The 72,089-nt window shown below is 41.2% G+C and overlaps 4 protein-coding genes across 5 annotated transcripts in view; all 4 read right to left on the bottom strand.

Moving 5' to 3' along the window:
* Positions 1 to 552: 552 nt before the first annotated feature.
* Positions 553 to 7,765, bottom strand: LOC137782009 (mortality factor 4-like protein 1). Its single transcript, XM_068571075.1, has 12 exons — positions 7,588 to 7,765; positions 7,079 to 7,125; positions 6,911 to 6,978; positions 6,700 to 6,786; positions 6,385 to 6,465; positions 6,138 to 6,163; positions 5,514 to 5,602; positions 5,064 to 5,165; positions 4,683 to 4,771; positions 2,853 to 3,025; positions 1,825 to 1,909; positions 553 to 705 (listed from the first exon to the last, which is right to left on the bottom strand). The coding sequence occupies exons 1-12, from the start codon at positions 7,625 to 7,627 to the stop codon at positions 621 to 623; spliced, it is 972 nt and encodes a 323-aa protein (XP_068427176.1). The 5' UTR covers positions 7,628 to 7,765; the 3' UTR covers positions 553 to 620.
* Positions 7,766 to 11,852: 4,087 nt separating this feature from the next.
* rxfp3.3a1 (relaxin family peptide receptor 3.3a1) lies at positions 11,853 to 13,075 on the bottom strand. The gene has a single exon (XM_068574517.1). The coding sequence runs from the start codon at positions 13,073 to 13,075 to the stop codon at positions 12,089 to 12,091; it is 987 nt and encodes a 328-aa protein (XP_068430618.1). The 3' UTR covers positions 11,853 to 12,088.
* A 3,876-nt stretch (positions 13,076 to 16,951) lies between these two features.
* LOC137783413 (E3 SUMO-protein ligase PIAS1-like) lies at positions 16,952 to 60,347 on the bottom strand. Its single transcript, XM_068573310.1, has 13 exons — positions 60,334 to 60,347; positions 37,624 to 38,119; positions 25,168 to 25,252; positions 24,920 to 25,058; positions 24,583 to 24,717; positions 23,154 to 23,259; positions 22,456 to 22,529; positions 21,974 to 22,134; positions 20,940 to 21,073; positions 20,319 to 20,550; positions 19,138 to 19,277; positions 18,708 to 18,748; positions 16,952 to 18,097 (listed from the first exon to the last, which is right to left on the bottom strand). Exons 2-13 carry the CDS (start codon positions 38,114 to 38,116, stop codon positions 17,738 to 17,740), a joined length of 2,100 nt encoding a protein of 699 aa, XP_068429411.1. The 5' UTR covers positions 38,117 to 38,119; positions 60,334 to 60,347; the 3' UTR covers positions 16,952 to 17,737.
* Positions 60,348 to 66,067: 5,720 nt separating this feature from the next.
* The window catches only part of skor1a (SKI family transcriptional corepressor 1a), a 9,655-nt gene continuing 3,633 nt past the window's right edge, over positions 66,068 to 72,089 (bottom strand). Inside the window, exons 3-8 of one of the 2 annotated variants that reach the window (XM_068573844.1) lie at positions 71,987 to 72,077; positions 71,801 to 71,872; positions 71,559 to 71,621; positions 70,367 to 70,441; positions 70,110 to 70,184; positions 66,068 to 67,216 (exon numbers count right to left, since the gene is read on the bottom strand). In XM_068573844.1, coding sequence (XP_068429945.1) covers positions 67,119 to 67,216; positions 70,110 to 70,184; positions 70,367 to 70,441; positions 71,559 to 71,621; positions 71,801 to 71,872; positions 71,987 to 72,077 — 474 coding nt within the window. In that variant the 3' untranslated portion in view covers positions 66,068 to 67,118. The remainder of the gene's footprint in view (positions 67,217 to 70,109; positions 70,185 to 70,366; positions 70,442 to 71,558; positions 71,622 to 71,800; positions 71,873 to 71,986; positions 72,078 to 72,089) is intronic. The other variant, XM_068573854.1, reaches the window with a different exon arrangement.

Below are 72,089 nucleotides of genomic sequence, written 5' to 3'. Positions count from 1 at the left end.
AAATATGGATGTTTTTTGCCAATATTTAACCATGTGTACTTACTTCCCTGTCAGTTCTGATTCTTTGCAGAACAGTGATGACAACGAATAAATATTATTTATAATATAAGAAGATATTTTATAAGAACAAAAACACAGTAATCCATAAAAAATTGTGTAAAAACATTTTTTCTTTTCTTTTTTTTTACAAATTGATACAAATGAACAGGATACAGATACAAAAACATCAACTGCTGAGTGATGACCATGTGATCCAGCAATAAATTGCACCTTGTGTGGCAGAACACTAATAAATACAGACATGCAACAGCAACAAATATCTACCGGGTGTAATGCTCAAAAACACCTACGAGCTGCTTGTGGAAACAGTAACTTATCAACAGAAAAAAATAAAAAAACTTGTGACTTTTCAAATGAGTAAGAGAGGAAAAGGACAAAGAGAGAGAAAAGAAGAGAGAGACTCAACAAAACAAAAAAATACTTGTTTTTTTTACTTAACTGTGTCTTTGTGGAGGGAGCGGATCAGTGCAAGGGAAAATAAATCTCATCCGAGTCTGCGCTCTCAGGGGAAGTAACGGTTATTATACATGTGGTGTGAGAGGTCTGTGTGCTGAGAGCGCTCACACGGCCTTGCGGTGGTACTCTGGGGGCGCGACCTCGTAATCAGTGGCACTCAAGAGGGTGGATGAATTCTTTACCAGGTACCTGGAGAAAATGTCAAAATTGATCGTCATTGTGGAGAAAATGGTTATTGCTAAAAAAAATAAAAAAATAAAACGTTGACGCAATATCTGTCTCTCAGTTGTCAAAACAAGCATCTAAAATATACAAAATAAGTTTTAGATGAGATATGATAATGAGGCTGTCTGCATTCAAAGGGGATAAGCTGAACAGGCGTTAATAAAGGAATATCTAATCTCACTTAAAAGAAGGGAAGATTATCACTCAACTCTCTATCCTGTCAAATTAAGAGTTTCAATAGGAGTCGGGGTTGATGGGGTTGAGGGACATGATCATATTTCCAGGCTGAACCCAGAGTGTTTGCCTCAATAAATCGGTTTCATTTGGAAAATTCAAGAGATCGCGGTAGTTTTTTTCCCCACAGTATTTTTAGTCAGCAGTGTGTCCAGAAACATTTCAACAAGAAAGCCTTCCCCAATGTTTTATAAACTATGAATGCAGCCGTGTGACTTCTAGCCTGAAAAGCAGAGGAGCTCGGTGTTGAGCAGAGTCGTCAGAGGATCGGCGGTTCGATCCCCGGCGCCGCGAGCCCATGTCGATCTGTCCTTGAGCAAGACACTTAACCCTAAATTGCTCCCGTCGCTGCATCTACGGTGTATGAATGGTTGATGATACTGATGTGGCACCTTGCATGGTGGCTCCTCCCATCAGTGTGTGAATGGGTGAGTGATGTCATGTAGTGATAAAGCGCTCTGAGTGGTCAGAAAACACGAAAAGCGCTATTAATTATTATTATTTATTATTATTAATTGAATTAACACAGATCTCTACAAATGTCTGATGTGCAGTTTAACAGGATAAATGAAACTGGTTTAAATAAAGTGAAGTCATATCGGCAGCGGAATTATTAAAGTAAGAAACGATTTTGAAATAAAAAGGAACACAAACTTCAGAGCTGTATGTCATGAAATGCTGTTCAGTGTCCACCAGTTGAAGCTATAAATACCTTTTAGTGCAAGAAAAAAAATCAATTTCATGCTTTGAGCATTTTCAACAAGCTGGCTGCACTAATATGAACATGGACATAACCTGACATTTCTAAACATGACATCTCTCGTCTCTGTGGTGGGAGTTCAACCTTACTTGAGGAAATCTTGGAGGTAATTGAGCAGCAAAGCCAGACTCTTCTCGTCTAGTGGAGTGTAGGCCAGCATGGCGCCAATACGAACTGTTGGGGCGCAGAAGGAGACATGTGAGGAGCAACGCAAAGGACACATTTGAGGAGCAACGCAAAGGACACATTTGAGGAGGAGCAACGCAAAGGAGACATTTGAGGAGGAGCAACGCAAAGGAGACGGGTGAGTAGGAGCAACGCAAAGGAGTCGTGTGAGGAGGAGCAACGCAAAGGAGACATGTGAGGAGGAACAACGCTAAGGAGACAGGTGAGGAGGAACAACGCAGAAGGAGACGTGTGAGGAGGAGCAATGTAGAAGGAGACATGTGAGGAGGAGCAACGCAAAGGAGACGTGTGAGGAGGAGCAACGCAAAGGAGACGTGTGAGGAGGAGCAACGCAAAGGAGACATGTGAGGAGGAGCAACGCAGACTATTAAATAAAATACCATAGAAATCAAGCTTCGTATTCACATTGGTGCACTCTTGTATTGATTGCCATTGATTTTCGACAAACTCAGTGGAAATAGGTTTTAACAAATAGTGTGATCTAAAATTCCACTGTGGTCGTTGACGTGCATCGTTTCAAACTGTGGGTGTGTGCTCTCCATGACCACAACAATGCTACGAGAGCTTGGTCCAGGATTCATTTCCTGCTTCCACAGTGGGAGAAATTGTCTTGGACAAAAAAAAAAAAAAAAAAAGAATTCAAGGTGATAATTTGTCTGTAACCTAATCAGTGTTCAGGCTTCTGTGGATAACATTTCACAGCTAAGAGAACTGCAGCGTTTAATCCACTGCCAAGGCCACTTGGCCTGTCTAAAAAGACATTTCCAAGAATACAATTCAAGCACTTAAAAGCACTAGTTAGTATAAGAATAGTCGAGGTTGGTGCTTAACTTTCTGTCCAATGTTAGAAACGATCTATCACTTACTCCACTCAAAGCGATGGTTCATTGTTCACGTGTGTGTGTGTGTGCGTGTGTGTGAAGGCACTCACCGAAGAGACGCAGCAAGTGTGGGGCTCCGTACACCTGCGACATCGGCATGTCCGGGTGCTCAGCCAGGATCTCAGCATACTGCGGCCTCTCGAACTTGTAAAGCAGCTGAGTGCCCAGCATAACGTTGAAGTACTCCCGAATCCCCGCCACAACCTCGTTCACTGCGTACTCCCTGAGTGGACGGGGGAGAAAGAAGTCACATATTTCTTTCTTGAGATAGGAAACCAAATCAAAGATAGCCTCGTGCTCGATTTAGTTTATGTCAACGTTGGGTTTTTTTTGCTGTGAAAAAAAATAATAATGCAAATTTTTATTTTGTGGCGTCTGTGTCCGTCTTTCAAATCAGAGGATCGGTGGTTTGAGCCCCGGTTCCGCTTGTCCATGTGTCCCCTTAGCACTTAACCCTGAATTGCTCCCCGTTGCTGTCTACGGTGCACGGAAACAGTGTAAGTCACTTTTGGGTAAACGCGTCACCTGAATGAAAATGTAATGTAAAAAATGTAATGTTTGCCCAATAAGTCAATGTAAAATTGTCAAAAGAAAATAATTGTATCCCTAATTTGTTAGAGAGCACTTGAATGCACTAATATTTTCACTTAATTCTGTGTTTCCACCAACACCAGCACCAACTGGCTGTGCTTTTCAGAAGCCAACCGTAGAAAGTATATTACATTCTTATAATTTACTGAACTGGATTAAATAGTCGTGCAGAAAACGCTAAAATGTTGCATGCAGAGGACAATGGCTAGCAGCTTGTATGATTTGCTGTAAATGGACTAGAACATGAAAAGAAAAACACTTTAATTGTTGTCATTAAAGTATTTCGAAATGCGGCATCCAATTATATCTGAACCTATTGTCCATAAGTGCGGCCGTGCTGGTTAAATTGCACAAGATTGAGTCAAAAATGAATTTCATTCTTTTCATGTGCTCCTTATTCAAATATATATAGAATATAAAAGACCGTTTAGTTGTAAAATGAGAGCCATTGTGACGCAGTTGCCATGTCAGTAACAGTCGAGCCCAAACTCGGTGGAGTCCACCAGCCGCCTCACAATTTCCCTCATTTTACAGCTCAACGGTACACTAAATAATGTGTCTGAAAATAATTGATGGTAGTAATAGGTTATTGATGAACAGAATATTTATTCATATTTAATCAGCGATGCCCAGTTTCAGCCAGTGACAAGATTCCTCTGCTCTGATTGCTCGGTTGTTTTTCTCCAGGCCCGGGGAATCTGGCCAATGACATCAGGAGCACTGAGAGGAGGCGGAGGAAGCCGCCTCGCATACTACTTTTAGAATATAGTGTCAGTTTGGGCAAATATGATACAAAATATTTTTTTATTGAAAAAGGTAGCAACTTCAGCGTTGAAAGAAAAATTTCAACTTAATTTTTCAACCTAATAATTTTTTTCAATGTTTTTGTGAATAATAGGGACAACAATGTTATGAACCGGTATTAATAAGTGGTGGCAAAACAGGCTGCAAGGTAATCTTATCGTCTAATACGCCACGTTTATTGTTTTTATAACTGACAACATGCTGGAAAGGACTCTAAAGAGAAGTCAAATGCATATTTTTTTTTACCTTTCATTTGTTTTTTATTGTGTCTAGCGAAGTCTGTTCAAGGACAAGCACACCTGCAGCAGCGCTCCCACACAATACTGGAACAATTCAAAAATAATATTGTCCCCCATCGCTCACTTAACAGACAAAAACACAGGAAACGAGGGTCCAGATTGAAAAATACCAAAGCTAAACTCGAATTACTTTGATGTGGAGGACTACATGAACATCATTTGAAGAAAGTCAGTGTTTGTTCTTACTTGTTGTCCGAGTTTCCTTTCGATTTCTTATAGTTTGCATAGTCCTCCAAAACAGTTTCTATACTCTTCTTAGCAGGCAGATGAAACAACTGTAAGCGACAGAAAACCTTCATTTAGTCACAAACACTGAAGGATATTTTTACACTCTCACTTCTTGATAAAAAAGGGTCCAAGATCACTAAGTATATAAATGTTTGTTAATTAGGAAATTCTTTAATTGAATTGATCACAGGTGGATTTTAAAAGCAGGATGTCTGTAAGAATCCATAATATATATTTAAATATTTTCTTGACTGCGGAGCAAAATATTGAACCACTCCAGCTCATCATCGCCGAAGTAAAACAAACATTAAGTTATTTTGGTGTGTGTGTGTGTCCCACCTGTTTCTGACGGGTGATGAGGTCCCAGTCGTCTACCAGCCAGGGTTTCAGCTCTTCAGGAATCTTCACCTTCACCTCCACACGGTTGGTGAACATCTCCTCCTGGACACACAGTTATTTATTGATTAATAATAATAATAATAATAATAATAATCATAATCATAATAATAAGTGTCTCCTCCTCAGAGAACATATTGCATTTCTCTCCGACATTTCAACAACAGGTATTCTTTTTTTCTTTATCATATTTTAATATGTTAATATATTTTCATTATTATATTCATTAACATTATATCAAGATCTTAGATTATTAAATAGTACAGGTGCAGTTAGTACAATTCCCCAGCTTTAATCATAAACCAAATGCCATGCTGTAGTTTAACCTGTATAATCCGGCATGGTTGTTTCCATGTGTGTCCCACAGGGTTTCCGATAACTGATGATACATACACTCTCCACAGTGGGATCAACCCGAGCCCTCTTCTTCCGGGGTCCCTGCGGCGTTTCTCCGCTGCTGGTGCCTTCACCCGGCCCTGGGGCTGAACAAAACAACCATTACAACTTGAAAATTATGAAGAAATGACGCTGTGGCAGATTGTTGCAAATCCATAACAAGCTCCCGACACAGGAGAGTGCTTTGAGGCACGATGGATGAGCAGGTAAACAACCAGTTTAAATAGAGCAGAAAACAAGGAACTCCTCCTGCTGGTTTTCACAGCGTGCCTACAAATGACTTAATGCCGTGGTTCCACAAGTGGTTGTTTGGAAATTGTGCTTATGAGTATAAATGTATTACATGGTGTCCCCATCTCCAGAAAAGTTATTGTTTTTCTCCCATTATCAGAAGGAGTCTTAGTGTTAACACTCACAATGCTCGCTGTAAAGCACACACATCCTCGAATAACAACTGATGGGACGGACATCTTTGCCATTTCAAACCTGCTGAGAACATTTCATTGTAAAATTTTATTGATATCATTTTGATGAGTAAAACCAAATGTCCTTTGAGGCAAATTTGTAACTTTTATATTAAATGTAAAGAAAGAACATGTGGTGCAGAAATGTTATACTTACTCTTCTGCTTTGCCTTTTTCACTTTCCTAGAATGCAAAAAAAAAAAGAGGAAGTAAGTAAATAAGGACGATGTGATATGACAAGTGTCCTGTGGGATGCTCCTGCAGAGCGAATACACCCAGTACACACATGAATACTTTATACCTCATTCAATATATATGTATCGTGAGGGCAACTTATGTCAACTTACATGATGCGTTTACAAGATGTTGAATTATAGGAGATGGAAAACAAGGTGGATACTTACAGATCAACATTTTTCTGCTGCACAGCAGCAATCTTCTTGCTTGGTGCTAAACCCCTCATCTTTCCCTCAACATAATGGTCCCTGTGGAAGAACAAATCATTAGTGAGGAAATAAATGAAAACTAACATTTGTCCATATACTCTAATATCAAGAGCACTACATTTCAACTCGTAAAGCAAATACTACCAAATCCGTGTTGAATATTTAATTGACAAGTGCAAATGATGTGACTATTTAGTTAATATTGAAGCCATTTAACACCAGGAAGTGATGAAAACAACTTCTTCATCATCGCAATCCTTTTGTGCAACTTACTGGTTGGCCTTTTGAAGCTCTTTTTGTTTCGCAAGGTTGCTGTCCACATATTTGAGAACTCTGCTTTCAGGAACCCATTCATCCCAGCTGAAACAAAAAAAAAGAAACACCAAAATGTAAAACTTCCATCAGAGTGGAAATAAAACATGTATTCATAGCAGATGTGGAGTCAGCAAAGCAAATCACATGATATCCAAACCAAGATGCTCACTTTTTGTTCCATCCGCTGTAATGAATGAAGTATTTAATCAGTTTATCCTTTATGTTGATCTTTACACACTGTTAAAACAAACAAAACAAGAAAACACACACAGGTCAGCCTCACAGTGGTTGTGCAGCTAATAATGCAGTAATAGAACACGTTAGTGTTGCAACAAACCTTTGCCTCATAGAGCAATGGCCCATGAAAGCACAGGACTCTTTCACCTGCGACGAGAGGAACACACACGAGAAGATGTGTTAAAAACACAAACTGCAATATATTGAGGTACAAGTACTCATTCGGCCAGCGTGGAAGCCCTCGGATATATTTTAAACTGACATAAACAGGGCTGACAACGTTTCAGCGACAGTAGCTGTCAACTGGATGAAGGGTTAGCATTAACAACGAGCTAGCTAGTTAGCGTCACGTCAACGACCGTTTGACACCTTCGGCTTCGTTTTGAGGAGAGCAGCTTGCACACAAGTGAAGTTAGACTGTGTTTAAATTAACTCTCCACATCCAGGGAGGATAATAAAGACTGTGTGGGGCCCGTGTGCCTCCTTGGAGACCACTATTGTCGAGCTAGACCAGCATTAGCAGCAGCAGCAACAACAACAACAACAATAACAAACCCGTCCCCCTCCAGGCGAGCATCAGCCGTTATCCTCCTCTGTGACGTTACCCACCTTCTTGAAATTTAGGCTTAGGGTCCTGTTTTGGCGCCATTCACAGACTCAACTGATCGGATCTCTGAACGATCAAATTCGTGCATTTCCAGAGTCCATTTCTTCCACGCACAAACACCTCCGACATTGGTGCCAAAGAGCGAAGAAGAAGCTGAGAATGGCCCGCCTGCCGCTGGGTCACATGACCACCCGCGGGACCGTGGTGCGTTCAGGGGGCTCCGGCTGGAACTCGGAAAAGTCAGACCAAAGATTTCACAGCACTTAGCGGGTGGTATTTATACGCAAATATACAAAAAAACGTATTTTATACCCAATCCAATTTGAATTTTTAACATGTACTTATACTTTATAGTTATTTATATTGTGTTTCAATTTACTCAATTGTATTTTCATTAACATAGCATCTCATGGTTCACATCCTTACGCCAGTTAAAGTACTAATACAACACTGTAAAAATATTCTGTTATGAGTAAATGATATGGGAGTGTTTGCACACCTATACACACGACACATTAATGCCTTGACATGGCTATACATGGTACATTGACGCACAATCTTTTGGAGTATTATCTCGTATATTGCATTGCTTTTTATTTTTAATAGTGTGAAGCCTTGTACCTTTGATTTTAATATGAAATTGTATGTGAGTGTTCACCAACATCAGAATGTTTCCACAATCCACAATCATCTTTGAGCCTGAGAAAACTTAGCGAGGTCGTTGAGAAACAGACTGAAATAAAGATGACATTTTTGTGGTCACCACGCCAATGTTTCTCAGCCTTTTCTGGCTTGTGAGCATGCTTTTTTTTTGGCAAAACGTTTTTCTCATGAACTCTGAACTTTTCTCATTGTTATGTGAATTGGATATCTGACATACTTCTGTGTTGTATTTTTCATTGCACTGACAGACCACCAAATGACTCAAATTATTTTGTATTAGAGTGATAAGTAGACACATCATGTTTGTGAGATAAGGCAATGAATCATTATACAATGTCAAAAAGACTCAGGGAAGGCAGAAAAAAATATCTCAAAACATTTTGGGAACTGTCAAAAAACTTTACAAGAAACCCATGACCCTTTAATGAATGACTTGCTCTCATTTCGCTCCTACTAAAAACACTGCAGAAGTGTCAGTAAAATACCATTACTTAATATCTTTCTGGCATAACACTTAATATTCTGAATACCCGACCGAATGAGTGATCAGAAGGGATTTGTGCATTGTTTTGTTTGAATAACCACATCGAGGCCCAGAGACATTACAGAATATTTCAACGTAAAGAGGAAACAGTATTTCTTTCACAACCCAACTAAAACACACACACACACACACACACACTCTCTCTCTCTCTCTCTCTCTCTCTCTCTCTCTCTCTCTCTCTCTCTCTCTCTATCTATCTATCTATCTATCTATCTATATATATATCTATATATATATATATATATATATATATATATATATATATATATATATATATATATATATATATATATATATATATATATATAAACATAGATCCATCACATCAGTTGAGATGCTGCTCACAGGTAGATGCATCAATATTGACTATATTATGGGCTACTTTTTTGCAGTGTGTTTTGTACATGTATAATTCATTTTAAATGCAGGACTATAATTTGCACTATTTTCAGATTGTTATATAATAGAAATCATGGCTTTCAAAGGGTTTTGAAATTGTTATTAATTATCTGCCGATTAGCTAGCACTAACAGCAGTGCTAGCTAGTGCCAGCAGTGCATTTTTCTCTCAAAAAGGAAAGAAACATTCAGACCGAATTTTAAAAGGATTTGAAATATGCTGGCATGACTACGGGTTGTTGTTTTTCTGGTTCAGGTTTATAGCAGTACTAATGACGAGCAGTGCACTCGCAATGTACCAAGCAAGAGAAATTCTCTTTTTGATTGAGGGTGATTCGAGGGATGTGTTTACATCCATGGATCTTTCCTTGAAAATGTATTTGTTACTGTGAGCAATTTCATTATCCCGAGAGAATATTTTTCTCCGAATTGTCATCATTTGTGATTCATGCACTAAGTGCTATGGTGCTAACCTTTACAAGACCTATATTTTATGATTGGAGCGGCAGCAGAGACTAAAGAGGCACTCAGGTGACACTAAGTACAAGAGTACACAGCTTCTGGTCAATATTTCACAGAATCTTATGGAAATCCTCCGAGAGATAGACAACATCCCTCCGGTGCTCCTCCTGCCCTCCATCCGACTGAGACTTAACATGTACTTTGTCCAGCAATGCTGCCAGTTTTTAGGTGCATCATTCACTCACTTACTTTCATTTAAGGAAATGTACCAAGAGAGAGGAACATAAAAAAAGCATGTTCTTTTCTAATTATTTCTTCTTTTTTTAATTACAAAATGAAAAAACTTCTTTTGAGACTCAACATGTTACCTTAATTGGCTACATTTAGAGTGTATCTATGATCGAAGTGGGCGTGGCTAATGCTGCTCACAGCGCTAACAGTGCTGCAGAGCTAACTTGATGGAGAATTGGAGGGTGGGTTCTAAGAAGTTGATTACAAATTGTCTCTTTTCTAATAAAAGTGGATGGGGGAAAGTATTTTTGGACCCCTTGGCGTCACGTGACATCATGGACATCCAAAACATGATGAGGTACCACTACTTAATTCTGGTCACATCGCCAAAAAGCTGTAAACAACTGCAGCCATGATACACCAGTCCTGCACATTATGGGCTGGAAAGAATCTTAAAAATATGAAAGACATCAGCGCAAACTTGACCTAATAGCTTCAATAACTACCAGTTCCTAAATACAAGAAAACTGAATTCTTGTTCTTTCAATAAAGTATCAATTGTTCACCTTTCATTCAATCCAGTGCAACATGGTTCACTCAAGCGACAGCTACAGCCAGTGTCCGCCCCCTGAGACGAGAGTGGAGCTTTCCGGGATGAAAAGGTGTTCACTCCAGCTGTGAGTGCATGTGCGCTGCATCGCGCACGGCCATTCAGAGAGGCCTTTGTGCGCTGGCCTCTCGTCGAGCTGGTGCACGCAGCCATGTCCCCTCTGACCGGTCATAACGGAGAGACCGGAACGTCCATCATGAGGAATATCTATCCTGCACGCTTTGGATGGAGATGATGGTTGAATGGGCGCCCCAGTCGGGGGAATAGTGAGACTGACTGATCTTTGTATCCAGAAATCACACGGACCCCCATGAGCCCACAGAATGCTTGTGCATTTAGGACCCAGCATGCAACACCCATGTGAGCCCATTACTTTCAATGGGTAGTTCAGTGAGAAACCTTTGTTTTCTGTAATGACCTTTACTGTTATGAAGACTCAGAAGGTTTTATCGTCTCCACTTATTACTTTGAATGGTGCACAATCAGGTATCACAGAGAAAAACTAGGAAAAAATGTAAGTTGACTTGGGTACATTTTTATTATCACACAATTTATAATTTACACATTCATTTACATTCTTCTGTCGTATTTTGTACTGTTGGTTTTGGAATATTGTAGATGATAACTTAAACAATAACATGTAGCAACCTGTCAATCATAAGGTAGCCACGCCTTAAAAGTAGTTTACTCTAAATGGGACAATAATTGACAAAATGAAAATCACACTGTAGTGAAGAAGTCTTGAAACTATACTATACATTCATATTTACAATGTTAAAAGTGAGTAATTTTCTGATAGACTTAAAAAAATAGGACTACTTTTTGCAACCAGAGGATTCTCCCCCTGCTGGTCATTAGAAAGAATGCACGTTGAAGTCACTTAGGACTATTTGAGGAGCATCATGTGAGTGTTTGTTAGTAACTTTTCCTTCGTTTGGTTCAGGAGCAGTGATGTTTTGCATCCATAATTATCTTGTAGACGCACACAAACACACTGGTTCCATTACTTTTAGAGACATTCACAGATGGATGTAGAAAGCGCTGTTTCGATGCAAGCTGTTCCACGATCACTTTCAATATACGCACTTTGACTGACTCACTAGAAACACACCACTCTAGTGGATATTTAACAAGCAATGCCACACAAGTGTAATACTGAAACACAAAGTTAGCATTTCTTCTGCGTAAAGACCCAAACCAGCTATACACATAAGACAAAAACATACATGAAAACAAATACAAATAAATAAATATATATATATATATATATATATATATATATATATATATATATATATATATATATATATATATATATATATATATATATATAGATATAAGAAAAAACAATATGACACATATTTATAATAGAAATTGCCACTTTACGCAGGGTTTTAAAAACAAGAAGCGTGGATGAAAGTTACATTTTTCCTTAAGCAGAATGGAGTAAATAGTCCCAATCCTTCATCGTGTTGCTGGTTCTCATTGCTCTGCAACAGCATTGCTCCTTCGCCGTGCGCACTCGGTGCGTCTTGGTTTACTGTTCGTCAATTCTTTAAATAATTCACAAAGCTCCAAATAAAAAAAAAAAAACATCATCCTCTGTGTATCAAGCTCCTCAGTTTATTCCTGAACTCCTTCCTCATGAGGCAGTAAATGATCGGGTTCAGACAGCTGTTGGTGTGAGCCAGACAGACGGTCAGAGGGAACGCGTACGTGTGGACTATGTAATACGCTTTGTCCCAGTTGGCGACGTTCAGCTTGACCAGCACGCTCCACAAGGTGATGGCCTGGTTCGGCATCCAGCACAGGAAGAAGGACAACACCACGATGGTGATGGCTTTAGTCACTTTGGACCTCCGTTTGGGGTCGCTCGTCTTCATGCTCCGATGGCTGATGAAGCGCAGCAGCATGATGTAGCTGATGGACACGATGGACATCGGCAAGACGAAACCTACAAGTATCTTCTGTATGTGATACACTGCCAACCAGTACTGCCCACCGGGGAACCTCAGCAGACAGAGCTTTTCTCCGGTCACGTTGCTGACAGTTGAGAAAATCGCCGTCGGCGCAGTCGCCAGCGTCGCCAGTGTCCAAATGATGGCGCAGGTCCATTTGGCGGAACAGGATTTGCGCGCGGTGCTGTTCTTCAGGGCAGAGGCCACGGACCAGTAGCGGGTCACGCTCATGGCGGTGAGGAAAAACACGCTGGCGTACATGTTCATCACGGTGACCGAGAGGATGATTTTGCACATGGCGTCTCCAAACGGCCAGCTGAAGTCCAGCACGGTGTCCACGGCCCAGAAGGGCAGAGTGAGCACGAACTGGAAGTCCGTCACGGCCAAGTTGAGCACGAAGAAGTTCACCGTGGACTTCTTCCGCTCTTGTTTGACCCTGATGAAGAAGAGCACCAGCATGTTGCCGATCAGACCCGCCGCGCAGACCAGAGAGTACACGAAGCAGATGAGGAACCTCAGGATCAGGCTCCCGTCGGCCGTCACGTCGATGTCCTCCAGGTTGCTGAAGTAGTCAACCTCAACTAGAGAACTGTTCAGACACACGCTCTCATTTTGCTCATCCATGTTGTCAGCAGCTCAGACACTTCCCGGCAGTCTGTGTTGAAGATGGATCAAACATTTGTGTCCAAGTAGAGCTGGAATCTAAGAGTGACACATTAGTTCACGATGCATCCAAACCCCCGCCTTCCTGTGATGCCCCCCTCTCTCCTCTCATCAAAATCCAACACCCCCCCCCCCCCCCCCAGTTTCCAACTCATATAGCGCAGCAGAGAATGGCGGATTGAGTTGTCTACTGGTTTGACGCGTTCATCAGTCTCGTGCGTAACGCAGTCTCCTCGTGGCACGAGGCGTCCCCCATCACTTTCAATCAACAGTTAAGCATCAACATTAATCATTTTACATGTTTGTATTATATACAGCTCGTGTCAGAGCCAGGGAGGCGTCGGCTGGAGTTGACAAAGCGTGCGTAATTGGTTTGGTGCCATCGCAGCGAGGGGCGATGTTGCTGAAAACGTCTCTCTGCTGCCACCCAGTGTTCACTCCTGAGTGTAACAGGCAGGTTTAAAGTTGCGTTTGATGGCAACTTTTTCCCTCCAGAAAGGGATGCATCCTATCTTTAAAAATAAGGGAGAACACAACGAATTTACAGAATGCATTTTATTACATCTAAACTTTTCTACATAAACAGGTAACATTCAATAAGTAAACAATTTCTTCAATGCAGGTAATAAATATGTTTTTTTCACTTGGTATATTTGTACAAACTGACAAGGGTCTACTGTACACCGTCTTCTCCTTGCCCTCCTCGAAAAGCCTTTTTTTTTTATTTTTTAGGATTTTTCTCGGATTAGAGCCGTGAACCAGAACCTGTGAATGTTTTAAGGCAGTGAGTGCAGACTTAGGTCTGACTTTGAGATTATTTCTGCTGTGTAAGACTCTTTATTGGCCACAGTCCTTTTTTTTATTATAAATCTTTTATAATAGTACAGCTGTCATCTTCTAAAAAATATATAAATTAATTTATTCTCTCGCTCTGAATCGACACACAATAAAGCATACAAACGGACATCAAACACCCAGGTTTGGATCTGAACCTCCGGCTTTCCATACAAACACAAAAACACACCTTTTGACTTTCCCTTTTCACGGCGAGCTACATTACAACCAAAGAGTTGAGCTGCTCGGCGCCGTTCGCCTGTGAAAAAAACACTTTTTTATGAGTAACTACTAATAATAGTGGCCTTATTCCCAGTGTCCGCACACAAAAGCTGCTGCAAAATAAATGCTCTGGAGATGCTGCGGCCCTCACGTTCGAGAGGGGATCCAGATGGCGACAGCCCTGTGCGTATCCATCCCAGCATGCAATCTGATATTTATAACAAAAAAACTAAAAGAAAACATAAATCTCCTCCCCCTCCAGCTCAATAATGCCGGTTTCTCCCTCAGATATCCAACAACTGTGGACACAATCGACCGTTCATGTGCGAGGTCAAGCTGCACCGTCTCATGACAAGCGTGAGGGAAAGAAGAAGTTTAAATAAATTAAATCGTGATCAAATGCATTCATTAATACCTGTGACCACCTTGTCCACGCGTCCAAACACTGACGATTGTTATTCACGCTACTGCGGCGGTAGCTCAACATCTTCAGTAGAAAGTCTGGATGCCTCTTTTGTCATGGAGAAAAAGGCACAAACACACACTTGAGCAGGAGTCACGGTGATTGGATGCGTGAAGCAACACAGGGGTGTGTCATGAGTCGTGGGATGAGTTAACGCTGAATGAATATTCAGTTCATGAACTCAAAGTTACTTCGTACATTCATTCATTCGGCATGTTAGCGAGCGCTATTTAGCAGGAAACATGCTGAAGCTTTCACAGGCTTAAAGCAGTCAGAGGATGCCCAAAGTCAGTTGATTCATACTCTGGGAACAATGAATGTCCGTGCAAAGGGTCATGCTAGTGGAGATATTTAACTGGATAAAAGGGGCGGAGCAACTGACCTGAACTGACAACAATTTTCAGACAAAAAGTTTGATTTAAAAAAAACTGCTTCATATTTCTATAATGATCAATACTGCCATTTTTCTATGTAACTGGATTCCAGCTCATTTGGGTGTCATATTAATGATCGTGTGAAGTAACGTTTGAGGTAATCATTCATTGATAATCCATGAAGCGTTAACTGATCACGTGAACTCACAGCGGCTTGGTGAGCAACAGGAATTCACAACACATCCCAAGTTAATTCATAATGAAATCCTCATGAGTCGTGCACAGTAACCATGTGATTTGTGCCTTATTGTCCTTATTATAAGTTACTCGTGTCGGCTCCTAAGGAAATACACGGAGGTATTTCTGCGACGAATAACTAAACCGTACCTTTCTGAGAAAACTGACAAAGATAATAAAATACATATTAAATAAAAAGCATTCCAAAAAAAAAAAAAAAAAAACCTCCCAAGTGACAGTGACTCACACGCTCACCCATGGAAATCAAACAATGTGTAAAAATATAATATGTAGAAATAAGAATACAAAATAAATAAAATACAGAACAATACAGGAAATACACAAGACTGGTTCCGGTTCAGTGTGAAAGCCGGAGGTTGGTTCCCAGGAGAAGGACAGGGAATAAAAGAAAAGATGCCAAGAGAGAGCAATGAAGGAAGGGAGGGATGGAGGGATGGAGGGAAGGAAGGAAGGAGGTGTCCCTTTGGGTGAGTCTCTCAATTAGCTGACAGACAGGACAGGATGTCAGGTGATGCTGTCAGAGGGGATTATCTCATGGCGGTGGGGATAATCAGCCTCCGAAGTGAGTCGCCTTCCTCGGACGTCTGGAAGTGGACAATCGAGAAGAAACTGGAAAGACGGGAACGTCACAAGGACACACTGACAGGAGGAGGAATGGGCGGGGTACCAGGTCTGCGAGCTACGTCACCGGTGATGTGACCTTCTACAACCTCTATTAACAACCGAAACTGAAGCAAAAAAAAAAAACCCAAAGTGTGTGCACTCTTAAACTTCTACAATACATTCATGGAGCCAGCAGAACGGAGGTTCTCCGCCTCTCTTTGCCGCCTCCTCGTCGCACCCCGACGAGCTCGTTTAGTTTGTTAAATTACAGACGGGTCATGTATTTTTAAACTAGCTGGCTTTGTGCCCAGTCCAAGTTGGCCTGCTGAGATCTCCCTCTCTCAACATGGCACTTCTCCCATGCTTCTTCTCCACAAGCAGTTCCCCCTCCGCCCTCTAAACACGACATCCACGCCGTCAAAGATATCCGTCACTAGTCAAGTCTTCAGCGGAGGTTGTTCAGCGACCGTTTAAGACATTCCACCCCGAACACGCTGCGAAGCACACGCACAAACAGGCACTGGTTTAAACTTGGTCACATGCCGTGGACGCCTGTCTCTTTAAGAGGCTGCTACAACAGCTGGACCGTCGCGATCTTCCTCTGTCGAGCAAGAAAACGATGAAAGTGAAAAACGTGTCACGTGTGTGAAGAGCGACCAGCTGAAAACGGAAGAAGTGGAAACACTGTGGCACACAGATTCAACTGCACTCCGATTACTGTGAGGCTTTTCATAGGTACCGCATCTTATTTTTGGCATCGTGCAAAAAAAAAACATTTGAAAAGAAAAAGAAACAAAAATAAACTCTTCCAGCCCAGAACTCAAAATTGGCAGGTATAAATAGTCTAAAAGTCTCAGTTACTAAATGCTGGCAGAGGTTTTGTGAGGAGTTTGAATTCGAGTGAAAATGAAAAACCAGAAATGGCTAATTTCCACCTACACACTCCCCACAGCGTTAACCTGAAGGTCAAAGGGAATGCATACATATATACATACAGCATATATATATATATATATATATATATATATATATATATATATATATATATATATATATATATATATATATATATATATGTGTGTGTGTGTGTGTGTGTGTGTGTGTGTGTGTAACTGTTTAAATATACATAATTTAAAAGCATAATAAAATTAGTACATGAAATGTAAATTCAGTGTTCTTGTCATTGAACAGAAATAATACACCATGAATTTAAAACTTAACTCGAGCAAGTGAGAAAGAGAATTGAAGTATATATTATAGAAATGCAAATAAAACCACCTGTAAGCAGAATAAAAGAGAAGATAAACATAACCACATGGCAACAGGCATATGTATAAGCTTTTGTGAGAGAGAAAAAACAACCGAAACAACCTCAGTCCTCCACTTAAAAACAGCGATCGAAGCAGCTCACTCGACTGAAAACGTCCCGATGTGACATACAAAAGTAAAAGAGGAAAATATATTTTGTTCTCTGTACACGGTGCCGCCCCTCGTTTTAGTAAAAAAGAGCCTTCCTCCTTTGTGTCTTTGCTCAGGTAGCGTCTTTGCTGTTTGTGCCGGGTTGGTACCAGTATCGCTCAACACGCTGGACAGGTTTCTGATCTGAAGTCAGTTTACAAGCAGAACGTCCGCAGCTGACCCTCTACGTGATGACTCTGTACTGTTCTCAGGTCAGCCCCGAGAAGGGAACCCACGGACCTGAACCCACTTATTATATTAGTGCTCTTTGTGAGGGCGCTCTCGCCAATACGACTCCAAAATCCACAGCTAGGATCTATTTTATGGATCAAAACTTTACCCTGCAGTCCAAAAAGTTTGTCACTGGATGGCAGCTGGACCCAAAGGGTAGTAGTCTTGACCCTTCTCCAGTCAGTCCAACGATATAACGTCGGGTATCCCGCCGTAAATCGCCGCCACCGCCGCTTCGGCGCTGCTCCGGCTGGCCGCCGCCCCGGGGTGCGTGTGCGAGGAGTGCGAGGAGTGCGAGGAGGAGTGCGTGGAGTGAGTGTCGCGGAGGCTGCTGGACGACACCAGGCTGCTGCTGCTGCCCGAGTTGCTCGCCCCGTTGGTCGGCGCGGTCAGCGAGGCGGCCGAGGAGGCTCCCGATTGGTCGAGGAACAGCTGGGAGGAGGACGAGGAGGTGCTGTAGGGCAGGAAGCGGTTGAGGAGCAGCTCGTGGTCGTCTGAGGCCGAGGCGGCGGCCGCGGCTGCCATCACCATGTTGTAATGCTGAACCGGAGGCAGAGACACAAGAGAGGCGGTGAGTCCACACGCAGAGGCTGAACGTTAACACGGGGGCGTAAAGAAGCTCCTCACTGGTTACAGTTTGGATAAACCGCTGAAGTCAAGTGTGTGTTTTTAGTCGAAGGATACTTCACAAATCAATTCATCACTAAAAGTAAAAAAAAACAACTTTAATTGACTTTTGAAAGTATATTAAGATGGAGTCCGAGGTAATTAGATTCTACTCAGCTCACTAATGGTGTTGATGGTTTTAACAACTCTACATTAAAAATGTTATTCATCAAACCCAAAGTCTGCTGTTCAGACCCCAATTTGTTTGGCAGTTCATTAAGTGTACATTAAATACTCACCAACCGCTATGATTAAATGACTAAATCTGATCTTCACTGGGTAAAGAGCTATTACACTGCCAACATGAGGACGTTGTTTAAAAGGAAAAAACAACGTGTCGCTGTATGAAAGATGTTCGGTGAATAACTAGAATATTTGGTTACACAAAGAGTCCGAGACGTTTTATTACTCTAAAATGAACCAAGGTCACAGTCTTCAAGTACTTCGCCGGAAGACTAAATTCATTGATGCTCTGTTGACGTACCTGATGATTGTCGCCTTGAAGAAAAGAGAAGAAGTTCAACTCTGCAAATGAAGCACAGGCCGAGTGAAGAGAGAATCTCAACCAAAATATGTATCACAAACGCAAATACACAATGCTTTTTTGAAGGGAAGGGCATAATAACCAGCAAGAGGGATCCAATGGTTCTCTCAACCCGATGCATTCATATATAAATTAGCCATTTTATAGAAAAATAACAACAATAAACGTCTCTTAAACTTTTCTATCTTAAACCTTTGAGTTTCTTGTTGAAGTTCAATAATACATTTAGAAAATGACCTGATCCCATATTGTTTATCTGCTTGATACATGTACAAGTAATTGTATTATGTGTTTAAATGTCATGTTGGTGTTCTGAGCGATGGACTCGCTCCCATCACGTCATCTCCGGTCGGTGCGTGCTGGTCTCTACCTGACAGGTCGTTGGGCGTGTGGTAGTAGGGTCGGTAGTCCTGGATGAGTGGAGGGACGGGAGGGATGTAGCTGGTGTCCACGCCGGGCATGCTGGGAGTGCGGCTCACAGGAGAGGCCTGGTGGTGCAGGTTCAACACTCTGGAGGCAGATACAAAGGAAGCGGTTTAGAGATATGAAGTTAAAGGAGGGAACTTTTCTTTCACGTCAAGTTTATTCGCCTATGACCTCGAAACACAAAACCTCTGATCAGTCACAGGTTCAAGTGAAGCAGCACACAGATGTGCATACTGAGATTGTCGTAAAACGTAGCTGATGTGACAACCATGAATGTTTATGAACCGCCATTTTATACTGTAACTTTGTTTCTGAGAAATAATCATCTTCATCAGATCTTGATTGGATCATCTTTTATTCATCAGTTTGGCATGAAGGTGACTCTCAAAGCCACGATGCCCAAAATGATCCAAGCAGAGCAGCAGCCAATTCAAACGCGCCTTTGTAAAAAAACATCCTACAATTTGCTGAATTCAACTAAAGTGTAAAAATTAAAACAGAACTAATTTCAGATGCAGATTATAATCTCAGTTTCTTCAATGGCATAGTGTTTAGTGTTTTCCATCTGAAATGCACTTTGGAATTCACAGTTAACTTCTCGCACTACAATTTATATTTATATACAAGCTTGAACCTTCGACTCAAATGTACCATTTTCTATCATAGTTGTCTATATTTTGGCCGGATGAAAACAGCTGCCTCATTCCACATCTCTCACAGGTCTGTTTGTTAGATGAGTTACCAATCTTTCCTGTTCTTGAGACATTTGTCAAGCATTTAACTCATTTTATAAACATGTGGCATTACGACTGCCTTACCTTTAGTCTTGTTGATGATGCTCATGTGCAAAAAACTAACAATTTTGTGATTTATTTTTGAAAAGTCATCCATTTCTAGATCTAAACATCGAATTCAAAGGAGTTAAAACTTTCCCAGTCAGTCTGTGAGTGCTGTAGATGTGAAATAATAACAGAGACTTGTGTGACGAGTGCAGCACTCATGAATCATTTAACCTCTAGATACATAAGTAATCATCTGAGCAGCTAAAACAAGGCTTTTAAAGTAAAGAAAAAACGGAATATGAAGATGAAATCATACGGCTTCGGACGTGTTTGTGTGTCTGACCCTTTGTTGATGATGGGCGGCGAGGTCGGCGACATAGAGGGACACGCTCTTTGTGGCTGAGGAGGCAGCGGGGGCGGCTGCGGAGGCGGCGAGTCCTGTCCTTCGTCGTCCGAGGAGCTGTCCAGTGTCAGGTCGATCACCTCCACCTTCTTGCTATTGCTGCTGTCGCCGCCCCCGTGGCTGGAAGACGAGGAGGTCCGCTGATCCGAGCCTGCGGACGTCCGGCATGAACCTGCAGAGCAGCAACAAAATATGAGTCTGAGTCAGTGTTCAGGGTTTTCTGAGGCTGCAAAGTAAAAAAAACAAAACAACAAATAAATCAAAGCAACGTTGAATACTGTGCATGTGCTGAAATGCACAAAATGTCCCCTTCTCTCATATATGAGATACAGTATGTTTGTTACTATGGAGACAAGCACTTTGCTCAGTTGCATCATGATTGATGCTTTAACAAATTAAAACTGACAACGCATCAACAAAGACTTCTTACTACGTCTCTGTAATCCTATTTTAATTACTTCTCGGCTTCCCTCGCTGCCTCCATATAGAGCTTCAAATAGACACAGCTTTTCTGTTTCTTACCCACCCGGTCCCTCGTTCCTCCCTCAAAACATTTCTCACCATCCAGTCCGTTATAGGAAGCAGAGGAGACCTCCTGCACTTCCCTCTTAGACCTCATGGGGGCCCAGCTGCCATCCTCCTTGAACTGGATCTCGTCACAGTCCATGCAGCTGTTGAGGATCTCCACGAAAAGCCTGAGAACAAACAAACACGTCATAGACGAACCCACGCCAACAAAATGTACACAAACACAAGCAGATTTTTTTTTTAAACAACTCGGTGTAGTGGAAAAGACCTTGCATTTTTAAAGACAATAATTATGCTCTAAACAGGCTTACGTCAACACTGTGACTCAGTGATTTAAAAGGAATACCTTAATCGCATTACGTTAGTCAGCAAATGAGTGTTTTTGAACATCCTAAACATCAATGACAGGAAAGTGGATGATGCCGTAATGTGCTTAGAAAAGCAGTAACGAACACGTTTCAATTGACCCAATCTAAACTTACATGTTGCTGCTGGCCTCCAAAAAGAGGAAAGGTCACTTTTCAGAGCCACCTTGAAGCCTACAGGATGCTCATGAGAGGGACTCACATTATGATTTAAATTAATCCTCTGAAAAGTTGTGGAAGTGCTTCTGTGAAGCTCTGGATTTTGAGACGAGTGTATATAAATCCCAATGTACGAGTGCAGGATTTGAACTCTGTGGTAGTCATGAGTTCATGCAGGAGTAAAAGCAGTAGTCACGATTGGTAAAAGTTGATCTGCATTAAAATCCTTGGGTCCAAGTGAACGTTTGTGCCCAATTTAAAGAAGTTTCCCCGGTTAACCCGAAAGCATGCAAGTACTGCAAAAGCAAATATTCACACGTATAACAAATATTGAAGAACTGTCCAGAGTTTTAAATGAAGAAACTTCCAAGTTTGAAATATGAAGCTACATCCAGCAGCAGATTAGCTTAGCGTATGATAAAGACTGAAAACATAGGGACACTGGCCCCTTTGAAGCTTACAATTTAACCCGTTATACGTCCTGTGCACTATTTCCTTATAGGTCCTCTGTCGGATGGCGATGTGCCGGTTTGGCCGACTCACCCGTCGATGATGAGGTGCTCGTAGGGGGCCTTCTTGTCACAGACAGGACACACCCAGGTGGGCTTCTTCTCATTCATCTGGATGTACAGTGTGGCGTCAAAGCACTGCAGGTGGGAGCATGTCAGCGCCCGGCACGGGATCATCAACCGCATCTTCCCCAGCTGCACACACACGTAGTCAGGGCATGAAGAGTGAAGAGTATGCGTACGTAAACATACACACACACACACACACACACACACACACACACAGTGAGGATGAAGGGTACACAGGATGCGTAAATGTCACAAACATGGCAAACCCACATGGAAAAGGTGCTTGTCAAGGGTTGATAATTTGACGGATGGATCGTACACACAACCAGCACGAAAGGGCATGTGGGCATGTTGAGACACGTGGAAAGAAAAGAATGGATGGACACGTCTTGGCATGACTGAATCTCTAAACACTGGCTTAAGATTCAGAAAGAGCAGGCTGTTTACCGGGCAGAGCAGCGACACGCGAAGGCTGGTCGTGGCTATTTCACTGTCCGGGTCCGCCGTGAGCTTCTCTTTGACTGCCAAAGGGAAGTAAAACACACACAGACGCACAAGAGTGAGAGAGGAACAAACAGCAGCACACATTGCTCAGTTTCTCACTTCAGACTGCAACTTCTTCACACGTTTCAAATCGAGGTCACAAACAATGATGCGTTCGAGAGCTGCTCATGCTGTGTGAGGCTGACCTCCCCCCCGTACCCGAATCTTCTTTATCACCTCCCATACAGTATAAAACACAAGTGGATAGACCACTGATGTGTGTCTGGCAACTTAAGTAGGACTCCTTAGCTCTTAACAGTTGCAGACAAGATCACAAGAGAGTATTATTCTAGTTATAGGAGCAAAGAACACATTTCCACAGCCTTTAATTTTGCTCATTAAAAAAACATTGCATTATATACACATTCATGAAAATGAGAAGTACAACTGTGAAACTGACACGCATATTGCACCTCACTGTCTTTATTAAACATTTAGTCAGCTAATATGTAAGTTGTAGAAACAATTAATTATTTGGTAGAACTGTATTTAATGTGCTTCTACATAACGGCAATCTCAGTCTTGATATACTGGAACAGTGCATTTCTAAAAAAAATTAAAAAAAAAAAAAAAGAGAAAGAAAAGCGGTGGATCGTTCTTACTGAGGGCTCTGGAGTGGTCCGGGTTTCTGATGCCTTTTGCTCGTAGTCTCTGTAACAACACGGTGGACGACTGCTGCTTCACCAAGTACACTGCCATGGAGTAACTCTGTGAACACATTAACACAAAGGATGATCAATAATGTGCACAACCGGTACTTTAAATCTCACCCGGTAACATTTCTTTGTTAAGTTGTGGGCCAGTTGCAGGGAACGTCTTTTTACTGAAGGCAACTTCAGCAGGCAAGATGTCTTACATAACCTAATGTTAAGTTAATCTTTCTACTCTGAGGCAAATGTTCGTTCAGCCACGTGTGAAGATGCATCGAGGGACGGAGGGATTCGAGGCCAGTATGTACTTCTGTTGTGAGGCGGCTTTCTTCACCGACTGCTACTGCCACCCGACTAAATATAACTCGGCATATGCGATCATGTACACTGCAATGTGTAAAATATAAAAACATTCAAAGACCATACGGTGTTATATGTTTGGACTTTCCCTGACATTTTTGGTTTAAAGGTATACTATCCTTAAAAAAAAACAATGTCATATAAAAATAATCCCTCTCAATTATCACAGATGTCCCACTACAAGTGTGTGGCGGTGTAAGTATCTGCAGAGAGCCTGCCTTCTGCCTGTTACTTATATGTTGTTTTTTGGGCAGCGGGTGTGCCGCCCCCATGCATGCGCAAGCACGCTTTCAAGAGGAAGCTACAAGAATAGTGGAGACAGTGCCAAAAACACACAAGTGGGGAAGGCTCGCTTTAAAACAAGAGTGAATCTGGGGTGAATCGGCTTTCAGCTTCACTGCTGTGTGAGATGCTGCAGGTGGGGCTCCGGTCTGCAATCCGGTGACGGCAGTCAGAGGACGTCTGCTTCTCGTGTCGTCGAGCCGGGGGAGTTGACTTTGAGTGTTCCTGCATAGTGTCCTACTCTGCTCCTCCGTTTAATGATGTTTGGGAGCTGTAAGAGCTCGACTCCATGGCTCGAGAACAACATGTGATGATTCTCAACAGACAAACGCTCGATCCAAACTCATTTGGAGCCCCTTAAATTGCCGTATTAATTATGACAATGATGTTCAATAATATTGTATAAAGATGAGTGTAGTGCAGACAGAAATGTGTATACAAATGAAGTCCCATTAATTATTGTTGAGCATAACTGAATAGATTAGATTGAAGATCATCAGGGCTGCAAATAAATATTGTATAATAATAACATTAAGTCTTGTATATGAAAAAAAGGTCCATCATAAGTCCCCAGAGCCTGTGATTCTGTCTCCATAACCATCAGTTTAGAAGGACAAGACAAAAAGCATTTGAGAGGCTTGAAATAGCAACTGTTCAGTAACATTACATGATGACTTGATTACAAAATATTGACTATTAAAGAGTCCCTTGTTAGAAACCGTGACACTTTGGTTCTTACCCTTCCGATCTCAGCGGTCCACGACACCACGATGGTGTTGGGGACTGTGGTGGACAATCTGACCAGTGAGGTAATGTTGATGGGCCGGCTGGGCCGCTTGGGCTCTACGCCGTTTTTGGTTGGAGGAAGATAACCCTAGATGTCCGACATGAATATCAGAAGGAAAAAAGAATGACAATTAGCCTTTTTTTGTGAATATTATAAAGTCAAATTCCTACAAATAGGGGTTCGACAAAAACTAAAGGGGCAAGGCTTAAAAGTGAAATGAAAAGCCTGTTCAGATCCAGTTAAACAGTGGTAGAACAAAGAAGCCATGTTTTGCTGGTTGTTTCTTTACCGGCAGGTTACATGGCTTCCCGTTGACTTTCACACACAGATTGGGTGGGAAGTGGTCTTCCTGAGGACAGCTGGTCTCCGACAGGCAAAACCGCAACTGGACTTGAACTGAGAAATCACATTTGGTCCCCGAGATGTCCCTTTTGAGCACAGAAACAAATGTATCACCACACAGCCGTAGAAAATCATGTACGTGTATGAATAATTCACAAACGGCATCCTGCGCCGACAGGGCGGTGGCGATCTTACATCGAGCTGCTGATCTGCTGGACTTGTTGTGGCGTTAATGCGAAGGCGAAACACGTCTCCTGAAACCGCTGGCTGTTGTCTGAGGCTGCGGAGGCAGAGCAAAGGGAGACATTTTTTAATCACCAGGAAAGTTACATGCAGTTCCAACCAGCCACTAAACGTCAGTGATTCCAAAACAGTGTTATCTCACTGGACCAAGTGTGAGAGTAACTGTTTAATCTACAGACAAACACAAAACAGAGAAGTGTGTGCACAGCAATAATCTCCTGTATAGTTAGCTTCATGAAATTAGCAAAAGCTAAAAGAACACCTGGACTTCAAAAGCAGTCTCACACTGAGGTGAAGAAGAGGAAGAAAATATGCGTGTGTGCTCTATTTATAGGCCTACGGAGAGGTGCTGGAAATAACTGCTGCGACTAACCCAGCCTCCATTAAAGAGACAGAAAGTTGTCAAAGAAAAAAAAAGTTTGTGTGTAAATGTTAGAAAGAGGTTAGCATGAAACGAGGAGCTCTGATCGTTCAGACCCGAGTGTGTTTTGTGTTTAACCTGAAAGGAATAATTCAACATCTTTCTTATCCGCATTGTGTAAGGAAGGGAGCTAGGTGAAAAGAGGTTAGCTTAGCTTAGCATAAAGACTTGAATCAAGGGGAAACGGCGAGCATGGCTCTGTCCAAAGCTAATAAAATACACACGCTGCTAAAAGTCACTTTTGTGCCACCGTTTGTGTCACTCTGTACACATTAACAGAAGAATGAGTTAATAGGCCGTAACTAACAGAGGGAACTCTGAGAGATGGAAGACTAAACTCAGGAAACGGCTAGTGTTTGCAAAAGTGAAACCAACTGAAGTCTTCTCTGATGAGCAAAAGCTTTCAGCATCTACCACAAGGGTGCTGCGTACAGCGGTGAGTTAGCATTACAGACCAGTGTGACCTTTTTTTTCTTTCCAACAGAACTCCGTTTGTTTGTGCCTGCCGTATCTTGAGAGACATACTGAATCTCAATGGGAACCTTTTGGCCTGAAGGCTGCTGCGTAAGTGAGGGGGGAAGATAAGTTAGAGAATGTAATCATGATTGTTGCTTTAATTACCTCAAATAATGTGCAAATTGTCAGTGAGTGACAGTTAAAAACACACGCACGCTCCACGCACACACCCAGCAGGAGAACGTACAGGATGGTCATTTCCTTCCACGTAGGGAACAACAAAGTGGATGATTACTGGACCAATCATGTTCCTCCTTTCATCTGCCTTTCAGACAGCCATTTTCACAGTAATTACGACCCAATCTCACCACCAACACGGTATATAATTTTCATGCCATGTTTCTTTTGAATGATATCTTCTCTCTGCTCTTGCATCTTCGGAGCGGCAGCCTGTGCACTGCAGAACAAAATCATACGCACCAAGTGTGCTTTCGAACTACAGTCTTCCTCCACTCCGGGCACACAGGCTATAAATAGAAAGTGCTCTCTCACTCTGTCCTCTCTTGCTCTTGCTCTCTCTCTCACTCTCCCCCATCATCTCTCCATCGCTCTATAACTCACTCTCTCTCTCTGGCAGCGGATTTTTCTCTCTCTGGTGTTTCAATGTGTGTGGTTGGGAGAGATACGAGAAGTGTTGAAATGAGTTTTGATGGATGTCTTCCTCTCCCTCTCTCTTTCTTATTCTCTCAGACTTACACAGACACACAGACACACACAGTGGCTTCTTTAACTCCAGTGATTTAAGATGCATACACAGTGTTTCTATTTGTCTGACACATTGTGATATTAAAACTAAGGCTTGAGATCCGACTGTAATACTTTTCTGGTACTGATCTATTGAACTGTCAAGTGCAGAGACCCGGCATCAAACGCTCAAATTATACTTTATTATGCATCTGAGGGTCTGATTTAAATCGTCATTTTGCCAAAAGTATCCTGTATTTAAAGCAACATTCTCGTATAGCTGCTTATGCATTAAAATGAATAGTTTTTGCTTTATTGCAGTTAAATATGAAGCCATAGCTAGCAGCCGGCTAGCTTAGCTTACAATAACGACTGGAAACAGAGGGAAGCAAGCCAGGCTTGGTCCAAACGGGAACAAAATCAGCTTACCAGCTTCTCGAAAGCTGATTAATTAGCACATTAAATCTTGTTTGTTTATATCCGCACAACAACCAAAGTGAAGACAAGTTGCAGTTTTACAGTCGATTTATGTGTCAGACTATTGCTGCAGGAGTTGTTTCCCATTTTCAAGGTTAAGCTAAGCTAGCAGGCTGCTTGCCACAGCTTCACATTCAGCAAGAAAGCAAACAAGGATATTTCATAAAATGTCAAACTATGATAAAACTATAATTTGAGAAGTTTGGCTTTTTATGTTGAGGTTTCTTATCTTAAAACTGTCACTTATCACTATACACCTGACATTGTAACTGTATCAAAAGATATAAAATCATACCCAGCCTGAGTAAAACTGAAAATATTACTACATATTTTACGTCTGTGTGAGGTGGATTGACTAAGAAAGATGGACAGTTTTAAAACTAATATAAAAATCTATCAGCAAATCTATCTTCTGCAAACCAAAAGGTTGCATGAATAAAAACCGGCTTCAAACATTCATTATCTTATTCTGATGTGCTGGTGTGATCTGAGTCTTTTATTCTCTGAAACCTGATAGAAGCTGCAGTCTAATCAAATATGAAACATGTATATCAGCAAAAATATAAACCAGGCAAAGAAAGTTTATTTGTGAACTGCATGTTTGACTTTGGCTCCTTTGATGAATAGAATATGCCGGATGCTACGTTTGATTTCATCACGTTTAATGGAGGCAGAAACTTACTAGTTGAGAAAAGAAGCGTCATTATGAAGACTTAGTTGACGACATCAAATACAGAATGCGTTTCCAATGAATGAAGCATCTCCTTAACTTCACTGGGAGAAGACGGATGATGCCATAAACAGAACTGTAATTACTGTTATTGAGCCCATTTCTGTCCCCGCAGGTAATCTTATGTCTGCTTAGCGCTGCTTATTAGAATATGAACATTTCACTGGGACATTCGTTTTGAGACACAAGAGTCATTACAATAAACAAATCGGAGCTTCCGTCGGTGCAAATCTCACACCGAGTCGGTTCCCACTAAACGCCGCGGCGGAGAGAGGATATTACGGAGATTATAAAAGTATAGTTAAGTCGTCTCAAAGAGATTAGACTTGACATTCATCTAATGAACCTGATATGTATTTATGTGCTTGACATCAACTTTTAAAATCAATCCAACCGTTTTCAAATTGTGCTTTAACCTTCAGGAATGATGTTAAACGTGTCGTACAAGGACACAAGCGAGCATGCTGGGACAGACTCTCCGTCCTTCACGGAGCAACGTGCCGGTCCCCTGCTGTCTGCGGTACGAGCCATCACGCCACACATGACTTTGTTTAATAATATAAAATGTATGTGATGGAAAGACAGATGGCGCCGGGCAGAGTGACAGATGGGAAAATGATCTCCGACAGGTTGATGTTTACACTGAAGAGGAAGTAAACCTACAGGCTCACAAAACATAGCTAGTTGCTATTTTATTATGTTCCGTGTCTGAAACTATGATTTTCTTTGTTTCGCCAATGAGTTAAAACATCAGGCTTGTTAATCAATTATGAAAGTAATGGCTCGTTGAAGCCATAGTTTGTAGAGCTGGTAAACTGTATTGGGTTTAGTGTTTCTAATATCTAATCTACCCTCACTGCTATAACTAGGGTGGACAAAATAATAGAAGCACCAGTCAGTACCGCCTCTCAAACATCTAAAACGCATCGTATAGTAGAATGAACAACTTTCAAAAGACTGAATATTACAACCGGCATGAAGGATTTATTGCAGTGTACGTTTGACGAAGTGGAATTGAAACACATTCGCGCAACTTTGCTCAACTTAAGGAACGTCAGAAAAGGCTCCATCACGGCAAGCGCACTGATTTATAGCATCTGAAGAGACACCGTGGGGACAATTACAAATAACACTTTTGTGATGAAACGCAGACGAGTAGTGGAATCTACCACAACAAAGTCTATTTACTCCTGCACACATTTCAGGTACTTGTACTGTTTAAAGTACTGTATTCCTATTTCATGCAACTTATTCTAAAGAAAACAATCCTACTTTTAAGTTCATCAGGGCGGTTTGAGGGAGGTCCGTTTATAGATTCATGGTTCTCACGGGACAGCCACGCTAACAAATGATGATCTTATCTAATGTGATGAACTGATGAAGATTAAACCACCAAACAGTGTATAAAGAAGTTAAAATTAGCTTTTATTCCACAATGATACTTTTAATATTCATAATTTAAGTAAATATGCAGTTATTTACGATATATTTTGAATTAAGTAATGTTTCGTTGTTTGTACTTTTACTTGGGAGTCGAGTGTTTTCAGTGTGGTACTGCAGTAAGAGATCTGAGTACTTCCTCCACCACACTCTGAAGACTAACATTACTGGTCATACTGGGAGGAAGGGAACTAAATTTTAGCTCGGTTACCGGAGAAATATTAGAAGACTTTGTACCCTGCACTTTTATGTCCAAACTAGATTTATGTTCCAGCTTGGGCCGATGATGAACATGATTATTCTGACGGTGCTGATTGTGACCCTACAGTCAGTAGAAACCGAGGAAACCCTCGGTGCTGGTTTAGTTCTGGTTTGAGGGGAGTGTGAGCTAAGCTACGGAGAATGTACTCGGCTCCGAAGCCCGTCTTCAGCACAACAAAGCCCAGCTGGAGTTTATTAACTTGTTAGTGGCTCTGCTACTTTTTCTCTGTTTAGTGCACCACAGGCACAGGCACAGGCGCGCACACACACACACACACACACACACACACACACACACACACACACACACACACACACACACCAAAGTCCTTTCACTCAAATTCTAAACTACAACGCTAGAAAGGTCCAAAAACAAAAAACAAAACTGGATGTTACAGCCCACTCACCCTCACCACCCCTCACCCTCCCCCCCACCACACACACTCACACACACACTCACACTCACACACACACACACACACACACACACACACACACACACACACACACACACAGAAAACTTTCCAGAAGTGTTACTTCCCCTCCCCCCTGACAGCAGCAATTATCCTTTATTATATGCATAAGAGTGTGCAGTTATACATTGACAGCGCTCATTTAGGCATTCCAGTGTTGCAAAGGCTGAAATTAAAAGTCCTCCGACTGGCAGCTGCGCCGAGCCATCTTGATCAATGTACACACGGATAATCCAGCGGGCGTTTCACAATGTCTTTAGAGACGGCTTCAGGCCGCGTGCACCATGCCCTGGACATCGTTTTACAGCAATATTCAATGTCGCTTACGTCGGAGATCAGATAAAAGAGCGAGAAATGTTTAGAATCACAATGAGGGGTTGTCTAATCAGGGATGATGATGATGATGATGATGATGATGATAATGATGATGTTGCGCCGACTTAGAAGAAAACAATGCTGGCTGTGTACGCCCCCGAGAGAGGGAAGACATTTTGTGCAGCGTGTTTATAGTTCGGAGCAGCCAGAGCTCCCTTGTTGATGTTCACTTGTTGTGAGAAGGCCGAGTTGTTTACAGAGAGATAAAGATTTTGCTCAGGATCACGGGGCGGTCAGGGCGAGAGCTGCTAAATCTCAGCTGGTGTTTCGACGTCGAGTTGACGAAGCGCTTTACTGGTTTCGGTGCTGTGTGCTGCCACCACAACCTGTTGCACGCGGCTGATTGTGTATGCGATGTAATATCTTTACTGACTCACACAGGAGACATACTAGAGTATACTTCATGTGTGACATGTAGGGCTGGGTACCGGTACACCGGTTCAAACCGGTTTCCAATTTCCATACGGTATGATTTTTTTATATATACGTGAAACCGGTGCACAGCTGTAACAACTATGGTTGCTCTTCGGCAGGCAGCAAAATAAATTGTTCACCGCTGAGGGCGCAGCGGTCGGAGCTACTTGCATTACGTGTTTTGAGATGGAGTCATGGTTATAAGTAATGCTCTTTAACAGGGTAAAACACCACGACATAACAGTTTGCGACACATAAACAATTTGTAACACTCATAATTGTACACTTATAAAATTAGACCGCCGAACTGCATGCTGGGTACAGCTGGCCTACCATCACAACAAGAAGAAACTCCGTCTCTACATTAAAAAATGGAAAAGAGCGATGCAAGAGGAACAACGAGAGACCAGAGATGCACCAATACGACGTGTGCCCGAGTTTGGAGGTTTTTTTGCTTTTGAAAAATTTGACGTATATCAGATAACGATTTATTACAAAGTTTGTCGAGCCGCTGTTATTGTCATGATTCGAGACTGTCAACCAAAGCAAATACCGTGTTTTTTTTATTTTTGTAAGACTTCGGTGAAACCGCAAGAATCTTATAAAATACCGTGATATGACTTTTTGGCCACACCGGACAGCCCTAATGACATGTATTTGCTTGCAGGTCCAAAGGCAAAACAAGAAGGACAGAGCGACTCAACTAGGTGTGCTTGCTCAAGGACTGTCCAGCAGAGAGGATGACTGCTGTCATGAAGAGAACAACTCTGATCTGACGTCCCACAATTAAGTAAAATGATGAAAACAAAAGTGTGATACGTCAACGATTGGCCTGTTGCCTAGTTACTCTCGGATGGCGTTGATTAGATCTTTTAATTGAACAGTAACATCCCACTTAATGAGCCGGATCTCAATTTCTATTTTCAGTTTCATTGATTGTACTTTATGTTTCCTTCATGTCATAAAAGCTGCAGGAAATGAATCCCAGCAGTTCCAACAGACGTTTCACAAAAACAATACACTCCATGCGACGTGGAGGATTCACTGCGTCTGAGCCACTGAAAGGGTTTCTCTGTGAAACAGCAGAACGAGCCAATTAGCACATCGAAGGAGAGCAGATCACAAAACAGTGAGGGTCCTTAGACAAATATAATCAAATATATTTTTAATTAGAGATAAAGGCTTGTCTCTACTGGCAGCCTATCTTGAAAAAAAAGGCCCAATTCTCTTACCCTTGTTGTCTTTTTGGTCTCATGACAACTTTTGATAACACACAACATATCATGTTCTGTCGAGAGGATAAAAGGAGAAAGTCCTGGACTTAATTACAATATCATCTTGTGTTTGCTTAGCAACCTCTATGAAGACACAGCATATAATATCTAAAATATTAAAATATAGGAACCGAATAGCGGAGTTGCCAAAAAAACAAATACAACTTCTCACTGGTTGCACTGGTTTTACATAGAAAAGACAACTTTTAAACAAAACAAGGGTGAGTTCTGATGTTTTATAATATATTCATCCAATCATTTTGCGGCAGATCAAGAGATACTTGAGCAATAATCAACACGCTGTATGGAACATAGCAGTAGTATTATTACATCAAATTACATCAATTATTTTGCTAAAGAATATGATAATTAGGAAGGATCTAACAGAAACATACAGTATTTTACACAACAACAGGTAGCCGGTCCTAATGTGAATTGTATATCTCATGATTGTGTTGATGTTTCCTTTTTAGAAAGATTCTATGAATGACGATCGATTACAGACTGAAAATGAATTTGCAACTATTTTTAAAATCTATAAATTGTTTCAGTCATTGAAGCAATTCATAGATATTAAAAATAGTAAATCAAGTACAATCCCAAATGTTCTCTGAATACTGCCGCTGTGATTTTGAGGATTTCACGACAGAGTGAAATGACTCCTGAATATATGAGCTTGAGAGATCATTGTTACAAAATAACAACATTTACACCACATGACATATTTTACCATTTTTGGACCTTTTGAGTCTTGCATTTGTGAACTCAACCATTAGCAACGTGAAAGCTCAATGATTAATCAACCAACCCAGAAAACAATCTGATAACAGAAAACACTTCATGGTCGTTCCTTCGCTCCAAAATCTAATCAAATCCTTCTCTGTAGAGAGACAACCTGTTCTGTCAGTCTAGAGCTTGCATCAGGTATTATGAGTTAATATGTTATGGTGTTCACAGTGGAACTGATAGGCAGATGGCACTGTGCTTCATGTCCAGAAGATAGCTTCCTTTCCTTCGCTGAGTCTCTAAAAACCTACTGAAAGAAAAATAACAGTGACCTTGTACTTGCCTAAATGGACGGGAACATTATGAACAAAGAAACCCTGTCATCAAGTTTTAAAAAGATTATTTCAAAGATAAAATCATGGAACGACTCATCTTTGAGCCAAACACTTGATTTTTTTATGATTTTTTTTTAAAAAACCACATGATTTTCCTCCATTGTATGAATATCACAGCAATCTTCTGGTGTAACCAGCCATTATGCACGAAACGCTCATCAAATGCGAAATGGGCCCGCATCCTTCTCCTGAAGATATGGTGATTAAATCATGTATAATGCATGTGCACCACAATGATATCCATAATGAGCACAGAGGCCTCGTTCTCCATGGAGGACGGATAATGATGGAGAGTTCAACCAGTGAGGTCTCCATGGTAATGACGGAGTAGCTGGCGCAGCCCAGACTGCTGACCAGTTTTGAATAGGAAGGACTGAACTGTGGCCCGACTAACCTTTATCCCGAAAACCGATACAACGCAGCAGAGAGCAGAAAACTGCACAGGAGGGAAAGGAGGAAGGGAGGATGGTGTGAGAGAGATAACAACTAAGATTACACGCACTAAAGAAACAAGGTTAACACGAGGAATTAGGGTTTGGCAATAAATCTGAAAACACGTTTACATTGGTTGCAATACCTCGAATACCGTAAACCTAAATGTACATTTATTTATTAAGAGCTGCCATCTTTTAAAGTGTATCAATGAATGCTTGAAGAGCGGTATAACAGTGAGAGAGCACATGTTTTTATATGTGCAATACTGCACAATTTACTGTTTTTAAATGAAGCTACGTTGCACACAAAAAAACATCTTCACAGCCAGTGCGTCAGTCTCAGAGCAAAAAAAAAAAAAAAGCATTTCATTGGGGTCTGATAGTTTACATCCATACACTACTTACTGTGTGACGTGTTGGGAAATGCATAGAAAATAATTATAAATCAGGAGCCAAAAGAATTGTAGGCTAAACTACCCATCAAAAAATAAAATAAAACCCACCGCGTATTCGATCAAAAAGCTTGGTGAATCTTAAAATAGTACAGATTATGCATAAAGTCAAAAACAAATTACGGCCTGCAAGCCCACAAGAGAGAAATATGCATGTTGAAGAAACAAAAGGTCAGAACTAATGTGCAAATATCTTTATGTCTCAGTTGAAAGGGTGAATTTATGAAACTGCTGTGTGTGTGCTGAGGAACTGAACATGTGTTGCAGCATCGTGTAAAGAAAACACAACTCTCCCTTCAGGCACTCTCTTATCTAATTCTTATTTATATAATTGTTTCTGTCACTTTTGCTGTGTGGACAGACGAGTGCAACAAGATGCACGTCTTCCAGGAGAGACGCTCTAAAACAATTAAATGTGGGGAAAATATGCATCTGGCATGAATGCAATGAATGTACCCTTTCTTATGGCACTGTTTATTTGTCATTGTTAGTCTCTTTTTACTCGAATGTCATATTGTTTGTACACAGACAAAACTATTTTCTGAATTTCACAAAGAACCTGGAGTTCAAGCTGTGGAAAAAGACTTACACAGACTTATGTTTTTCCAATTTTAGATGCAAGGACGCACCAAACAAGTCGTAATCTTTCCTTTCACTGCACTTGTAAAAAGCCCTGTCAGAATCCTGGTTAAGCACATTCATGGCCAACAAAATCAGCTTCCACCAGCAAAAAAAAGAGGGAGCGAGTGGGGGAAGGGAGCGAGCGAGGGAGGGAGGGAGAAACTGGAGGCGAGGCAACAGGAGAGGCAACAACAATGGGGGAGAGAGAGAGCAAGAGAGAGAGAGAGAGAGAGATGGATGGATTGAGCAGTAATCAGAAGATCAGAGAGAAGTAAACAAGCAGAGAAGAGGCAGAGTATGTGAAAGAGTGCGATCAAGGAGAGAGAGCAGGCTACAGCAGATTTAAAGCAACAGAGGAAGATCTTATATTCTGCCCGTGAGGGCCGACTTACAATTAATCTAGTGGTTTCATTACTGCCCTCCATTATTATAAGGATAAAGAGGGTCATTTTTGAAGCAAATAAAAAATAAAGTCAGCTTTGTGAGACGATGTGCACCATCTTCCTCTGAGTTTCATCCTCCTCTCATTCATCCATTCGCGTCTCCGAGAACAATACGATCAGCATGCATTATTTATTGGAAAGTACGTTTGTGTTTTGAAAGTACTGTATATGAAGACGTGCGTGTGTCTCTGTGTGTGTGTGTGTGTGTGTGAGAGAATGATGTGAATGTGGGATTCAGATTCAAAGGAAGGGAGGGAGGGTGTGTTCTGCGGGCACAGGTGTACGTCTGTATGATTTCATCACTTTGCATGCAAATTTTAACTGATGATGGCCGCGGAGACGGAGTAAGAATGGAAGACAGCGTGGTGGGGGGAGTGAGAGAAGGAAGGGGGAGAGAGAGAAGGAAGGGGGGGGAGAGAAAAGGAGGGGGAGGGGGAGATGGGAGGCCGAGAGGGATGGGACATGTGCAGGAAATGGATAGAGTGAGAAAGGGCGGGGGAAGAGGGGAGAGATGGTGTGATGATAGAGCTGCAGGCGCTGTGTTTGTACATGCATCTGCAGGCAAATTAATCATGAGATGCTCTCTTACTCCATTAAAATGCAAATGTGGAAAAATCTAGACATTTCCATATATTTGCAATACATCCCTGAGCCCAAAGATTGTTATTATGCTAAATGCAGCCTGGATGCTAGATGCAGACTTAATATAATGATAAATCTGACCAATACAAGGATTAAAAGTCTCTAAAGAAGTGAATTAAAGGGCAGACTGGATATAAGATGCTGGATATTTGTACTCATTACAGTAATGGGGTCTTAAACGAGCACACTCTTTTTTTTTGTTGCAAAAGTTGGAACAGTTATAGTTATTTTACATTAAAGTTTTGTATTTTATTTGCAAGTTTTCTGTTGCTTCAAGTTATTCTTGCACTTGTTATCTGACAATATTATTAACTAACAATATAAATATGTGTCAGAGTATAAACTACTTTTGTAGACTATTTAGTAAATTCATGTGACTCTCAAAATTACCTTTAGATCTAAAAAAAAAAAAAGAAAAAGAAAACTATATATATGATTATTGTTTAATGCTTGTGACTAAACTAAGGTCCCGGTTCTTGGGCCAGTGTTTCATTGAGACCAAGATCATTCTGTTATGTGTAAGGCAGCGTCTAGCGAGACTTAAACATCCATTCCTAACTTTGTAAAACAAAATAAATACACAAACATAACTTTATAGAATTGTTATTTATCAAATGAATAAATCGGACGCCAGCAATTTTGTAAAAAAGCTTCAAAATCAACAAGAATTACAATTTCAGTGCAAACCTTTTTGAATGCAGCACCAAATTGGTTGAAACTAAAACTCCATTATTTAATGTGCATAGTTTATAAACATGAGATTTAATAAAATAGATCGGCCTCCGATCAGGCTATTTGAGTGCCATCAATCCGATAAACTAAAGTCAGGTTCTCTTGCTCGTTAATATAAATCTACAGCTGAGTACAAATACAACCACTATTACATAAATAGAATTAGCAGTACAAGCCAGTCTAAGAAGGAAGCTCTTCCTCTTTTATTTATAAATATTTTCACTGACTCCTCAACAGCGGCCTCTGTCTCCTCTGAACTCTGGGGAATCTGCAAAGGATATTTTTGCAGTCACATTTGGGTGGCGTGTCAACGCATTAGCAGGCGGCACAACAGCAGCACTGGCAGGGAGCCGCTCCGCCGCAGCAGAAACACAAATGTCAATGTTTTCTGTGACTGCTGCCATGATTATTATGGGAATGTCACACTGACATAAATATCCACAACCTTGCAGATCATTTTTTTCGGCATTTTCACATTCAGTGGATTCAGTCTGACAGTGAAGATACAGACAGAAAACATGTGCAAAAAGAGGGATGACGTGGACGAGTGTTACTTCTCAGTTGCAGTTACTGTACGTGTCTGTGTCTTCTTGCATTTCTAGACAGAGTTTGTCATTGTCGGCGGCCATGTACAGTCTGGCTTTGTGAAAAGACAAAAATATCTTCGTCATACAATTATTTTATTTAACAGCTAAACCGGTAATATTAAATAGTTTGATTCTGTTGAGAAATGACCCATGAAATTATTACTCAAATACCAAATTCTTGCTACCAGTTTATCTGTGTGTATACTCATATATTTTTACCCTGCTGTTTAATGCAAATATAATGTGCATTAGTGATAAAATGTATCCGTCTGCGATCATTCCTTCTCAATCCGCCTCTCGCTCTCACTCACCTAGACTGGTTGGCTTGATGAGTTCGTCCAGCATGTCGTAGAAGGGCAGCCTCTGCAACTTGACGTCCGGGTGGACCGGGTGCAGCGTGGTCGAGCCGGACAGGTGGTGCGTCAGCCCGGTCAACTCGTGCTTCCCGGGGCCGAGCAGCGAGAGGGGAAGTAAGGCGGCGGGCGACGGGGTTCCGCCGTGGCCGGCGTGGCCCTCGTACGCCAGCTGCGTCAGGCCGGCGGGCAGCGCGGCGCCCCCTCCCGCGACCACGCCGGCAGTGGCCGGGTGGTGCGGCCCGGGCATGGCCAGCTCCGAGTGGGAAACCATTTTGGCGGGGAAGCGTCGTCGGTAGAGCTCTTTGACCTTCATGTGCACGGCGGGGCTGCTGCCGGCCTTCAGCAGGTGCAGCGCTTTGGTCAGCAGCTCGTGCTTGCGTCCGTGCTTGTTGCGCCCGGCGTAGCCCAGCAGCACCTGCAGCTCCGACACCCGCAGGCTCATCACCATTTGCTGTGAGGAGAAGGAGGAAGAGAAAGCAACTTCATGAATGATGATGATATTAAGCACCAATGACTTTTACAATTAAGGTAGCTGGAAATTTACTTGAATCAATTAGTCGACAGCAGCTCTACTGTTTTTATTGTGAAATGAGCCGCGATGGCAATGCATACAGTAATGACCACCCTGTGCCAAGTGAATACAAATCATACTGATGTGTGTGTGTGTGCGATCGACTATGTGTGAGAGAAGGCAGAAGACTAACTACTGAAGCTTTTAGATTGCTCTTAATATACAGTATTGAAAACCCATTGATGAGGTTTCCTCTTTTAGAATGATGTGAGGATATAAAACAATGCTTCCAAACTAAAAATGGTGACAATACATCCAACAATGTCTTAAAGCTAAAAGTAAAACTACAGGATAACTAACATACTGAGGAATAGATAATACAATAGGAGTGTAAGGATGAAAACAGAATCAAATAAATAAACGAGGTAAAACTACAGTTAAAAACATTTACAATCAATAATTGTATGTCCTGTGTTACAGACAGAAATGGAAATTCAATAAAAACTAAAAATAATAGCATTTTGAGATTTCTTGGGTCATTTTTGCATTTTGTCGTCCTTGATTTCTGACATAGATTGTGAATGGGACTTGGCGTTGCAACGACCGATTATAAAAATGTGCCAGGCTGCACAACACATTGAGAAAGGCTCAACTACATGAAGTGTCCTCTGACGCAAAGCGAGTGAAAACCCGACAAAAGCAAATCACGCAACTTCTACGAAGCCAAATGTGTTAAAAACAGAAAGCTGTTCTGCCCTCTGGAAACAAACTGAGCGACAGGAAATTAAAAGCGTCCTGCGTGGTGCGGCTTCTATGCCAGAAAACAACTGGCCAGTCCGAGCGGAGTCCTGCATGTAAATTTTGTGTGAATTACGTGTTCGATGCAACACACCCACAGAGCTGCAGATTTATGAGAAGCCAGAGACCGACTACGACTTTATGTGAATGCAGCGTTACTCGTAGTGAGTCTTGAAAAGCTCTGTGAGTTGCTGTGGAAGAAGACATGTGGCTGCTCTGCTAGCGTTCCTGCATGACCAGGTACGAAAAATAAATGGACGGATTGAATTGTAAAAAGGCATAATTGGATAATTTGCATCAATATTCTGTGTCTTCATCCGGCTCAATGCTGGTATGTTGCCTCTAAGCAATGCCAAAGTCTGTGCTGATTCTCTCCCGACATTGAGATACCTCAGCATGGCACAGCTGGCGGTTTGCCTCACAGATGTTTAAAAAGAAAAGAAAAAAAAAGAAGAAAAAAAACTTCACACACTGTAGAGTTTTCCTTCTGGCAGAAAAGCATTTCATTGCACTCCGATGCATACCATAAACGTCTCAGAACAGCTTCATTTCCTGACGTGTGTGAGCCGTCAGCTGGATCTTCACCTGTTTGGATAATAGAGACACGACTGACGCGTGGAGGCAGTGACTCAGGTAACTACAAAGGATCTTTTTTTTACGATCACATCGCTGGTCAGCACAAAACTCAAAGTGGTGCTTTTGTGTGATTCTTTTGATTAAATTAAACGAATGAATTTGTTGACAAAAATGTATGCAGACTAAGGAGTTATTTGGTCGAGGACCGTGCCACTGACTTAACACAAAACTTAACAAAGAACAAGCAAAGTAAGTTCTACCGTCAGTGAATGTGACTACTCAGCACTTCCTGCACTAGTTTAAACGTAAAGGCCATGATTAATTAGCATATGATGCAGCTGCACCAAATGCTGAAATTTCATTACTCAGCTTAGGAAATAAAAAAAAATAAAAACACATGCCAGCTTGGATTTATATAGAGAAACACAACTGTATTGTTACCACATTCATTACTATGTAAGGCTGCCCTTAAGCAAGACTCTAATTGATTAATCAATCCAAGTGAGGACAGGTGTGCATTTTAATTATTTTAAAGTTTTAGTGCACTCAAAACCTGAAAAAATACGACCGATTGGCCGAAAAGGGGAAATGTTATTTTGAGACCATGTCTTCGGCCTTAAATCTCGCCAGAATTAAATCATTGTTAATGGTGAAGCCAAAGGAAGCACATCGCCTTTGAGAGGCTTTTCTGTCTCAAATAGTCAGCTGCCGGCAGTCATTTAAGTCTGAGTGTGTTTGAGGCTTCATGTATCAAAACGAATCCTCCTTTCATTAATCCTTTCTTTAATTGCAGTTTTTTCCGTCGTTCTTTGATGAGAACAAAGATACAGAGCAAATGGAAACAGCACAAATTCGAAAGCGACGCGTAAAGCTTCCTCGTCTTAAGGTGGAGCGTCACAAACAAGAAACCTCAGTTCATCATGAACATTCATTAACCTCGTGGACAGTACCGTCGCAAATCATGAGACAGACCTTAAAGTAAACTAGAAAATTTCGCAAGAAATTTTGAAAGTGTGGCTACTACTGCCGTAAGACGTCGCAATATATAGCTTTTGTTTATGACGCCCGTCTCTCCTCCAAAGCACTTGAGTTGGTTTGTGTGTTAAACTGATTGGCTGATATGAAGCACCTGTGTGCTGCCGTCGTCATGGTGACCAAGTGAGCGCCAGCAGACTGATTAGAGGCAGACTGGACTGTGGACTTAAGGAAATAAACTACTGAACGTCCTGAACACACACAAACGTACATGAAATATCATATGACCTTATTAATGATCACAGTGTTGACAACTACACAATATAAAACACACGTAAACGTCTTTGTGTGTGTATGTATGTGTGTCTGTGTATGTGTGTCTGTGTGTGTGAGACAAACAGACAGAGAGACAGAAGTCATCTGTGTTGTGTGTGTGTGTGTGTATGTGTTTGTTTGTTTGTGTGTGTGTATGTGTTTGTTTGTTTGTGTGTGTGTATGTGTGTCTGTGTGTCTGTGTGTGTGTGAGACAAACAGACAGAGAGACAGAAGTCATCTGTGTTGTGTGTGCGTGTGTAAGTGTCTGCGTGTCTGTTAAACTGCCCTAACGAGAACACCTGTGGGTCGCTAGAGCAAAGGTTGCCATGGTGATGACTTCAAAGGGACTTCCTTACGCTGAGCTTAATAGACCTAAATACTGTGGAACTCCTTTCAAACTATTTAAAAAAAATGGTACTTTAAAAGCCACTATTGCTTCGATATCGCATATTGAGCGTTAGGAAGACCTGATGAACAGATACTGTGACTGGCGAGTCTGTACGATAAAACATGTGTCTGTACGGGCGATTTACAAATCAGGTACGAGCTTCAGGGGAGACGTGGTTTTGGAGGGAGATTTAACATGGCGGCGGATGGCAGAGCGAGGTGGACTTGCTCTCACATTCAGTCCGATTTCAAGACGTCTGAGTCTGTTGGATTCCTATCGACCGCAGTTTATGACAGAAGACAAGATTTCCAACGTTTCTATCCAACAATGGTGTATGAAGAGTGAACATTGTGCGAGTAAAGACAAAATACGTTTTATTTTTTTAGCAGTTTCTGTCGCTTCTTCTCACTCTGTTAATTGGTGCGCCACCCTCTACGAACATTTCGTGAAATTTTTTTGACAGTTTTGGACGTTTTTTGCATTTTTCGGGAAAACGGCCGGGCGAATCTCTTAGAAAAGTCATACCTCACGATTCCCGCGCAAACCGCACGTTTCGATGTATTTTTTACGCATGTGCTGGCAACGCTCTGGGAGGAGTAGTGGTTTGACTATAAGAAGAATAATAATAACTAGAAAATTTCGCAAGAAATTTTGAAAGTGTGGCTACTACTGCCGTAAGACGTCGCAATATATAGCTTTTGTTTCTGACGCCCGTCTCTCCTCCAAAGCACTTGAGTTGGTTTGTGTGTTAAACTGATTGGCTGATATGAAGCACCTGTGTGCTGCCGTCGTCATGGTGACCAAGTGAGCGCCAGCAGACTGATTAGAGGCAGACTGGACTGTGGACTTAAGGAAATAAACTACTGAACGTCCTGAACACACACAAACGTATATGAAATATCATATGACCTTATTAATGATCAGTGTTGACAACTACACAATATAAAACACACGTAAACGTCTTTGTGTGTGTCTGTGTGTGTGTGTATGTGTCTGTTTGTGTGTGTGTGTTTGTGTGTCTGTTTGTGTGTGTGTGTGTTTGTTTGTTTGTGTATGTGTTTGTTTGTTTGTGTGTGTGTCTGTGTGTCTGTGACAAACAGACAGAGAGACAGAAGTCATCTGTGTTGTGTGTGCGTGTGTAAGTGTCTGCGTGTCTGTTAAACTGCCCTAACGAGAACACCTGTGGGTCGTTAGATCAAAGGTTGCCATGGTGATGACTTCAAAGGGACTTCCTTACGCTGAGCTTAATAGACCTAAATACTGTGGAACTCCTTTCAAACTATTTAAAAAAAATGGTACTTTAAAAGCCACTATTGCTTCGATATCGCATATTGAGCGTTAGGAAGACCTGATGAACAGATACTGTGACTGGCGAGTCTGTATGATAAAACATGTGTCTGTACGGGCGATTTACAAATCAGGTACGAGCTTCAGGGGAGACGTGGCTTTGGAGGGAGATTTAACATGGCGGCGGATGGCAGAGCGAGGTGGACTTTCTCTCACATTCAGTCCGATTTCAAGACGTCTGAGTCTGTTGGATTCCTATCGACCGCAGTTTATGACAGAAGACAAGATTTCCAACGTTTCTATCCAACAATGGTGTATGAAGAGTGAACATTGTGGGAGTAAAGACAAAATACGTTTTATTTTTTTAACAGTTTCTGTCGCTTCTTCTCACTCTGTTAATTGGCGCGCCACCCTCTACGAACGTTTCGTGAATTTTTTTTTATGTTTTTTGCATTTTTCGGGAAAACGTACGGGCGAATCTCTTAGAAAAGTCATACCTCACGATTCCCGCGCAAACCGCACGTTTCGATGTAATTTTTGCGCATGTGCTGGCAACGCTCTGGGAGGAGTAGTGGTTTGACTATAAGAAGAATAATAATAATAATAATAAGCCCGCAGGAGAACATGAAGTGTGCTTCCAGCATGGGGTCTCTGACCCCATGCGGCTGAAGCCACACTTAATAAGCCCGCAGGAGAACATGAAGTGTGCTTCCAGCATGGGGTCTCTGACCCCATGCGGCTGAAGCCACACTTAATAAATCTTCACATCACACACACACCCACACACACACCCACACACACACAAAGTAGCCTGTAAGAATGCCTTGGACAAACATCCTCCCCTCATCTCCTTTAATGACAGAGCAGGGATGAAAAAAGCGCAGACGCACACAAACACACGCCCCTCAAATGACAAAGCACACCGGTCAATAATAATAATCAATTACATGTCCACAGTTATAATTGTTATGTACAGAATATGTGTGCAGTGGTGTTCATACAAAGGATTAAACTTTTAAGCCGTTGAGATTTTCATCGCTGTTTTCTTTTTTATAATGAGGCCAATTCCTCTTTGGCTACCCTGGAGACCTGCATTTCATTGACATTTAAAATGACATATATGAGGGCTGTAGGCAGTTTTCTGTGGCCTAAACATAGCAGCTAATTCTTGAAAAAATGAAAACACAAGGACGCACCAATGCGAGAGATGTTTCGATACTATTTTGTCTTTGCAGATACCAATACCTGAAGTTACGTATCAGCCGTTACTGTCTACCAATCTGATACCAATCCGTTAAAAAGGAAAAAAGAGGTATAATAAAAGTACATTTTCCTCTCTACTATCTATTGAAGCATTTCCTTCAATATTTTTACAAAGTTTCTATTGAACGCATCATCATGTAACTCAACGTCAGGACTGTGCTGCCCACCGGTTCTCTAACAGATAACTGGCTCTTTGTTGTTTACTGTCTTAGTTGTTTACGATGTAGAATCATCCAGGATTTGTTCCTGTAAAAATGCAAATGATCTGGCAAATTATATGATAACTTTAAATCGGAGCCGAGGAAAGACTTGCATCCTCGCTAACACCCAATCCAGCATTTAGGCCGTAGCAGAGTATTTCAGATATTGGTATTTTACTTAATGAAAGTCAATATGTTACTTTCAATGTTGCAGGAGACCAAACTGAACCTTATCTACTGCTGTCCTACTTTGCTATCTGAGCATCATTAAAATGCACAAATAGACCAAAACTGCTTTCATTTCCAGCAAGCGTAAAAATAAAACCTCTCCCCTTCGACGAGAAATAATTTTTCCCGCCACAGAACTGCAACGTTTCACTAAAACCGACGTATGAACGATACTGTTTAAAGGAACTGAAACCTCAAAGTTACTGTAACTTGTTCCATTTTTGCACATCTAGCTGCCAATGTCTGCAACCAAACAATACGTGCTTCAAGTTACATCGACAACACTTGAAACATGTAAAGTCATCCCCAACGATTCCTAGTAAAATGCTCATGGATCACGACATCTATTCTTCTTCATTAATCGAGCACTAAAATTAGAGACTGGTAAATAGGTTTCCATGAGGTATGAGGGCTGAATTAGCAACCGGTATGATTACATTCCTGGTGACGAAACGTACAACAACTCTAATTATTTGTCGCTGGCGCATAATCAGGCAAATGTTTTAAGCTTCAGATAATTACATGAACATCCGCCAGAGGAGGTTGTCCCGTGGTGATCGGAGATAAAGACATCTTTCAGCCCTTTTCCACTGCAGGAACTGAAGAAAACAAAGCTATTGTAAATGCAAGTTCCTTTCAGACAGATGACAGAAAAGAATGAAGGATTGTGATGTACATGCGGTACTTCTTCTATTGATGTCTATGGTGCAACCACGTGAAAATAATGAGGTCAGTCCTGCTGTAGCTCCTTTTTTAACAAACATAGGCCTTTGTGAATTACAGTGGAGACTCAAGACGGAACCGAGTACCAAAGCCTCGCAAGTAAAGATGGCAAATAAAGATATTGTCTATATTATTGATGATTCTTTGGCTCAATCTATTCATTCCCTGGTCTTCATTATGTCAAATGAATACAACAAATACATCCAATATGTTCATACTTATGGTGCAACTTGATTTTTGTGCCAGTTGGGTTTTTTAAAAACAACTAATCGATTATCAGTGTTGTTGCAGATTCAAGTTTCTGTCAATTGACTGATCGTTAAGTATTGTCAGGTTCCTGCATTGACAGATTTGAGACAACCAAACAAGAGAGCAGCGGCTGCTGTTTACAGACCAAACACCGCATCTTGTGTACAGCTGTCTCTCTCACACACACACACACACGCACGCACACGCGCACACACGCACACACACGCACCAACAAAGTGGCCGATATATTCAACATCCAGACATATTTACCGGTCAGGACAGAGACCCGTCCTTGTCCTTTGTCGCGACAAACTTAAATTAAAAAGGCATATTCTTCGAGGGAGAAGAATAAACAAAGTAATTTGGACGCCTTCGGGCTGAAGCTCACTGCAGTAATAAAAACACATCAGTCACACACAGACAGCAGGAAGCTCGATCACAGGTGCAGCACGCAGGCAGCAGCTGTGTGTCTGTGGACTTTCAACATTTACAGATACTTTTTATCAGAACAATTATTTCTATAATTCAAAGGTAATTCAGTTTTAGTCCCTCCACTTGGACAGCACACACATCCACACACAGACACACACACCCACCCACAGACACAGTGTATTGGTTGGGCCAAGAAACTCTCCTGCTGGCGACATAAATGACCAGTTCCATGAAATATGCATGCTGTAGGGAAGAGGGTGTGAAAAAATGATGACACTGGCTGCCCACCATTTCACATATGTGCACACACACACAAACACACACACACACACACACACACACACACACACACACACACACACACACACACACACACACACTAAGAACCCCCCCTCCCCCCCTTACCCCTTCCCCTTCGCTCACTACAAAGAAAACACACACTAAAGAGAGACAAATACACACTGGCTCATATAAACGTGACACACACAAATAGCACACACACTCTTTCAGCACACTGCGGATGTGTACATTCCTCCGGCTTAAAAAAAAAAAGGGGGAGGTGGGGATAAAAGGTGGAGAGGATGGAGTATAGACAGATGAACGGCTCTCACTATCTCCTCTCTTCTGCACTCCTCTCCATCAGCCAATCATTCTCCTTCCCAGGACAGGTGGCGCTTAGACACCATCATCCCGGTCAACAGGAGGGGAGGAGGAGGTGATGGAGGAGGAGGAAGAGGAGGAGGAGGCGGAGGAGGTTTCTGAAGCTTTTCAATCATCCGGCAAGACATTCTGAATTTGAGCTTAACAGTTCAAACACAAGAGATATTCAGTTTACTGTCATATAAGAGAAAGAAAAGCTGCAAATCCTCACATTTGGCAAGACGCAGTCTGAATGGCTTCAGACTTTAGCTTGAAAAAGACTCAAATCAATTATTAAAATTGTAATTTGGGTGAAATATGTAGCTGCGCTTTCACAGCAAATGCTCCTGCACTTCATGAAGCATTGGGAGTAGAGAAACCTGCTTACTGATCTCCCGACGACATAAAAAGAAAAATCCTCTCAATTGAATTACTTAAATTGTAGCTTTTGGATGAATTCACAGACAAAAAAAATCACGTTGTCACCGATTTCACCGCAGTGAAAAGTCTGGTTTGAACAAAGCATGTTTGTGTGCGAATGTGCTCTATTGTGTTGTTTTACTGAACCAACTCGACATGTAGGTGCAAAGGGAAGCTGCAACAAAGGAAGGAGGGTGAAAGAGGGAGAGAGAGGATACAACACAAAGAATAGCTGGTGGTAACAGGGGAGTTTCTACAGACACACAAAAACACAAACACACACACACACACAACATGCTGAGCAGTGTGTGGATTTAAAGAGGAAGTTTCTGCCTTCTGGTTTCCAAAGAAAAGATGAGGACTGTGTCCACCACAACGATATTCTTGACGGACTCGGACCGGCCCGTAAAATAACATTTTGACCAACACATGACGCTAAAACTGAAACCCGCAAAAACCAAGAATGATGATATTTCCCTGAGGCACCACAACGTATTTAGAAAGAGCAACAAAACAACTGGAGCTGTGCAAAGAAAGGTCACTGCAGAGCGACGGACTGCTCTCATTTCACTGGAGAAGAAGAAAACCCCAAAATATCAAAGGTGGACGACCGACCACATTTCAAAATTTGCATGACTGTAAAGTGATTAAAACATGTGACACCAAATGATTTCACCAGTCAAAGTTTTGGCAACGTATTTAAATTTTCTTATGACCTATCTCTATAACTCTTTACCATATCTATTCTATAATGTACTGGACAGAACTCATTTTAACTTGATTTTAACATGAAGTGTGTTGTTGTTCTTCAGCAGCAATGTTTCATATTTTTTCATAACAGGAACTTTTCCCATAACCTTTTGGGGAACTGTGGAATTTTATCTGCTTTTCCAACCAAGTTTCAGTTCATCAAGACGTCACTCCTGAGGTCGGACTTTTTGATGACTTGTGCGACATCTAGGTGGCGTTTGCGGTTTCCGACCAGTTGCTGAATGGTGTAATACTGCAAGCAAGCACTTAAGAATATAATCACTAAAATACCAAATATTACAAGCAACAAATAGTCATAATTTTAACCCTGTAATTTAACTTTCAAGGAAGTTCAATAATTATCAATTGCAACGCAACATACTCCCATAGATTAGAAGCAAAAAGGATACGATATAATGCTATTAAACCTCAAAACCAGAGCTTGGTTATATATAGCAGGGTAACTATCGTCAAGGCTGATACATTGGCCAGTATAAACGTAATGAAAATATATCTGTAGCAGTGTCAATCAAATGGCAACCATATATTTCATTGAATTTATCAAAAATATCTAGGTGTGTGTATGTATCACAAATGCTTTAGTAATCCTGGTAAGCGTGCTACCACGTGACGCTCAGTGGAGCAGCTGTGATGGGGATGACAGCTCCAAATGTTGGATTTATCACCAAAAGTCAACACAACTAACCTTCAGAGAAAGTTTTGAGCAAAGCCGGAACAGATGGAATAGGATAAAAATAAAAAACCCTGTTCGACTCCACTGTCAGAGCGGTAAACATTAAAACACTCAAAGCATCATTTCTCACAAAGACAAAAGACATTCTCAAAAAAAACAACCGACTGAACATAAACTTTACATCTTTGCGTCTTTGGTTCATAAGTCATGTATCCGCTCTGACTTTTGGACTAAGTCTGGATGTTATTTCTGCCTCATGCTGTTTCTTTTCGTGTGCTTGCTGAGACTTGTCGCTTCCTTTTTGGAAAACATCTGCAGCTGACTGCGTCCACACTGGCCCAAAACTTTGAGAAAACATTGCTGGGCCAATTGGCGCCGATTACAAACGAACAACGCCTGATATCAAGGAGCGCTCACAGTTAGGAGTTCCATCTCTGTTGATGCTTTACAGAAAGTTTCACATTACAACCACAACCCATTACAAGAAGAAGCAGGGAGACAAGAAGGAAACAAGAAAACGACAGGGTATCGGTTTTCTGACAACCTTTTTTTGTCAAACTGAATATATCCAAGACGACATCCATCTAAAGATGCATCTTCTTCCTCACAGTTGTGTCCATCTGTCCTGATTTTAACCAGCGTTTTTTTATTTTTAATGTGAGCAAGGAATCAACGCTTTACCAAAAAGGTAAACCCCTTGCAGGGCTCAGATGGGGTCAGGTCTGCATGGAGCTCATTTTATACCACTGATCACAGGTCGAACTTATTCTTCGTGATCAAAGCACTATTCCATACGGGTGCAAAGAGAAACAGGAGCTAGATATTTCCCCATATCCTATAACTTCACAAAATTGCAGCATTTAGGCAGAATTAAATTTATATATATATATATATATATATATATATATATATATATATATATATATATATATATATATATATATATATACAATTAGCCGGTTAACTGTGGACACCGTCTTGGTGTTGGCTTTGAGCTGGACTTACGATGGTAACTACAATCTCATATCTCTCTCGGGGTGTTTGGTAGATTCTCGTCAGACTGGAAAGAGAGGTGGTGTGCGGGGTGATAATTTGCTTTGTCCAGAGCTGTTGAGAATGACTGATGGAGAGAGATAAAGGGAAGGGGGGATGGGGGACGGAGAGAAAGCAGCTGAGTCTCTAAACCAAATGAAATTCTCCACGGCTCCAGTTTTTGCCATCGGTTTGGTACGGCCCGGTGGCTTGACTGTACGTAAGATACCCGTGAGCCTCGTCCACAGTTGCTATGGAGAAGAAACCGGGCGGATGGACGAATCAGAGCTGCTCCAACGAGAGATGCACTGATACTGATATCGGCCCGATGCTGTCTCAAATAGCTGGATGGAGACGGTGGCGGTGACGATAGGCCGATCTGCTATCAGAAACCATTGTTTGATAAATAACAATTCAGTGCATTTAAATATCTCTTTTCATTTGTCACATTTTGTTTACGAAGTTAGGAAAGCAATGTTTAAGTCAAGCTTGATGTTGCCCGACACATAAAACAATCACTTCAGCCTTGGTGAGGCAAACCTTTGGGAGTCGTACTTCACTTCTCTCTTCAGGATTTTATCAAAGATGGCTTGTTTGAGCTTTGAAAACACTTCAATTGTCCGTCATCTAACGTTGCCTAAGCATAAAATTAACCAGACTTTTACTTCCAGGACGCCTAAAATAAGACCGACCCAACTCTCAACTCTATGACAGTAATATTTGAAAAGGGCACTAAACTGAAGGAAGCTTGTTTCCATGTCTGAGGTGTAGCAGAGAGATTCAGAGGAACACAGTACTGCATCTGCCAGAGGCTTACAGGTTACTAAATCACTCGTACACACACGCCAATAAGGAAATAAGATCAACATTATTTTTCCCCCTGTTGATATTAAGGAAGTAAATTGTTAGGTAAAAACTAAATCACTTGGAGGCATGTTTACGCCTCCAACTGTGAAATGTCAAAATGTCTGCAGTAAAAAAGGTCGATGATTGTTTTATCAGTGTGTTTATCCTAATTAATCTAATCGGGGGGGAATACACACACACAACAAATACTTTACAGTTATCAAGCGAGGTGCTTCAGTTCAAGTGAGCGCACACACGCAGGACAGTCACAAAGACACTGCCTGCATGCCACAAAGCGTTGTCATGCGAGGGAGAACATGTTCACAAACACACACAAAGCGCTAGGCCCCTAGCACAACACACAAAGATCACATGTGCTGGCTAAATGGCTGGTGTGTGTGTGTGTGTGTGTGTGTGTGTGTGTGTGTGTGTGTGTGTGTGTGTGTGTGTGTGTGTGTGTGTGTGTGTGTGTGTGTGTGCTTGTGTGTGTGTGTGTGCCTGTGTGTGCAAATACCTCACATAGTCCCGTTCAGTCACATAACTATCATATGACATATACACAATGAAAACGTCTTCATGTGTATGTGAATGAATCTGCACAAGTAGCTCAAAACCTTCCTTTTCACAAAGCTGATGAAGATTTTTTTTTTTTTTTAAAGTATGTTTGATATTGAGTAACCTTCACCTTGGCTCAGACAAAAAAAAAATCATAGTACAAATTGTGTCGCCATAGGAAGACACATTTAGGCAAGCTTTTTTCTCACATTGCCTGAGGCGACAAAGTCCATCATAAATATTTTCCTCCCCTCATGACGACACTGAGAAGAAATGCGGTGAAACAAGAGTCTCGAGACCACACCTCGATTCTGACTCCGACTCTCAGCCTTCAGCTGCATCATGATTTTACAATTATAAAGCTTCACAAAACACTGACCGTCATCTGAAGGTGCACCTGGATCCTGTGTTTACCGATTGAGGATGCTGCTGCTGGCTTGCAGGGCTGGAATTGCAATGGATCCCCAATCACGACCAACTGTGGTCGTAGTTGCACTACAAGTGGTTTTAATTATCCTGTAAGGTTTAAACAATATGGCGCACAACAATTTGTGAGACACAAACAATTTGTAAAACTAATAATTCCAACTGCTGTGGTCAGTTTATAGTATTAATTCAACCAATCTGCAAATAGATTGTTTTGTAAATATTTTTAAGTATGTTTAAGAATGTTGCAGTTTACATAATAAGAATAGTTTACACTCTGCAACTGTTTAATGGATCTGATTTCTTCGTATATTATATAATTCTGTGGGGCAAAGCAAACCTTTAGTGTGATATTAAAATTTTTCTCATATTCTAATCAATCCTGACTATAAACACCCAATCAAATTGCACAACAATCATAATACCATGATATGATTTTAAAAATCTTCATCAAAATACTCTGTGGTATTATATGAGAGTCTATATGAGAGTACAGGAACGAGACAGGAACGTAGGAACCACACAGATGCAGGTCGAAGCTACAAAAGTGCAGAGAGCTGAACACTGAGACTTGCCACAGCAGCACACATCTGCACAGACAGGAAGGAGACGGTGGTGGGCCGGTGATGTCGGCCATGCTAACAAGCAGGACCACAGCAGAGCAGCACAGCAATCGGTTTGGCGCCGTGCGGCTCAAGCGGGTCGACCCATGCTTGTGGAAAACATGTTACAACACGTAACTTGGCCACAGATGCAGACGATACAATCGCAACAGAGGAGCTCACGTCTGTTTGTCGCTCTTCGGTGTGCATCTGGTTAAAAGATGCTTTAAAGTCAATAGGATTCATTACAATTCTGATGGACAGCAGAGAAACTCTGTGGACCGACTGCTCTCGGAGTCCAACCTGAGTTCAACCCGCGATGAAGAGCCACCAGCAAACATCAGCTGATGAAAGCTAACCCGTTCAGATCAACTGCCAACGTGTGTTTAACCTCGTGACAGCGTCATAGTAAAAGTCTAAAAAAAAAACTCTGCGAGCGTCCCTTAGAGGCAGTGCCGGCCGATACACCGAAACAGACCAAAGTATCGGCTTTAAGCAACCAACATTGTTCCCTTTTGCACTCCCTGTTTGCAAGCAAAGCTATATAAAAAAAATAATGTCTGCTGCACTTTACATGGTTATGAGGAGGTGAACAGTAATGCAGTTCTTTTGAGTCCCAGGAGACTGGGAGATGGTGAGGCTAATAATGTTGTGCCAAGCAGTTTCTGCAAAGGTTCTGCAGGATGTGTGTGTTTGTGCGGAGGATGTGTAGGCAGATCGAGGGGGGGGGGTGTTGCACACTACCTGGCCATTATATAAAGCTCCCACTCTCGGCTAGAGGGCTCTGTAGTGAGCGCCAACTCCCTCCCCATCCTCCTCCCCTCTCTGTCCTCCCATCCCCCCACCTCTTAGCCTTCCAGCTACTCTGACTCAGGCTAAACTCTGAAATACCTCCGCCTGTTGTTTTCTCTCCCTCCTGCCTCTGTGGTATCAAAATCACCGTGTGCATTGTGGATCAAACACAAGATGGAGTTTGGGGACTTAAAACATAGATCGAGCCATTCTTCCCCCCATCCCCAAAGCAGGATCAGTCAATGCAAACCGGCTGGACCGAGTTCACAATGATTTCTCTTTGAATCATTAGCACGCTAAATGCTGTGCCATCACACCCGAGGCTACGGAGGTCTAGTCCCAGCTTGCTGCAGGCAGATGGTGATTCTGAAACCCGTCCCCTTCGATTGCCGAACGCCACAAAGACGGGGTGACAGGGGAGGTTTGTAATCTTGTGCCAAAAACAGTGCAGGTACACGCTGCTGGTAGTAGACCAAACAACACAGAGCTTCTGCCATGAATGTGGACAAAAACAAGTGGCAGAGAAAAACTCTGACAGAGAAGTGCAAAGTGGTACAAACGATTGAGCGAGGACGAAACACCTGTTAGATTGTCACAGCCCTCACCTCTGAAGAAATAAGTGAGGAATGGAAGCTTAAAAACGCTGCGAACAAAAGACATCGGACACTAAAAACCTCACTGTACTGGTCTGGTGAGAAAATGCCGGAGAGTAGGAAGACACCCAGTCACTTGCCAACTCTGCAGCCTTTATGCGGGGTTGGTTGAGGATCCGGGGACATCGAGATGAAGGGGAGTTGTAGGGACCGCGGCCTGGATGAGACAGTAGCATGCCTGCAGGCCGTGCAGCAGACATGTTGCAGGTAAAGCACAGATCTCCTTTTATCAGGAGAGTTCTGATGTTGAGCTACATGTTGGAGCCACGTGGGAACCGCGATTGCTTCACTGGGATCTAAAGTCTCGAGCTTCATTAAGTGAAAGACAGCAACCTAGACGGGTGCACCGGGCCGGTCTGCGCCAAATAAAGTCTCCTGATTTAATTTCCACTCTGCTTCACCTCTCACTACGGCTGCATGATGGGAGGAAAACATGCCGTAATTAGTTTGTGCTGAAATCATAACTATGATGCAGAGAAAACTATTTCAATCTAATTACATTTTCCAAAATTAAACATAACAAACGGGAACAAAAGATGCTCATGATACATTGTGCCTCGAGGCAACAATAACTTTTTTAGCGTGCGTGCGAGGGTGACAACCAGACATCAGCTTTTGGTTGCCAGAGCTGAAAATATGTTTGCCATTTTTGCGATTTTCAATTGTTCACCACACATTCATTGATCTTGTGCACTTTGTTTTCGCTCCGAGAAACAAACAGAACGCTTGAGCCCAATAATGTGGCCGAGCCGGCTCCGATTTGAGACGCTTTAATCCGGATCAAAAAACATTTATTCGTTTATTTGTATGTATTTCATTTTTAAATTATCATCTTCATTGTTATGGGTTATCGGGTTGTAACGGTCAGGCATATGTTTGAAATGAACATGAATTTTTTATTTATTATATTCATTTATAGTTGCATGTTTTGGCACAAGTGTTGATAGTAACAAACTGTCTGGCCGGTGACGCGGCTGCTGCACGGCCTGAAATAGTTTTGTCAGCTCTACTTAAAACTGCAAAAGTCATCTCTGGAAATACTTTGCCTCCGAGGCAATATTATTGACTGACATTAATGATATTTTACTACAACGGTACATTTTGCACGGGTCTGATGGCATTCACTGATAACGGTTTCATGGCATGACAAATAAACGCTGCCAGTAACGCTGTCAGTAAAAGTTGGGTATTGTCATGCACACTATTACTTTACACGAACATATGTTCTACAAGACTTTCTTAATTTCTTAATAAATAGACTAAACTACTAACATTTATCAGCGTTAAATATTATCTTGAACTAAATGTCACTATAATACTGTCCTGACACCATCTCCTCGACTGTGCAGCCTTCTTTCACTCCACTTTTACTGCACACACTAAACCAATGGATGAGTCAAAGATTAGAAAATAAAGCCACAATCGTAGGAAATTAAATTATTATTATCACATGGCACTATTGTGAAAAATGGGCATTCATAGTTTGGTTCCCTACAGTCATCTGCTTCACAGAAATGTGTTAATAGCATGAAAAACACTCCGAAGTACTGAAAGCAGAATCAACCACCATGTTATCTACAGATGACCAGAATATTATTATTAATATTTGCTCCTTTAGGGTAAAACATAGAAAGCTGTTTGATGGAACACGCAGAGGGATTTTCTGCTCGAAACAGGCTACTTCCTAAAGAATAGAGAGTGTTTGGTGAATCAGTGTCTTAAGCGGCCGTCCCTCAGGTCACGGGTCACTGGCGAGGCCACGCTTGCACTCACTTTTATTATCAAGCGTTAACCCTTTCAGCTCACCGTTCAGGACTCTTGAACTGAGACAAAACCCTGTCGGGCTGCAGGTGTCGTGATATGATGTTAAACGGACATCAAAGAGGAAACGAAGTAAAACACAAACACCTTAAGAAGAGTAGAAGTGTCTTTCTTTTGATGACAGCCTGACATTAAATGTATTGTCCATTTATCTTTAAACGTAACAAAAACATGTCTTCCATCTTTGAAGGTGACAGATACATTTGTATTTATCAAAATAAGACAGCATCTCTCTTTAATCCTTGTGACGTTTAACTGAAGGCAGTTAACGTACATCTGGACAAAACACCCCAGAATACACACAAAAGCTTCACCAGTAATTCAAGCCAGGCATTAACTTTACATTAAGTCACTGTAAATTTGAAAATGTTTCATACTTCCATTCAGAAACTGTGCAAAGTCTTCCTCATGAACGTGCAAATATATGCAGCAAGGCTTCCCTGTAAATATGTGTTTCTATTTGGGAAACCTGTAGAGTCGCTGCTACCCAACAACACCACGTCTAACATACTGCACCGAGGTACCGCACATGAAAATATTTATTGGAAAACGGCGGCTAATCCTGAACCGTGTCATACCAAAATATATATCTGCCACATCACAAGTGAGTTATGAGTGGAGAATTACAAAAGAGACACAGTGCGACTAAACTCTGTTATTTATGGACTTCAAGGTGAGGGTCTGACAAACACAGCAGGCTACTAAAGCCTGCAGCGGCATGAAGAAACATGATGACAGGCCTTTTCACCAGACATTTAATTTTATGAATGTATACCTCTTGATTCACACTGAAGCCTCTCTGATATTAAAACATTTAAACAAACAAAACAATCTGTACCCAGTGAAATGCCTGCCTCTCTCTTCCTCCGGTTGGAAACACAGTCGAGCGTCAAACTGCTTGCCATGTCGGTCTCGAATGTGACATGTTTCCAAGGCAACGGGACTGTGTAACAAAATCGCCACAGGAGTTTAAAATAAAAAAGCTCGCCGAAGACGAACAGACGTCGGTGGCCGCTGCAGACGAGATGTGCCCTCGCGAGGGGGAGGCAAATATCCAACGACGATAAGAGCTGAATTGCTGGTTTTGACCCGGCTGAATACACGTAATGCAGCGTGACGTGTAAACGCATGTTTGAGATCTTTTCTCCGGCAGATAAACTTTCCCCGACTGCCAGAGAACGAGGGAAAAGGCAATAACTCTCTACAACAGTTGGTTCAACACGAGAGACATCCGACATCTCTGTGGCAAGCGGGTCATGCAACATCTGCATCACGTTTCACATCGTGAACAGAGACATATCCGCCGCTCATCAATCAGATTATTTACAGTTCAAGTACTTTTTTCTTTTTTTTGTGCCCAAGATGACACAAAGAAATGCCACAAAATCAAACTCTTCATCACAGAGAATGAGCTTTAAATACACCACAAACAGCCATCTTTTACTCCCGTGACGTCTAATTCTCTTTAAAGTGAAAATGAACTGCAGTGATAATGACAATGACAAACAGAGGAATAGGCAGGTGTTGAAAGGATGTAGGGGAGCAGAGACGAGGGCCTGTATCATTAGGGATTAACCTCGCCACAGGCTCTACAAATAGACTGTCTCCACCTATAAGCCGCCAGCGCACAGACAGTTATTTGTATTGCCAGGTTGCTGCTGCGGCAGCTCCAGAGAAGAGAGAAGACAGTTCAAAGAAGCTCAGGCGGATCGAGACTCCTGTGAAACAAAATGCGATTCAACGAGGACGCATGTGGATGGGGGGAGGCCTGGCAAACATCAGAGGTTTTGTCTAAGAAGACTGCATCTCAGATTTACGCACCGATTCGGTGTCTAAGCTAAAATAACAAAGCGCCAAAAAGAAAAACCTCGAGCAAAGAAGAGTGCAGCAATGTAAACGGAGTCGGCAAGATCAGATTGACAGTTTACGGCCCAATCACAAGTTAAAACCAGTCCGGTTAATGTAAAAGAGTCCAAATCCTCGTCAGAAACACCATCACAGGCTTACAAAGCATGCAATCTGCATCAAACCAGGAAAGATGAAATGTTGGATGAATTGGTAGCCCACAAAAGAGTCAGACAATCAAATGCACAACATTTGCACAACAAGGTAAGTAGGTCCTCTGTTGTAGCGACGACTGAATAAAACTCAACTTCTTAAACAAAATGAGTCCATAATTGCATAAAACTCTGGATGTGTATTTGTATGTGTGCAGCTTGTTTGGACATATTGTTGTCACAATATGAAAACATTAATACAAGAAACTTGCAGAATGTTGACTTAACAGCCCAATTTTAATCTACCAGTTCAATGCTATTGTTAGCCCCGATAGGGCCAAAACCAGCCAATCGGCAACAGTGAAAGTAAACCAGTAGATATTGACAATTAAAACAATTTTAAATGAATAGTTTTGTAACCAAACATTTCCTTGTCTGAATATTTGCTGCTTTAGTAAAGTAAATTGATTTGGGTTTTTTTTGCGGTTGAAAAAAAACTGAATGAATCCCAATATATATCGCAATACTCAATATATCGCAGTATCGTGATAATATCGTATCGAGACTGAAGTACCGCAACGATATTGTATCGTGGGATCTCTGGTGATTCCCACCCTTAATGATTATTGGTGTTTTTTGGAATTAATTAGATAATGTTGCACATAACTATACTTCTAGAGGACAAACATTTTTATTCTTTATACTAAAATCAAAAGAATAAAACAGGTAAAACCAAACTATCACGTTACGCTGAATCAATTAGCTGAAAAAATGGAGCTCAATCAGCTTAACTACTATCATAATCAATGTATTATTTCAATAATTTCTTTCACACAGAAATGCAGACTATTTTTTGGTTTCAGCTTACAATATGTAAAAATGTGCAGATTGTTTTTGCTTGGGGAGTTTTGGATGCTTTGGCTATACAGAACTATTTAAATGCATCACTTCAGGAACTGGAAACATATGACGATCGTTTGACAGTTTCATCTTAAAGAATATATATGAATCTATTAAGGGAGAAAATAAACAGCAGATTAGTGGATCAAACGTCCCTTTTTCATTAATATTCTCTGCATCCACGGCATCTGATCTCTCTGTCTCTTTCTGCCTCACACTGTCACTGTTGTGCTTTTTAAGAAGCGAGAGCCAGGCCGGCCCAGTGCAACATCCCAGTTTACCTCCCTCTACCTACTGGTGCATGAGAACAGAAGAGACTCCATCTCAGGTGTGAAACTGCAGTGCAATGTCCTGATGTGCCAAAACTACGGGGGATGAGTTTTAATATTTAATCTTTCTGAATCCTAAATTCATACAGCAAAAGAGACAGAATGGGAAATGGATCCTTGGGACTGCTGTAACATTATGAACCCTTCAGTGTTACTGGTGTAACCACATGGAACGGCACAATGTATAACAAAGTGATAGTGTGAATCTTGGAGCTGAAAATGGATATTAACAAAATCTGACCAGTTTGCAATGGAAGCAAAAAAAAGAATTAAAACACGCCGCCATTTTTTATTTTTAATAAGAGCAGCATGCCACAGAAAAACACCTATATCCTTAATGAAACTAGAGCCGCAGCAACAATTGATTAGCATCTTTTATCTTTCAATTCTTCTAGAATATAAAACATGAGAACAAACGTCCATCTCACCTTTCCAGAGCTCAAAAGTGTGCATTTTTTCTTTTCGTTTGACCTGCTGTCAGAAAAATCCCAAACCATCAGAAAATCAATTGCCAACTATCTTGGATTATTAATTTATTTATTTATTATTATTATTTAAATGTTAAAAAAAAGGTCCTCCACTGGAAGGATTTGCTGATTTTCTCATTTGTATGTGATAATAAACTAAATAACTAAGAATGTCTGACTTTGGACAGACACAAAAAGAAGCAATTTGGAAACACTTTGGGTTTAAGGCACTGAAACCACCCCTCCCCAAAGAACTGCACTTTCATTAACAGGGGAGAGCCTTTGATAAACTACAGCAAGACCACATCTGGCTTTTCAAAGGAGGCGGAGGGTGCAGCTTCATTACGGTCTGTATGGCAGCAGAACAGCAGCTGGCACAAAGGAGCATGTATAGATCCACAGGCTGTGGAAACACAGTGGGGAAAAGTCTAAAAATAGCCAAAGACTCTGATCAATAAACTGCTAGATATGTTCCAACCCTGCTTTGTAAAGGTGAATTAAAACAGTGTTTCAGTGCAGCGCCATCACAAATGCTGTGAGGTAAGAAGGCAAGGTGCACCTGTGATGGAAAATCAGAAGTGAAAAAAAACTTAAGTACTGAAGTACACATTTTTAGCTACTTGTAATTAGAATTTCCATTTTAGTGGCAAATAAATGACCTTTTACAGCACTTGTCTGACCTGTTTTTATACTCTTTCCATCCCGGGGTGTTGATATTGAATATTTGTGATGAGCTAAAGGATGACGTGCCCCGTTATGTTTTGAGAACATTCTCACACTTCTTAATCTGAATACACTGTTGGAAAAAAAAACCTCTTGGATGAGCTGTGAAACGCATCCTATCACAGCTGAAAACAGGGCTGCTTTCCTGAGCTCACGATAACTTGACTTTTTAGAGATATGTGGTTCTCACAGTACAGAAAAGCAATCAATTTATAAAGATTTTACAGATTATGATGCATCACTGTAGGCCAAGTTAAACTGAGCACCACTTTAAACATCCAAGGATAATTTATTATTATTAATAATAATAATAGTTACGTTATTTTTTTTCTTTTTAAATGCAGGACGTTTACCTACGTGGTATTACTATTTTTTAGCAAATAAAGGATTTGAGTACTTCCTCCACCACTTGGGCACTTGTCTGGCATAACGGTGAACCGGTGCACCGTTACACGTTTATTATGCACCTATCAACAGGTAAAGTGCGTCACACGGGGATTAACGCACAGGTAGCGTTACTTCAGCTGCAGACAGACTCTGCCTCGGTCAGGTGGCCTCAACTTTCTACTCATTCATTAGCAGGAGGAATTATCCGTCCATGTGTGCGTGCTTTCAAACGCGGAGCCGCCGCTGTCACACAGAGACAGTCCGGGACCGCCGTGCGCGCGACAAAGTGCTCTCCGGGAGAGCCGACGGTATTTTTTCTCCTGAAAAGTATAAATCAAAACACACCGGAGTGAGACAGCTGTGAAGCCCGGAGGCAAGCCGCTGTCTTCCGCGGTAAAACAACACACAGAGGACGGGTTATAAAGTGAAAGCCGCCCCTGCCAGCTGCCGCCGTAGAAACGGTCCCGTTCAGCCAAGCCAGCGCGTCTCAATATCAACATAAACATGCTCGTGCAAGCTTTGGCGCTCGCGGATTCAATTAAGTTGCCACTGCTTTTGAAGGATAAACATTCAATTCTGACAACATCTCAGCCTCCCGGGGCTTAAAATCACGGCCGCGCGGTGTGACTTGACAACCAAACGCTCGGTAACCGAGTAAAATTATAATGATTTCAGGCTGCGCCTTACCTTCAGTTCCGCACTCTCCGCCATCTTGTATTTATTTTTTTGCGCATGCGTGGTGAGGCGCTGTCACATGACTGGGACGCGCACAGCTCTGCGTGAACGTGCACACAGCCACGGGGAGGCGTTCAGGAACACAAATAAACGGAGGAAAAAATTGTTTAGAGTTTTTTTAGAATGTTAATTTTAATACTTATAATGATCATATTGATGCAATGCACTCACATTTGGGTTCTAGAGTTTTAACTTGTTGAAAGTAGTCTATACATTGTTGACCATAACCAAATCATCTTGGTTAGAAATGTAATTAATGTTAATGCAATTATTCCTCATAAATTATCTCTAAAACTCAGTTTCAGTTCACCTTTCTATGGCAGCGCCTATTACAAACTCTCTATCAAATGCATCGGGTTTTATAAAAATAAATACATAAATAAATAAACAACGTACAAGCAGTATTTTGTTCAATCAATAAACATCCTTATCCTTATCCTAACTGAAAAATCTCTGGCACATAAAAATGCGGGCCAAACAGTCTCTGTCTCAAATAACAATAAAATACCTTTATCTTGTTTGCCATCTCAAAAAAACTGTGCTATCAGTGCCACACCTCAACAGTCTCGGCTCATATTCCATATTCCAGTGAAGGCCTGCAGTGCCAAGTTGGACGCAAATCTGACCCAGATCAGTCCTCATGTGTTGAATCATTCTTCACCAACAACAATTTAAATCTATTCTTCCATCCAGCCTATGCAACTACTGGCAATTACCTCCTACCGTCTGGATGATTAGAACAAGTCTGACAAATTGCAGTAGAGCCACTCTTCTTCCCTTTGTTCTAATGGAATAAAGACTATATAAATAATGCACATAAATAATGCATTCGTCTTCAGCTTGTATTAAAAATGGACTCATTAGTTTGCTCTCTGTCTTGCTCTCTCATAGATGGGCATCAGTCATTCCCACAATCAAAGCTTGATAATGGATTTACAGTGGAGAGACCAGCATTCACACAACTGGTAGCTTTTAGAGTGGAAGTTTTGCCTTGCTGTTTTTCTCTTTTCTAATTATTTCCAAGATACAATTATAACACTTAATCTGTTAAATTTATCGAAACTTTCTCTTGGAAGCGTCACAATTTTTGGAAACCTAATATATCAAAAGAGAGATGCATAGAGGCTATATTTAGAGTTTGAGCACATTTCAACAAATGGAAATAAATCGTTCTGTCATAGTATAGATTCATTGGCTTCACATCAAATACTGCATGTTAGATTCATGTGAATCGCAACAATGCATAACCATCCTCACCGCCCATCTGGTCTTGTCAGAGGCGTGCAGGGTATAATTAATACGCCTGTCGTGCAAGCTAACATGAAAGCTATTTTCTGAAAAATTGAATATGAGTTATTAAGGAGAAGAATATATTAATCTGGTTTATATAAAAAGAACAGCTTCAAACTCTAAAGTCAGGTGTTAAAGACTTAAGTGACTCTGACCTTTGACCCTCCTAAAGATCAGAGGAGAATTTCCCAGAAACGGCAACCAGTGTATCACACGTACAGTTAGAAGATGAGCACTGATCAGATTTATGTGTTGACTCCACTTTATTATTAACTTGGTTCGTGTATATTGGTTTAATCATTAAAATCGTACACAAAGAAAAACTGGGGGAGTAGATCAGCTTATCAAACGTATTGCTGTAATGATGACTCATATTTTGAATCACAACTTTCAAAATTAACCTTTTCAGACTTTTACAGACATTTTATTCCAAGATAAATTGGCAGAAAAGCAGAGACAGCTGCACAGGAATGTTCCAAGATAACCAAAATGATTATGTAAAAATGATTTCATGAATATTTGCGGGGAGCTGAACTGTCTGCTGTACTGCCGATTGGAAAGGTCAATGACCCATAGAAGTGCTTCTCATGAAAGTGTAGAGGTCAAAGGCATCATATCACACACAAGTGTGTGAATGTTGTTTGGTTTTTCTTTCTTTTTATGTAAATTATGTATTTTACTCATCGATATCAGTTCACTTCTGAGGAGTACAACTCAGCCTGGACAAACAGCTGTAATGTCATTTCTAAAAAAAAAGATAACCCTCAGATTGAGATCACAGTTCCTTTCTACATAAGGCATACGTTACAAACGTGGGGGCTGAAAGCGCCTTGTCGCTTGGAACAGAAAGATGTTGCATCATGGGAAGTGCAGCACCAAGACTTTCTGGTCTGTGATCTAGCGAATAAAAAAAGATGATTTAACAAATTTATTTTTAACCGTCGAGACTCAAACATTTGAGCAACTCACCCACGATTGTCCTCACAAATACAAAGAGAAACACTCCAGCCCATAATGATTATATAAGATGTCAACCAGTAAAATAAAACAGACATTCACATGTCTGTCCACTGAAGTACTTCTAGATTCTGACAGCGTCTCGTTCTGATTAGCAACACGTGGAAGGCCAATGCTAAATTCCTGGAGTGCATCTTAAACTGAAAGTATAAATACAAGCCGTATAGAACCAAACAGGACAGTAATACAATCAAGTATAACCATGTGCGTTGAGGATGTGCTATTCAAGACTTTAATTAATCAATACTTATAGTTTTCGACTTCATCATTACTTTTTTGAGACCCCACAAAAGTGCAGCGAACCAGACGAAACAACCAGCAGCTGAGGCACGAGGGCCGTGTCTTTGGTCCATGGTGCCTTGCGTTACATTTCACAATTTGCAAACCAGCATGGTGTCACCATGTAACACGGTATTAAAAGAACCAATTTAGCTGAATACAAACAAATCTCAAATTGCTAAGGCTGTTCTGTTGCTGGAGGGTAAAGTAATGGTGAAATATCTTGAAGGGGAACTAGTATGTGTATTTCTTGAATTCTAGCTATAAGACTCTGAAAGAAAGGAAGACATTGGTTTCTTGGGGATTGAATAGGATGCCACTGCTTTTTCTACATAATGAGCCTTAAGTTCAGCCTGAAAAACCAGACTCCGTATAAAGATGTCCAAAGTACAGATTATGACATGAGCATCTCAAAGCCAGAGAACATATTATGCACCGATAAAGCCAGTAGGTGGCGCCCTATCATTTCAAATGAAGCTGAATAACAGGCCGTGAACTCTCAGGCCCAGTTCCTCCCCACTGTGTTGTCCTGAATTACAGCCGGTGCGGTCTATTTATTCCAAAGCCAATGACATCTTTGCTTAGTGGTTTTACACTGAACACAAGTTCACTATCACTCCAAAACACATTAGGCTTCATCTCCAAATCCATTATGAGAAAATAAATGCTCTTTCACACAAAGAATCGATTGACAAAAGTTCTGCCGCTTGTTTCATACAAGAGAGAATCACAGAGGTTTTATCATATCATTATGTATCGCTGCCATCTGCTGTATTGTTCATGGCCAGTGGGGAGACAGGTGTCCGCTGACCACACATGTTTATACAAGCAAATGTCAGTTATACACACTGCAAATACTGTGAGAGACAATATGCCAAACAGCAAGATAAAACACTCTCCTTCTTTAGAAATGTTTTATATTGCATCCTATGGATTTATGTGTGATGTGGAGCAGCAGGAAAAACAACAGCTGATTTTTTAAAGAACATTTAAAACAACAATGTGCGCAATATTGTTCAAACCATCTATGTATATGTCCATCTATCCTGTATATGTCATTCTATTTTGCGACATCAATAGACTGTCGACATAAATGTTAATGTCATGACATAGAAAATCATCTGCAAAACTGTTTATGGACATACCTTATGGATAAACAAGTGATAAATCCCAGTGAAGAAGTAAAGAGTATTCGTTCTAAAGTACACATTTAGTACATTTATTTCACAGCTAAAGTCACAAGATACTTTATGTTTAGACTTTAGATTATGTTTCTTCATGCAAAACATATGAGCAGTTTATAAAATAGGTTGTTAAAGACTAAACAACACAATGTACAATGTTTTTAGAGCTTTTAAAATGAATATGCTGCTGATGTGGCTTATGCATCAATAATGATGAACCTTCCCATTCTACATAAAAAGTACTTTTACTTTTGATACTTTAAGTACATTTTGTTGTCAATACTTCTCTTCTTGTAATACAATTTTGAATGCTTGACTTTTACTTCTACTTTGGACTTCTTCAGCCAGTCAAATGTACGACAAATAAAGGTTTTTACAATATGTCAGTAAGTGTAAACTGTGTATTTTAATTGCTTTAGTTTATTGCTTTTGCCTCCTGCAGCATGGAGCGATGTGAGACACTTTGAAGGAGCGCCTTAAGTCCTACTTATAATTTTAAAATTGCATAATTATGAAATTATCATGGAATAATTTATCATGCCAGTAGTCAGTAGCTTTCAGGCCTTCAAACCTCAGTTACAGTTCAACTTTAGATCACCTTGCTAAGGAGATTACTGAAACAAAGAGACGCACAATCATTTAAAACAGATACAGAACGACTCAAAAAAGGTGCGAAACAACCACAAATAGATGCTTAACAGCCATGAAGAGACACACAGTGACCACAGACAAATGCAAAATGACTACAAAGTGACTACAAAGTGATGCAAAACTATTCATAAAAGGTGCAAAACAACCACAAATAAACACAAAACAGTCACGAAAGGACACAAAATGACCAGCGAGAAACAAAAGGACTACAAATAGGCACAAAACCAGTGAAAATAACCCAGAGATGAAAACAAAGGGACACAAAATCCCCTCAAATAGATGCAAAACAGCTACAAAAGGATGTAAAACGACCACAAATAGAAAAAAAAGACAACAACAAAAAAGAGACTAAAAAACAACTCAAAAGAGGTGCACAACTGAAAGAGATAATAAAAATAAAAAACAGCCACAAAGAGAAGCAAAAATGATTAAAGGGATGCAGCAAAACCAACTAAAAAGAGGTGAAAATAAAAATAAAACTCCCAAAAAATCCAGATGCAGAGCACACACCTGGAGGGTCATTTTGCATCTCTTTGAATCATTTTGCTTTTTTTTTAATGCTCTCTTTCTTTGAGTCTTTCTCTTGTGTAGAAACAGGCTGTTCCTCCACAAGAGTGTGTACTTCTTGTGTCAGAAGTATTTCTTGTCTTAAGTACGTGTCCGGAGTCATATCGACACATAATCCATCCACGCTCGTCACCTCATCATCACCTTTAATCCCATTTCTTTCTTAATGATGAGCAGCTAAATACAAATAAATTACGGCAGCCAATCATTGCCACGGCGGCTCACTTGCGTTCCTCCTCGCAGGCCTTGTTAGTATTCAGAGGGAACCGACTTTGCCACGCAGGGCAATTACGATCACAGAAAATTAACATTCATTGTGTGTCAGTGACATTATGAGAGTATCTGTCTCCGTATGAAGCACCCAGGGACCAGCGCCATGTAATCAATATCTATTAGCCCTCCCATCAGAAGAATTAGATTTCACTATTAGATCAGCCTGCTCCCCCGACTCCACGTCAAACATTATAAGTTGACTGGACGTGTCATGCACTGATGTAGCCGCCTAATGAAAGAGATCATGTTGAACCCAAATACAATAAGAGGAAATATGATCCAATCTCACGAGGAGCTCTTCTGTGCGGAGGCCAGCAGGTGTCAGGCTCACACCAGCCGAAGAAACACAAAACAGGCCGGGTGTAAAGCAGAAAGTGGCTTTCACGTTTTATTAATATTGACATGAGTACATACATAAATGGGGAACGTATGGGTCGATCGTGTCAGAAAGAAAAAACGATAAGAAAAAGAAATGCAGCTCGTGTGGGTGGCGGATTACACACACTTCATACAAACAGTGTCTTTTTCTTATAAAAAACACCATCCGATGATGGGAAAAGGTTTTGGTTTTGTCTGTTGTGAGTCACAGATGCATGTCATGATAGAAAGAACCCTGAAACAGAGACAGTCATGTGGGATCCAATTGTGTTAAAATACTCAGTCTGAACTGTACATTATATTTATAAATGGCTCGAATGTGTATTTTTTTTATTATCTCTTCCAGGTTTGTGTGACAACATCTTTCATTGTTTGATGTCAAACCTGTCGGAGTAAGTGCTCATTGTAATCAACTCTATTTCAAACATAAAGATCCTCGTATTTTTTTTTTTTCAATTTTTGATAAAAGAGTTTGGTATCGGACGGCATGGCCAAATTCAGAAAGGTTGCCCATTTAAAGTGCAAACAGCATATACAGTGTTACGAATAATCTAAAGCATAAGTGGAACCAAAGACAAGATAAATAACAAATATATGTGAAAACTCATTCAAACAACAAAAGCTAAATAATGAGATACATTTTGAACATAACGTCACATTTATACGAGCCATTGCACATCGTCACGTGAGATATATATATATGTAGAAGTATATAGTATTGTTTTTTTCTTCTCAGTGGAGCTAAACAGCAGACGGCTTTGATTCAGAGAGACTCCTTGGTTTGAGCTTCGCAGCTTCAGATCAACGATCCTTTGACTCACGACACAAAATGAACGATCTCTCCAAAGTTCAGTTTCCTGGGGAGGAAGAAAAGTCGCAGTCAAATCCGTCTCAGAGTCTTCACTCAAGTGCTAAAATCAGTGGTGTATCTGTACAGCAGAGTGGTAATCCTTGGGGTTACAGGTGAGGGGGTGGAGGGGGGAGGGGCGTGAACACCAGGCGGACCTGTGTGAGTGTGAGTGTGTTTTTTTTTGTGTGTCTTTTTTTCTTTTTTGGGGCTGTGCTGGGGTCAGGTCGCGGGGTCGCGGCCGGGCGGCGCTAGGGAGGCAGCAGCGGCGGTTTGAAGGTGCAGGCGCCGGTACACTGACGAGGAGTGAGCATCTTGCAGGAGAAATGGTGAAGGGCGTCATGAGCTTCTGGGGAGGAACGAGTCCATCAGTGAGAACATGCAGACTCACACACACACACACGCACACACACACACGCACATACACAGCACTCTCACTCCTTATTGTTCAGTTTACTTGTATATGTTGTTGTTGGTGGTGTTTTTTTGACCTTAACGTTAAAGGATGGTGCACATTTTTCTCAGAGTCTGTCCTATAACGATACTCACATACTCATATTTACATTGATATAGTTTTTTTAATGTATTTTTTTAAAGTTTTTTTTTAAAGTTTTTTTTTAAAGATATGGATCATAGATAAATCTTTTGATTTCAATGTGAGTAACAGGGACAAAATGTCCTTTTTCTGTGTAAAAACGAGCTCCAAAGCTTCCACAGTCCGAGTCACACGTCAAGTGGGTGTCTCCAACTGTGGGGTCAATTATAACAGAATTTCCAGAAGATTGGTAAAGGAAAATGTATTTATTCATGTTTTATTTAAACCTTTATTTAACCAGGGGAGTCCCAATGAGATTAAAAATCCCTTTTTTCCGCGGTAGACCAGGCCAAGACAGGCAGCAACATAAGAAACTCTTAGTAAACGAGAACGAATGTGCCAGCTTCCTCGTCAAGCTGCTAATCTGCTAATCCATCCGGGTGCCATTAAACCATCGGAAAGGAAGAAGACGCAGCAGGATGACGTCATCACCAGAGCGACAGTGAAGCAGCAGGAAATTCTCGGGGAGGGAGGCCACCACCCGGGTTACCTTTAGAGTCTCACATCATCTTCTATTGAGTTGACGAAAGCCTGAATTGTTTAAACACGTTTAAATTAGCCAAAAGATGTTGGTCACCTTCACGCAGTTAAGGCGCTGATGGTCTACTGGAGCGGACAGAACACGTCACTACGTCTGGTTTCTTAGTCTGCTCGCTTTTTGTGGTTCTCAGGACCGAGGGAGACAGAGGGAGACAGAGGGAGACAGGGAGGTAGAGAGAGAGAGAGAGAGAGAGAGAGAGAGAGACAGAGAAAGACACGGAGACAGAGAGACAGGGAGGTAGAGAGAGAGACAGACAGTGGAAGAGAGAGACAGGGGGAGACAGAGAAAGACACAGAGACAGAGAGATTGAGAGGTAGAGAGAGAGAGACAGGTGGTGGGAGAGAGAGACAGAGAGCCACAGAGATAGGGAGGTAGAGAGAGACAGAGACATGGAGGTAGAGAGACAGGGAGAGAGAGACACAGAGAGGTACAAGCTGCAAACATTTGTTTCTACGGCCTCCATCTATATCTGCTGATTTTGACAGTGTTCATAACTTCCCAAAATATTTTGCTGTGCCACATTCGTATGCGAGTGCGTTCATTTTAATAAATATATTCTTTGATTATGAAAACAGAGGCCTCGCGGTTGTCGCTATGTCTCCTCTTCTGAGGCGTTTGCGTGTTTAAATCAATTATTTTCTCTTTATGAATAAAATTGTTCCCTCACATGTTTGAACAGCCCCGTCAGTCGCTTGTCAGGGTGTCAGACTGAAACAAGTATGATATTACTCAATATTCATACATCAGTAATATGGTAGAGTATACATAGTACACATTACACTCTGTTCAGATGTCTTTTGTGGTCCATGGTGGAGAACATTTTGGTGAAGAGGAAGATTAAAGTCTCATGCACATCTGCTGCCATTTTTCATGTTTGGTGGATTTTTACGTCACATTCTTCCTAAACGTGATCATTTGCCAATGCACCTATTAGCTTTTATCAAAACATCAACTCTCCTCAGTAAAGAGTTGAACACATTTTAGTAATATTTCTAGTTTTTGTGTTTGGTTACTGAAAAAATTAATAAAAATGTTGTAAAAAAATGACAAAAATATTGGGAGTTAGACACTTGATTTGGATAAATCAGGCTACTGAAGCTTCAAATGATCTTGTTTTCGGATGATTTGGGATGATTTACATAGAAGCTGCTTTCAGAAGGAAAGAACACGTAAAGAGCGTAAGAGAGCTTTCAACGCACACACCAGCATGAGAGCGTTGTTTTCAGATAACCTTGAGACAATGTGAACCGTTCCTTTAATGCTGTCTTACTGCAAATATCACACAGGAGATGACAGGTAGCGCTTGCATATTTATGTTTGTAGGCACAAAATGACATGAATTCATGTTCCTCTGTTGGACCTGATAAAATGACCTTTTAGCTTCTGCTGTACTGCACAATGACTTTCTCTCTTGGTCCAACTCACTGTCTATCCCAAAAATGGTCAAAAAAGGAATCCAAAATATATATATTTTAAAGAAGATGCTGCGTTGCATCTGAAGTAGAGGCGTGTAATGTATGCTGCTTGCCCCTATGGTATTTAGAGTGACCCCTCTGTGTACTTGAACCCTGTATTTAAACTACTGTAACATTAAACCAATCCTTTAGCGGCGGCATTAGTTGCTGTCTACTGCATGTAACCGATACAGCACGACATAATGGTCTGTCCATTCAATTTTCCAGAGCATGATTTAGAAGAAAATAACCTTTGCAAAGAAAACAATGAGGTTTCAGTTTCACCTTCTGATATCTGATCATTTACTCAACTATAGGAGCAAAAAATATGGAGTTTACAGGAAAAAGGCCGGACAAAAATCACCAATATGTCAATATGCAAGTGTCACTTTTCCTGTCTTTTTTTTTATTATTTTTTTTAGTTTAGAGGCTATTCAGATTCTGTGAAATGGCCTGTGTTACTTAAATATGCATTTTTGTGTGGCTTGAATTTCTTTTCCCATAAACTTAAACTTAAGAGCATTGATCTGCTTTACGGTCATAATCTAAGGAGGCACAAAGTACATAGAGAGAGAGAGAGAGAGAGAGAGAGAGAGAGAGAGAGAGAGAGAGAGAGAGAGAGAGAGAGAGAGAGAGAGAGAGAGAGACCAACCTCGAACAATCTGCAGCTGCTGGACCATTTCCTCTCTGTAGGACAGCTCACGCTTCATTTGATCCTGAAAATTATCTGAAGAGTACCGAAGGCCACGTCAGATGGAAACTCTCTGACATTGTTCGGGGATAAATTTAAAGACACATTTCTGCATTTTGAAGGATAAAATGTAACTGTCTCTCCCCCCACCCTGATCCCTCCTAACATCTACAGGCTCCAACACATCTCTGCTTGACTTTGACTCACTTGGGTCCTACCTTTTAAATGCTGAAATTCTCTCTCCAACTTTTTCCTCAACTCCACTTGTTCCACAAGCTGCTTCTGCAATTCCTCTGCAAAGCCACAAAAAAAAAAAAAAAAAAAAAAAAAAAAAAGCCAAAGAATGTGTCAATTTCATCAACCAACTTCTTTTTCACCCCCCTCTGCTGCAAGGAAATATCATTATTCACCCTCAAACACTGGAACAAAAGCCCCTCTGACACCTACAGGACGTCTGAATAACAAGCAGGGAAGTGGTGCAATGAGAACTCACGCACCACGACCACCAATAACAACACGTATCTGCAGGAATCACCGCACACAAACGAAAGAAAAAAAACACACTTTCTTCTCTGTCCTCATCTACCTCGCATCAATTTGATTCCACTTACTATGATGTGTTTTGAATTTCTGCACATAAAGATTGATGTCAGCCCAGTAAAGCGACTTCAGGTGCGTTTACATCCTTGATAACACTCGTTCTCTCGCGCGCTGCCACAGTAATTGCCATGCATTGCCTGGAGGTGGAGGGGATGATAATGGAGTCCCGGGGTTTTTCCAAGCGTTGTAAAATAATTAGCTGCCGTGCCTCGGGGTTATGGCTCTGTTCGTTAAAATATTAATAGCCTCTAAACGATTTCCTCTTACAATAATAAGTCAAAACTCCCACATCTCGTGATTAAGTGGTTAACAACGATGGAAACACTTTAGGCCCACAAAATGTTAATTCACATTTTGTGATTTTGGCACGTCATTTTGGAGCGGGCCGTGGGGCCGTTAGCTGCTTTTACAATGAGCTGGAATTCAATGTTTAATATGAATAAAATACACATCTTTAATTTGTTTTTCTTCGCATTTTTGATAATTAAACACCTCTGGACGGAGGGTCGAGTTTAATTTCGTTATTTTAAATTGAGAAATTCAACCGAAAAAGGAATTAATTGGCTTTTTATTCTTTTCTTTTTTTTAAAAAAAACAACAAAAAAACAGTACGAGTTATTTTTTTTCTTCTTAAATTAAAAACTAACAAATAAATATGAAATGTGGTGGCTATGATAAAAGTCTATAGCTGCTTTATGAATACATATTTGTTGTCTGACACATTACAAATAACGAATAATTGCGGATGATAATTAATATCACCTGCTCTTTCTATTTATTTCCTTTTGATCCCCCAAAACAGCCTCTTACCTTTAGCCACGGTCTCCAGGTCTCTTTCATGCACGCTGATGTCGATGCGTAAAGCTCCATCGGCTGCACAAAACCAACACAACACGTCCATTAAGCTACACACACATCATGTATTACAAATACATATTATAAAGGGCTTCTCAGCAAACACGGCGAAGCAACTAAAATACACCACAACGAGTCGATTTTAAATGCAAGCACATTGAAATATATTTTATAAAAAAGAAATCATCAGAAGTAACCTTGTCTGTCCTTTAGCGCCTGGTAGGGTGTCGCGTTGCGTTGGTTCTGTATGTCAGACACGTGATGAACACCTGAACATAAACAAGCAACACACATTTAAAACGTAAAGAGAGACACACACAAAAAAAAAAAAAACGCACCAAATTTGCATTAATGACAAAAGCACAAATTGTCTAAATAATTACCGTTGGATCTGCGGGGGCTGCTCGAGTGTTTGGACCCAAACGACGAGGGCTCGTGGAGGAGCACGTGTCCGTCCTTTTCATGAGAGTACACCTGTACAAGGAA

The sequence above is a fragment of the Clinocottus analis genome, unplaced genomic scaffold (genome assembly GCF_023055335.1).
Source record: "Clinocottus analis isolate CAN_PGR_092001 unplaced genomic scaffold, fCliAna1.0.p SCAF_1, whole genome shotgun sequence".
Taxonomy (NCBI): domain Eukaryota; kingdom Metazoa; phylum Chordata; class Actinopteri; order Perciformes; family Cottidae; genus Clinocottus; species Clinocottus analis.
Note: the sequence above shows the minus strand (reverse complement) of the source record. Positions and strands in the feature narration are given on the sequence as shown.

Bases quoted from the DNA above. Each gene is read 5' to 3' on its own strand.
- LOC137783413 (XM_068573310.1), bottom strand. From the start codon at position 38,116: ATGGTGATGAGCCTGCGGGTGTCGGAGCTGCAGGTGCTGCTGGGCTAC. The intron at 25,253-37,623 runs GTGAGTGAGAGC...CTGCCTCCGCAG, and splicing joins CATCAAGCCAACCAGTCTAG to CCTCAGACAACAGCCAGCGG. The intron at 25,059-25,167 runs GTAAGATCGCCA...TGTGCTCAAAAG, and splicing joins CAGCAGATCAGCAGCTCGAT to GGACATCTCGGGGACCAAAT.
- rxfp3.3a1 (XM_068574517.1), bottom strand. From the start codon at position 13,075: ATGGATGAGCAAAATGAGAGCGTGTGTCTGAACAGTTCTCTAGTTGAG.
- LOC137782009 (XM_068571075.1), bottom strand. From the start codon at position 7,627: ATGGCGCCAAAACAGGACCCTAAGCCTAAATTTCAAGAAG. The intron at 6,979-7,078 runs GTTTGTTGCAAC...TTGTTTTAACAG, and splicing joins CATTGCTCTATGAGGCAAAG to TGTGTAAAGATCAACATAAA. The intron at 5,603-6,137 runs GTAAGTATAACA...TGTTTTGTTCAG, and splicing joins GAAAAAGGCAAAGCAGAAGA to CCCCAGGGCCGGGTGAAGGC.